Here is a 57,171-nt window from a genome sequence, read left to right as displayed (position 1 = left end):
AGACTAATGGAGCAGTCAGTAGTAAAACCCTATGAAAGAAGTTAATAAAGGATTATTATGGAACAATAAATTGGTGTTTAACTATAGTGATGTATTTATAAGCTAAACTTAATAAGATCGGTAACTCTGGCAATCCTCCACAATTGGCTGAAAATCATTGCACCAAGTTATTCGTCGGTAAACCACAGAAGTTATACACCGAAGGATTCATGAAGCTACTCGAAAAATGCAAAAAGGCCATAAATAATAATGGTGAATATAAACTTTAGTAAAATTAGTAAAGAAGACTTTTTTCAAAAGTATGCAAATAAACGAAGGATAGGTTTTATATCATCCAATATTTATCACCGTGCTATGCAAGTTAATTTCATAAGATTTCCCAATGGCTTTGCATCTACGATTTGAACTCCCAAAAGCTGGCTTAAATTTTAAATGATGCTGATGTTGGTTATACTGATACGATGATGATAATGATGATAAGTATGGGAAAAAACGGCGGATAGGTTTTATGTCATCCAATATTAACCACTGTGCTATGCAAAGTTAGCTTCATGGGATTCCCCAATGGCTTTGCATCTATGATTTAAACTATCAAAAGCTGGCTTATATATTAAATGATGCTGATGTTGGTTATATTGATACGATGATGATAATGATGATAAGTATGGAAAAAAACGGCGGATAGGTTGTATGTCATCCAATATTAACCACTGTGCTATGTAAAGTTAGCTTCATGAGATTCCCCAATGGCTTTGTATCTATTATTTAAACTATCAAAAGTCTACTTAAATTTTAAATGATGCTGATGTTGGTTATACTGATGATAAGGATAAGGATAATAATGATAATTATGATGTTGCTGATGATGATTAGAATGATGATGATGATACGGTTAATGATTATGATTATAATGATGATTATGATTATGATGTTGAGCATAATGGTAGTATGAATGAAAAGCCATGTAATTTATTTTGTTCTGAATTGAGTACGTGAATTTAAAAATATTATGGGATAACTTTATTTTTCAGATAGTTTCATAATATTAATTGAAAGATAACAAGGTCATTAACAATTTCTTAGTAATAGCTTAACTAGTTATATGTTAATATATCATTATATCATTATTAAAATAAAAAGTTATTTCCTTCCTACCGAGTATTGCAATGTCATTGTGGTCGCTTAGAATTACTCACTCATACGTTGTGTTGACAGTTTGGGTTTAAAATTAAAATAAAACAATTATTTATTATTTTAGTATTTTTATTAAATTTGGTTAAGGTTCAATATTTGATAACATGTCAATTCGTGAGATGTTCAAGTTCAAAACAAACAGATACTGATACAGAGTCTGAAACCGAGGGAGACCTTCTGTATAAAATTGGCATCAGCCAGCCGGTGTCATAATATATAATTTCACAGCTGAGAGATTTATTTATTCAAATATGGAAAAACACAATGGACAGCTAATGAAACACGTATTTTGAACATCTATTCAAACACAAGTTTAGTTAGTATAAATAAGCAACAAAGTTACTTATTTAATCAGTCAGAAATTAACAATAAAATATCAAACAAGTCAACCAATAGCGAAATTACAAAATCAAAAATCTTAAAAATGGCAAAAATCATTTTAGTAGCAATGCTCTGTGTCCTCTCTGCCGCATACACTAAAGGAGATTTCGATAAAACTGGTGCCATCAAAGAGTTCATGGATAATGCCGAGGCGTGCAAAACTGAAACAGGAGCTACACCTGGTTAGTAGATTTAAAGTTTGCATGTATGTTCATCTATATTTAATTACATATATCTTTCAGCCGATATTGATGATATGCTAAATAAGAAGCCAGCATCTGGCAAGAATGGAAAATGCTTACGTGCTTGTCTGATGAAGAAATATAAAGTGGTATGTTATAAGTCATTAGTGTGATAAGTATACTCAGGCACTTTATCACTTTATTTGGTATTTTACTGTATACATTCAAATGTTCATATCTTAGATGAACGCTGATGGTAAATTTGATAAAGCTGTTGGTATGGAACATGCCGTAAAGTGGACCAACGGTGATGCTGAAAAGATGGTGGTTGCTACTGAAATTGCTGATTTCTGTGAGGGTCTTGCAGTTTCCAGTGATCATTGCGATGCTGCTGAAGAGTATGGCAAATGCTTCAAGGAACAAGCTAAGGCACATGGAATAGAAAAATTCGAAATTTAAAAAAGAATATACTTAACAAAGTACCTGACTCTGATAATATAATGGCAAAATAATTGAAAATTATTATTAAGAATTTAATTTTTTTGAATTGAATTTTTGTTTACAACCTTCTTTTGTTAATTACTGCATAATAAAACGCAAAAAAAAAATAATAATATTTAAGAATATTTTTTCTTAACTACAGGTAGGCACTTATTACATTATATATCCAATAAAAGCCTTTTTAAAAGCATTATTAAGAGCATTATTGTTTTGCACATCAGCTAATCATAATCTCTGATAGTTATGTCATAAGATATTATATATAATGGCAGTAACTGACTGATACGAGTTTTAACAATTTGTACCTGGTGACTCTTGTGATCTGACAAGAATCCGCATTTAATTGCCAACTCGTTGAGAGAACCCAACGACAAGAGCCATTCACTAACGACAAAAGAGTTAGCTGGTAGCGTCTCTCAGTGATTTAATTACAGCTTGGTTGTGCGAGATATTTATGATATCATATCAGAAATCATATATCTTAGAATTCAGGATGCATAGCGAATTGCCATTACCTCTTCTTAAAATGCACTCCAATTGTCAGGCACATGAAGCGATATGTTTAGGTCCGATTTATAAGAAAAGATTTCACTGTAGATTCTGTAGATTAGTTTGGGGCTGTACTGTAAATTTCAAACCTATTAGTAGTAAACTTATATCTCAGGAGTCAGGTGTATGGATTATGCTGCTTAGTGAATTGCCATTATCTGTTTTTGAAAGGATTGTAATTGTCAGGTAGAGGAAGGAATACTTAAATATCCAATTTATTAGAAAAGATTTTACTGCCGACTTTGCAGATTAGTTTGGGGCTGTCAGTGTGGATTTCAAACTTACTATCAAGAACCGTTTATTTTAGGACTCAAGGTTTTACTGCATAGTGAAGTGCCATTATCTGTTTTTGAAAGGCACTGCAATTGTTAGACAGACGAAACGAAACGTTATGATCCAATTTATTAGAAAAGATTTTACTGTCGCCTCTATAGATTAGTTTGGGGCTGTCAGTGTAAGTTTCCACTCTATTAGCAGGACTTACTCTATCTTAATACTCTATAATAATAATCGGCCTTAATAATAGATATATATATATATACAATATACCATAAATAAGTTATATGCTGTTACACAAGGTACTCAAAATTTTAACAGATCTATTTAGAGCTCCATAAATATAGTATTCACAAAGCCAATAATAAACCAAACATAATATCCAACAATAAAACATGGTTTACAGTATTAATAAAGAAGTATTTAAAACTATAACTAACACAGCTAAAAATTTGTTTAGGACAGTTATTTAGGGTAAAATTATCTAGATCGCATAGGAATACACTACGGTGGCCTTTTCAGTACTCAATGCGGTCCAGAACCGAAATTGTTTACCATAAAAATCCATACGATACCTTGAAACGCATCTGACAACAATAACTGGTTTCAATCAAATTTTTAATACTCGTACCGTAATGTGAAAGCGTGCCAGATTGCAACCCGTACAAATTTTCAGTTCAAATGGTTTCATCATTCAGAGTGCAAACCCACACTGTTAACTCAATATTGTCTATCAATAACAACAATAGATTTGTTCCTAATTAAGAAGGGTTATCTTAGGTATTATTGGAGTCTTTCGATTTTGTATAGAATTGTTTCATACAGGAACAGCATATCTTCCTGAAATATTCCTAGGATATTAAGATGCTATTTATGGTTATCTCATCCATTTTTTAATTACATAAGGGTATCTAAGGCTAAGAGTATCATGCTTTATAGTTATACACTTAAGACTATAATCTTGTCTAAGTTTACCCCGATAGAAATTTGTTCACGATATGCGTAATAGGTACATAACGAATTAGGATACGCTACATTATTTCATATTACGGTAACCTTAAATCTGAAGCGAAATTACTTAATATGAAAAGCATCGCAGTACAATTCATTGATGAATGAAATAGTTACTTATTTTGTTTTAAATCTATTGTTAATTATATTACCATAAAAAAATTTTTTTAAACCTTGCTATGATAATAGATATTTAGCGGTATTCGAAACAACTGTTTGATCAACCCAAAAATTCATTCTTATACCGATTTCGATTGGTAAATCTGGGGTAACTTATTCATTGGAGATTCACTTTTAGTGCAGTTTTCATTTTCGATTGTTAAATCTCGAGCGAAATGTATAAGAATTGAGTATAATTTATAATGCACTAGATATTTTGCCAGAGTAACAAGATACCTTGCAATTAACAGCTGTTTTATATGACTTGATAAAAGAAATGTGGTTTGATTCGTTATATGCATATATATATTTATGAAAAATAAAAATACTAATACTAAAATAAAAATACTGCTAACAGTATTACAAAAATGTTAGATTGCTTTAAAAATATTCGATTGGAAAACAAAATTTGACAGATCAGAAGTAAATCTAGATTGAATCCAGAATTACCAATCGAAAACGCCCTTAGTATATCTTGCCTATTCAATTCAAAGATAGATGTCGGGTCATAGAAAATAAATTCTGTAATATAAGTCAATTATTTTATTTTTCTTAAGAAGTAATTTTATTATTTAAATTTCTTTGATTTAATATCAATGAATAATTAAATAACAACTTGAATTATTGAACTTCGATGACGTCTGATATTTATTATTCTATAAATTGTTTTCGTGACATCATTCTGTTGCATAACTTCATTTAACAAAAAAAAAATAATTATTTAATTTGATTTAAAAATATAAACAATAGAAAAATTCTTTGGTTATGTCGAAGCTGTAATGCTATACATACATAAATCTATTAGTTCCAAATCTATTTTAATTTCAAAGTAATTTCGATGGTTTTATTCATTGAATTTTCAATTCAGTATATCTTTAACTAAATCAATCCAAAAAAAGTAAAATTATAACATATAGGAACGCACACCCTTGCATAAAAATAGTTTTATCCAGTTTGTGGTCCCGAAAGTAAACGTAAATGAAATATATTTTTGATCTAGATTTGTTTTAAATTTTTATTACTTGGACCTTACCATTACTTATGAAACAAAACATTATTCAAAAATGCTACACGAGACATCTTACAGTACTGGACCCTTTACAAGTTATTCTCCATGAATTGTAGACATGTAGTCGGCTAGTTTTTGATGGGCTCGAACATTAGCTATTCGTTCGTCCATTGATGCGAATATTAAAGCTTGCCCTATACTTTATTACTAAGTAATCCCTTTCACTTCAGTTGTGACTAGTAAGCTCTAAATATTTTCTGAATCGATTTCTGATTAATTTGATTCATAGATTAATTTTCGGTGAAAATTCTTTTTAGATATACTTCAAGGATATGTAAGAATGTGTTTTTTTCATACGTGATCTAAAAGTCTAACCACACCTAATATGAGTTATCTCCGAATATAAGTACTAATATCGATAGGTGTGCTTTAAACTAAATCTAACCTCAAATTTTTTTGAATTTTATGTAATACTTTAGTATCCAACATCGAACATCTAAGGATTATTCAAGATATAAACTGGCCTTTCGTTAGTAATTACAAGTAACACATGTTAGTATGAGATGTAATGTTATTGAATTCATATAAATGGATGTACTTTGAAATAGACAAACAAAAGGACTATAAATATATATAGATATATTTGTTTATCACAGGTCCCCAAGTATATACATAATTTATAAAATTCGCTTAATCTTCTTATTATTGTTACAAGCTTTGAGACTAAGTTAAAACACCATTTCTGCAATATTATGTATATTAAAAAATTATTTATAATTAATTTTTACAAAACGAAATTTGCAAAATAATTATACGGTTATTGTAATTTATAGTATGTAACTTTAGAGAGCGTGATAGTTTATAAGAATTTAATTAATTTTAGTTACAAAAATATATACGATATGCAAATAGGTTAATGAATGTATTAAAGTCGTCTTTTGAAACAAGTGTTAGATTCAATTAAGAGTTGTACCATATTATTACCTCGAATATTAGAAGTGTTTATTAAGTTATATATCATTGAAACATAGAAATACCTACAAGTAAGTAGGTGCTTGGAATGAAGGTCAAAACTTTGTTGTTGAGAACATTCTAATATCGAAAAGAGGAAGTCCACGAACAGTGATCTCCTCCTCATCCATATTCTAGCCGAATATTCACAGAATTAGAGGTCTCATCTGCCTACAAATAGAGTTAATATTTTCTATTCCTAGACAGATCGTTCTGATTAATAGAATAGCCCAGGCCGTGATGACTTGTTAGATAACCTGCCAACAACCGCAGTTCTGTTCTACTAAGAAGTAAAGCCAAATCGCAATTGTACGGACAAATGAGGCAGTTACCTCGAAAATTATGCCGACTTCTTTCAACAACAATAACTTTTGTATCAGAGACCTCGTTGTGGATCAACTTATTTGATAATAAGGCTCAGATCTACAGGCTTGTATGGCTGATTCAATTAATACCGAACTTAATTTGGCTGTGCTAAATTAAGTGAAGAATTGTCTTTCTGAAAAAAAGAATTCACAAATGTCGCTTTTATAAGAATTAGTTTAAAAGTATATTAAGTTTAATCATATTTATAAAGTATTGTTTATTACGATCGTAATATTTAATAGGCTAAAGAATATTTAAAGCATTTTCCTAAACTTAAAACTTGATAATATATAGGTGTTTCCTTGTAAAATTAATAAATATTTGTACAGGCTAATTGGTCAATGATAAATAATATAGAACTTAGAACTTAAAACTTATGGAAATTACTTTTAAAAATATTTTAAAATAACGATAATATTGACTATAGTCTGTTATTATTTTCAGTGTATTGAAGGTACATAAAATAAAAAAAATTTATTCAGATTGGTCTCCCGATATATCAGTAAGCTGGGCATACGAAAGGGACAATTTTAATAAGTGAAATTTATTTTTGTTAATTATTTTAAAAATGTTTTTAAGTTGTTTTCATGACCATGATCACCCAATGGATCTATCTTTTATTATTAATAATTATTATTATTATTAAATTGAGGGATTTTGCACTAGTGTACCTTATTCATAGACAGAAAGTATTTCCCCGAGTTCTCCAGTTGCTCACGATAAATTATAGTGAATAGTGTTGAATCTTTTTTACCGAGTCTTATTTCATCATCGCAGCTACCAAAATGGATTGGGTGTCAGTGCCTGGAAAGCTCTAAGAACGTGTTTTATGATCTTATTCTCTTCTCTCCCTACAAACTTATAAGTTCCAATATAGTAAGTTCATACTTTTATGAGATGATAATTTAACATACAAATTACGAAACTTTACTTCAGACATACTTTTTGGACCCTACATGACCCGCTTGGCTACACCCAAGCGATATGCAATAAGTATATTTTATATAATTTTTTTAATGTTTTTATTTCGGAAACTATGATGTATATTTAAATATTTTATTGGCGTTACTTTTATTTGTTAAGATAGTATTAAGATACATTAATTTATAAAGTCCGATACACTTTTATGAAGAAAGTCTAAAATTTTTTTATTTGTTCAATGCTTGAAGGAATATGAGAACCTTGACCTATAAACTTTTTTTAAAGCATGTCATTTTAGATGCTTAGTAAATATTTATTAATTTTTCGTGTAGTATATATACTTAAAAATATTATCCAAAAACAAAATTATTAAAACAACCTATCCACTTCGGTCGAATGGAAATGATCAGAAGAGTTGTAATTTCACACATGAATGAAACTCATGGAAATTTTATATGAAATGTTTTTGGTTTATAAAAGACAAATAATTAAAATTTTAGTTATAACGATTTCTTTAAGTGACATTAATGTATTAAAATTAATTTTGCGGAAGATGATAGTTCATAAAAGTATAATATTTTTAATTTTGGTGTTTTTGCTAGTCAAAGTCCAAACAACCCCGATGCGTGCTGAACCAGTGAGTTCCTTTAAAGAAATGGTGGAGTCTTGTCGCAAAGAAACTGGTGCTTCCGAATGTATGTTTATGTTAATGTTATCGGTTAATATTTTATGTTATCACATTATCTAAAATTGATATATGACATGAAACATTTTGGATTAATAGCAATTATCTCTATTATCTCTATTTTTTTAAGCCGATTTCGAGGCCATGATATCGAGACAGAACTCATTAAGTATGAATGCGAAGTGTTTAAGAGCCTGCCTTATGAAAAAAACTAATTTGGTAACGTATAGTTAAGTTAATTTAAGTATTTTTAATTAATTAAAATAATTCGTTTCAATAATAGTGTTTAGGTTTTTTTTAAACAAATAAAAAAATATGTTTAAATAACAGTTCAGAAAACAGTTTGTGGTTTTCATGGATAAGTATTTCTGATAGCAAGGATTTTTTTTATAATATTTAAAAAAAAAACGTTCCCAAAGGGAAATTAATCATTATCATTGATGCAGCGTGAGCCCCTATGATCGACGTATACGTACCAAGTCACAAATAATAATAGTGATTCTAAAGTCCAAATAATACCACATGTATTTAGATTCTTCCTTAATATTTGCTTTTCATTAAAAATTAAATTTGCTTCATTATTTATTTGAGTGGGTATTTCTAACAACTTCCAATTATTTATTTCTTTAACCCGGTTTTTGAAAGTAGAATGTGTTCTACTTTATTGTGAACAGCATACCATACTATATATGGCATACTATATATGGTATGCTATTTGATATTCATTCCATTTGTTTTTTTATAAAGTTTTTCTACTCTTAAGATGGTCGACCCGACTTAAGTGCTAGTGACAGGACTCAAAGTGTACTTTATGCAAATAAAACACCAAAATTAATAGAATAGAATTTTTTTTGAAAGCCTCCATTATTACTAAACTATTTAAAGAATTTATTTCAACAAAAAAAAAAAATAAACTAAACAGAAGTACTCGTAACTTACATACCCTAAGACATTTATATATTTAACTTATAAACATGAAAGACCACTTTCCTGAAAGAGCATGGTGCTAGCATGGTATTAGGCTGTGGGCTCATATCTGACTTAGATCTGGTCTAAAAATAAGTATAAAAAAATTGTTGAAAAATGCTTGGGATCTTTGCCTTAGGAATAGAGCTTTAAGCACTTCTTAAATACCGAAAGTGACTATCTGGTATCACTAAAGATCAGTAGGTCATGTGTGGCTTACGGTTAGTCCTATTAACCCAACGTAACTTATTATTATAAAAATTATAATTCTATCTTTTACTCATTTTTTTTCTTAAATTATTTTTTCTTCGTATAAAAAGCATTGATATATTAAAAGGTAGTATTCGAAATTTTTCTTATTATAAATTTGAATAGATTTTTATTTTATTGAATTATCATTATTCTTGTATAGATGACTGAAAATGGAAAGTTTAATGGTGAAGCTGTCCTCAGAACTGTTCGGGGTTATATTGGTAGCAACACAAATAAAATGAATATAGCAACTGAAATCGTTAATATCTGTGATAATCTTGAAGTCTCAGAAAATCAGTAAATATTTTTTTTAAACAAATTTTATAAACTTTAATTTTTTTTTTATTATATAATTATGTTACATATACATTATATTATTTTTATTTTAGTTGTGAGGCTGCTGAACAATATGATAGATGTGCGAAAGATAAATTTGCAGCACGAAGCTTGAGTGATCGCCATTTCGAACATCGATAGACTCCACGATTTGGATGAAATCGGTGATAACAATATTGATATATAATCCAATATAATCTTATATAAATTATATTATAATTTAATTATAATTTTTTATTTTAATAATAAAATAAATGACATTCATGAAAAATGGTGAAAGGATAGTTATTTCTATCACGAAGACGCTTCACATATAGAAGTCGTTTATATTGCTATATAAACATATATAATTAAAAACAAAACTTACATTAAAACATAGGTTAGGTTAGGTACATTTGGTTGGTTGTAAACTACGCATAGGTCTGTTGGTACCCAGCGATGTAAAATAAAGTTAAACCTTTTGAAACAGATATATTTGCAAATTTGAAGAGCGCTCAAGCATCTGTTCCTGCGACAGAGTCATCAAATATTTTCCCAAAATTTTTAAATGCATATTTTAGACCAGATTTTTTTTTGGATTTATACCTATAACCTATGTACTGCAGTTCTAGTACAAATGATTTTGTCATTAGATTGATTCAGATATATAGATAGTATATTCCATAAACTGTTATATATATTATTTATATTATATATACATTTTTATAATATGTATATATATTATATATATTTTTATTTCATATACCTATACTCTCGATTCAAAAAGTTATAGGAACTTATTAATTAAACCACATTCTTCTCATATTGCGAGCACTGTTTGGTTACTGTATACTTACTATTTGAGTTTATTTTGAATTGGTACATAATTCAAAATAAGCAATGAATATATATTAAATATAGTCTCTTCTCTTATTTTATTCCAAAATACCTAAAATAAAACAAACTAAATGAGTAATCGCATAACTTAAAATGACAAATGTTTATTTGAGTCATATAATTAAAAGAAAAACATACATTAGCCGAAGGTTTGTGTTTGTTTTGGAGGGACATAAAGATTTGGAACAACTCCAATCGTACATAACAGATTTGGGTACAAAAGTTATAGCTAATGATCTTTATACTTTGTTTCGTATCTGTGGTTGGTTTGTATTGAAACTGCTGTTATTAATGTTGAAAGAACAACGTAAAGCTGTTCTGGAGATAATGAATTTAAAATTACCTACGAATAAAATATTACTCCAATTAGTAAATATATAAAAGTGTTACTGTAACAAATCAATATTCTTTGGAAGGATATTTTAGATAAGAACCCAAATTTAAAAAAAAAGAGTCAAAATTGATCAAAGACATTGATCAAGTACATCTAAATAAATATTGACTGATTGCTTTGGTTATCGTAAAACCATTCAGGGAACGAGAATTATTTTGAGAAGGGATGTAGTAATTTCACATAAAACAAAATCAACAATCTTTGGAATGCATCGTTAAATATGACTCTAAATTTAAAGACTCATCCTGCCTGGTAATGAGTCTACTACTATCTATATCCTGCCTGGTTGTCGTCTTAAGACGTTGAATTTGCTTAAGTTTGTGCATCAAACTCCACTTTAAGTTACAGCAAAAAAAATTTTACTCTTAAAGTTAATTATTTTTGTCAAATGTGACGCGTCTTATGACGAAAAGAAATTAATTTTATACTAATTTTAACTATAATTAAATAAAAAATTCAAATATTTTCTAAGATCACTGATGATAAGTACTTGGTAATACTCGAAATACCGTTGAATGGTCACGCAACTTTCAATAAATTAGTCAAATTTCTGTTGTTGCTACTTCATTGCTGTTCGAACCCTTCTAATTTTACTCTTTGTTCTGTCTTTCTGTATTCTTATGATATATGATCCATTTTAATCTTAGCTTTTTCTTAGCTCTTGCTCATGATTATTCTTACGAAAATATTTAATGTAAGGTAATTTTTTGGGTTTCAGTATTGTTACATTCGCACATTCATTAACGGGTTGCTGATGATATAGAAGTCAAGAACGATAAACCAAATATTAGGCGAAAATACGGTTGATTGGGGAGTCATATTAAGAAATCCAATGTATGAAATTCTAAAGCAAGAAGGAACTGCGAATGATCCAAAAACTCATGAAGTAGAATGGTGAGTAATGGAAATAACTCATAAGTGTGTTTGTGAATAGTCGTAATCTTAATAATAATTTGTTGATTTGAGTGACTCAATGGTTATTTGACTCAAGAAAAAACAGATTTGCCACCTAAAACCATATGGTATACGATGTTTGTTATTCTGTGTTCAATACAAATTAAACCATATTTTTAATTGTAATAACAATTACTATCTGTTCGAAAATCAACTGCTTAATTATTTAAAAAAATTTTTAACTATATCCGAAGACTGAATATTAGACCACGAAGCTACTAAGTTCGTGCAATAGCTGTCAAATCATATAAAAAGAGATTGCATTGCGTCAAGTTCTTTAGTTGGATTCTTTGAGTACTAGTTATATATATTGAAAGTTATATATAAGATGGCAAATAAAATTATTTCGTTGATAGCTTTATTATTAATTGCAAATAGTTTTCAAAGCATGGCATCTCCATTTCGTTATGGCAGCGAAGAGGTTCTCGATTTATGTCGCAAGGAAGTGCCTGTTACGAATGGTACATAATAACTGATATAGAAAAATAATTTTGTAGATTAAAATAATCGAAAATTTAAAAATTTTTTTTTATTTTTATCTACAGCGGAATTGGAAGAGTTAACATTCATCGACGTTAATTTAAGTGAAAATGCTAAGTGCTTTATGAGTTGTGTAATGAAAAAATTTAAATTGGTATGGAAATATATATCTAATAAACAAATTATTAATAAAAAAAAGAATATCAAATCAGTTACTAATAACACAAAATCCAACTATATAACATATGAATATTAATATTAATAGTGGGTTTTTGATTAAAATAGTGTAAGACGAATTAAAATGGTTGATCCAGTGGGGATCAAAGCTTGAACAGTGTTTATTCAATAGACACAGTTATTATAATCCAGTGGGGGTCAAAGCTTGAACAGTGTTTATCCAATAAACACAGTTATTATAATCCAGTGTGGTTCAAAGCTTAAACAGTGTTTATTCAATAAACACAGTTATTTTAATCCAGTGTGGATCAAAGCTTGAACAGTGTTTATCCAATAAACATAGTTATTAAAATCCAGTGTGGATGAAAGTTTGAATAATGTTTATCCAATAAACACAGTTATTATAATCCAATGTGTATCAAAGCTCGAACAATGTTTATCCAATAAACACATTCGATGATCTTGGTTTTTTATTTTCGAATTATTATGATCCTGAGGTTAGGCAGTGCTTAACCATCTTGCTGTGAATCCATTTTGTCGTTCTTTAAGGTTCAATTTGATTAGTCTATTTATCGTATAGTATACACTGTTCTTTAAATAAACAGATGATATTCTATTTCTGAAAGAGTTCCTTCAGTTTGGAGATGTAGCAAATGTCATATCGAGTCTCAAAAGTCCATTAATTTTAATTTAATTAAAGTTTAAAGATATTAAAATGAAGTGAATATAACCTTAACTCCAACAGTTAAACAAATCAGAATTATTATATTTCAACTGTATGATTAAATGAAATTTTATGCCACGTCTTCAATTTTCTCTAAAATTGATCGTTAATCATTTTATATATTTTTTTGTTAATATTTTATGATGGTTTCAATTTTTTAATGCTAACAGTCTTCTCGGACATCAAAATCAATATTTCAGCATGCATTTTTTGTTGTGGTTTCCATATTTGCGTAGAAGTTGAACCTAGTAACATAAGATATTAAATTGTTGCATATAATAATATTACCCGATGGACTTGGGCTTCTCACGAATTTCTTATAGGTTGTAAGTAGCGGCATTGATTTTAGATAAGCTAACTTGACAATAGCTTCACAATAGTAACAGATACAAATAATAACAGTTAAGGTTTTTAGTTAAATGGTGTTTAGTACAATAAACTATTCTGTAATAAGTATGAGTTATTAGGGTAATTGCACTTTATATACTTCAAGTTAAAATTAATTCTTAATTATTAATTAAACCAAATTATAATGATTAAACATATACATATATATAATGAAGCATATATTATGTTTAGATTGATGAATCTGGAGCTATCAATGTGGAGGCAGCACTGAGTGCATCCGAATCTATCCTTGGAAAAGGTTCGGAAGCATTGGAAGCTCTTGGCGGTATTATAAGTACATGCAATGCAAATAGAAGTGGAGATAATACGTAATTATTTTTGCTGAAAGAATTTTTAATATTTAATTTATATATTTTTTTTGTAGTTGTGATGAAATTGTTGAACTTGTTAGATGTGTTCAATTTAGTATGTTGACTGATGAATCACTAAGAGCATTTATGTAATTAAGAAAAATAATACAAATTAATACATATGTTAACGATTATTATAATTAAATATTAAAATATTATTATTAGATTTTCTTACCATAAAAATATTTTATTCAATTGAAATAGTTATATCTCTAGGCTTATCATATGGACTATAGTATAGGCTAATTATAAACTTCCTTCCTTGGTTTGGAGCAATCGATAATCGACAACCTAAAATATATGCTATATATATGTATAGTTCTAAACACAGAACTATATATAAATTTATTTTATAAATAAATAAATATTAGATTTATTTATTGCGTTAGGACCTTGATTTCGTGCTAAACATAAATCGATTCTGATTATACTCGTGATTGTATTTTTTTTGAAAACTTTCTACATTTGGACTGGAAGTTAAAAAATTAAGAGTGTTGAATTCAAACTCCAAAATTTTAATCCTTTAAATCATCTAATCCCCTCTCTAAATCTTTTAAAAATTTAAACGTTCTTGAAGTTCACTAAGGTCGCTTATTATATATAAATCTATATTATTATATGTAATACAGGGATCCTTATCTTTAACTACTTAATAAAGTATTTTTATATAAGTGAGTTTTTCAAAATAACAATAATGTTTCGTCGTCTATCATGAAGGTAGCCGCAAATGATCACATTTAACTGGAAGATTTAACGATCTTTGCTAGTTGTTTTTAGATATCCTAATAGGAGCGTTCATTCACTTTGTATTTAACGAATATGTTTTCTCATCTCTGAACTAGAAGAAAAGAAACATTGAATTGTCTCGATATTCTGTTTTGAGAAAAAATAGTCCTATTTAAAAATTGGACCAAGGTTAGAGATTTGGAAGCGGCTTGATTATGGTAGGAGATATGCATGCTTCCATTAAAATTATTTTCAACATTTTACGGGTGCTAGTCTTGCGAAATTAAGATAATCTAAAAAGAAGAGATAAGTTTAGACATTATTTGCTTTGATCTTAAAGGCTTTGAAGCTAGCTTTAAGTTGAAAGGTTGAGACTTTCTTTTAATTTTTAAATTAAAATAACGTTAGTTACGTTATTTTAGTTAAACATTTTTTCTTAATTTCTATTTATAATCTATTACTAATCAAATGTATTAAGAAATAAAGTACGACTTCCATAGATCGTATATATTCTATATCTTTTCATAAATATTTTTTTAAGATAAGTCTAAAGACAGCTCAACATTTTTTAAAAAAAGAAACATATACACTGTTAATTAATAAGAGTAAAAGCTAAGGTATTCGATTTAAAGTCATTTTATTAATACTATACTTCCTTGAAAGGTGTTAATAATATCAAATTAAGGTTTGCTGTAGATTGCTTTTAAATTTGTCTATGAATAGAGTGACTTATATCATTCATATTGGATTCTTTTTCCACATAATCAATAAATATTAATATAATATTTAATTTATGGATTTATTCTTGAGAATCTTCTAGATTAGGTTGTTGATAAGCCTATTTATAATTCTTTAAATATGTTTCGATTTCTAAATCTTTTTTAGTTCTACTAAAACCATTAAAAATATCGGGCTTGAGCCTTAACAACAACAAGCCGCGAGCAAATAAAATGGGCGTCTATTATATATTATTCTACATTCTATCAAATTTGTAGGTGTCAGAATCTTTAATCCTATCTTTGAGACGTGTTAACTGAGAGGTGTATCAATGTTAATTTTAAAACATGTTCTCGAAAGGTGAAAATTTATGCTACTACTTATGGTACATTAGATAATATATATATAATTAAATAGAACGACAAAAAATTATTTAAAGCATTTTACGTAAATATCAATTCATTTACAATGCAGTCATTACTGTTACTCAGTAGATAAACTGTATCTACTGTAAATTTCTGTATGAAATTTATTGGTCTAAAAAATTAATATCTATAAAGAAACATTTGTAGATAATATTTTAGCATTGTTGTCCAACCTAAGGTTAGGTTGGGAAGGTATAATCACTCGTTACGATTACCGATATTCATACGTAAACCAGAAAACAGCAGTGTTCAGTGTAAGAAATTAATAATTATTTATAAATTATTTTTTAAATATACAATATCATTTAAAATAAATAATTAAGGATTTACGTTTCTGATTACGAAGAAATATTATTTATTTATAATAAACAGTTAACTGGTACGAGGGCGATTTGATAACGCAGTGACTTTTTGAATAAAACAAATTTTTTTCGTCAAATAAACATTTTATTTTTCTACATAATCACCTTTTAGCTCGATATATTTAGTCCAGCGTTTTTATAATTTTCTTATTTCCTTCAAATAATAGGTTTTCTCAAAGCTCTCAAAATACGCGTTTGTCATTCGACTCAAATCTCTTACTGCTCAGTCATTTCTTTAGGTTTGGAAACAGAAAATAGTCGCAGGGGGTTAAATCTGGATAATATGTTGGATGGGGTTGCAATTCGTGGATTTGGGATCGTAATGCTTAATGAAATTTACTTTTTTCCACTTTTTTCCAAAGACTATCAAACACCAACTAAACGACGTAGCTTGCTCAAAATTAAAAAATTGCCCACTGGTAGTTTACAGCTGACGGCAGCACTGTTGCATTTGGAGTAACTGCGCGGGAAATTCAAAAAGTCACTGACTTAGCAAACCGCCCTCGTACCTTATTAGGCATTACATGGAGTATATATAAAAAAACTAAAAACTCTATCAAATTAAATGTTTAAATCAACGTTTACGAAACTTTTTTTTTTAAATTATTTTGATTTTTATTGAATCTTTTAAGCATCAACTTAGAACTAAGAGCTTGCGAAACAGTCAAGATTCTAAAATCAAAGTTTTTGTGATCACTAAACTAAAATGTGTGAAATATACAATAATTGGTTAATTATTATTATTATTGATACGGGAAGTGGTACTGAAACTGTCAGGTCTATTGTACTCATTCCTGGGTTTAGAGTAATTCTCTAAGCTCTGTTGAGATATACTCTTTGCTAAAGAGTAGTATAGAAACTACTTTACAGAGTTGTATTGTCTCTTCCGCAATGGTATACATTCTCAGGAGTATACTCCGTATGTGCATTAACGCAGGGGCATTCTGACAGCACATTTGTCTCTTCTCTTCGCAGAATCGACAGTTTTCATTTGTATATATACCCAATCTCGTAAGGTGGTATTTTAGCTTAGAGTGTCCTAATAAGATTTCTGTGATGAGTCTAAGTTTTTCTTTTGATAAGTTCATACAAATTATAAGTACCAATAAGTAATTTGGATTGTATTAATTCTGTAGATTATTCCAATAATTCTTTTTTGTTTTGGTTGTTTTTTATTTTTATGACACATGGTTCTGGCCCCACCATCGGTCTGACTGCCATTGGTTAATAATATTGTTAATTTTTTTTTTTGGTGACTGTTTTGGTATGAGTGATTTGTTGCAAGTCATGAATTGTAAAGATATAGAACTCAAACTGTGCTAAATCGAAAATTATATTCTCAGTTTCAAAATCTTTTTTTTCTTGGAGAATATTATTTGGAGATTTTCCGAATTACTTATTTATATAAAGAATATATAGATTTAAGGTATCGCATTACTCTAAATGTGTTACTAATTGTAAAGTTTTTAATAATATTGATCTCACATGGAGCTTTAAATATTATATATAGTAACGTAAATATTTTCTTAAAAATTTTTTCTTTGGAAGTTAATAAATTTCGAAATTTTTTTGATTTAAAATTATTGATACAATTTTTTTGTTTCACTTTGTTTAGCTATGACATATTGGGATGTTTCGTATTGAATAGGTCTTGAGAGAAAATTATATTACAAAAATACTTCCTATCGATCAATAAGCAGCTGTTAATTAAGAAAAGTTTTATAACTAAATGCGAACAATTAATTTATTTAAAAAATTAATTAAACTTAAAGATGTACTCGTATTTGTAATTACTTTTTCATGTATAAAAGAGTGTGGAGAAATCAATGGAGTGGTTAATATTTCAAAAGTTTTCATTAGGTGATAATCGTGTGCTGAAAGGACGAAATATGTTAACTATAAGGAGTTCAGCTTCCATCAGTCTTATTGTTTTAATTTCAATATTTTCAAATAACGCACAAAATTTCCAACAATTAGATTACGATGCAATAGATTATGATTGTGAAATGGAAAATTTCCAACCGTTTGGTTCGTATGTTAATCACACAAAAATTATTTATTTTTCTTTTGATTTTACGACGGTTTTGGGTTAGTTTGTGTCTCTACAACTCAAACTTACAAACCGCTTTTATCCAAGATATTTGGGTCTATGCCAATAAGATTTGATTGTTGCCAGAGATCCACATATCTGGTCAATAAACGGGTAACAGCATTCAGCAGCCTAAAATTAATCTAAAATCGTTAAAAAAGTTAAGTTCACAGGTTTTTTTATTTCAAAAATACTTGATTTTATATATGTACAATAGACGAGACGGCATCCATACTTGACATAATTAGATCGAAAATCGAGTTTATCGAATGTGATTTATATTGTCTTATGCAGAGAACTTTTATGGTAAATATGCAAAAATTATTATAATAATATATACCTATTATTTAGTTTATTTATTTGTGTGTATGATTTGCGAGAAAATAAAACTATAAGATGTAAAACCAAATAACGTATCGAATATAAAAAAATTATATTTTTAAATATCCAAAGACATTTTTACTAAATTTTGGGTAAAAAGGTTAGGGATGTAGAATATACTGAAAAATCTGGTTGATTATTGATCCTTAATACGCTTTGTATGGCCCAATGTTCTCTTGGAAATACAATGGAATGAAGAAGAAAAAGTACGATTTGTTGGTCTTTACACAGTGTCCTTTATACGAGACACTAAGTCTCGTAATTCTGTTAATATGACTCGGTGGTTAGCTGTTGTTTAGTAGTGTGTTCTAAATTCATTTAAATTCTTTTGTTGGCATTTTTTACCACTAGTATTTGTATATGTTTATGTTTATGTTTATGTATATGTTTGATTGATTTGTTAGTATAAATTTTAGCCTTTTTGTTTTTTGCGACTTATGAGCCTAAATGAATACTAAATAACAATAATGAAAATTTTGTTGCGGTCTAAATAACATGTTGTAAGTGTCTAAATAAACACTAATTACAATGAGAGGAGAAACATAACACAATATTTGTAGTGGGGTATGCGTTTAAATAAATAGTTTAAGGTATCAGTATCTTAATTCTCCATCAAGACAATCCGAGTGCTCACACATGTCGTCTAATAACCGACTATTTGAACATTCAAAAAATCGTATTAATGACTCAACCGACGTACAGTCCGGATTTGGCACCCAATGACCTCTTTTTGTTCCCGACGTCAAGCATAAATTGCATGGACAACGATTTTTGTTGGCGGAAGAAGCAGAAGCTCTTGTTGCATTTAAAAACCATGTTTTGGAGATGTCTAAAGAAGATTGAAAAAAATACTTTAATAAATAGTTCGAATGCACGCAAAAGTGTATTAATCATAAAGGAGAATACTTTGTGAAACAATAAAGCAATTTTCAACGACAAGTTAGTATTTTTTTATTATTATGCTCAACATATAAATAGTGACCCTCGTAATCAAGTATGTTCCTGATTAAATATGTTATTTACACTAAGATAATGTAGTACTACTTATTCTTAGAATACAATGTCTTTAAAATGTTATTTTTTTTTTTTGAGATCAAACGAGTTTCCTATGTCGTAGTTTTCCCCGATTATGTTTCTAAAGATATTTCTAATGTGTTGGGATATATTTTAGCTAAATACTCGAGTAGATTACAGAACTAGTCTAAGTGGTATGTTTGGTTTATGTATTCTATTATGTTTCTAAAGATATTTCCAATGTGTTGGGATATATTTTAGCTAAATACTCGAGTAGATTACAGAACTGGTCTAAGTGGTATGTTTGTATGTTTATGTTTATGGTATGTTTATGTATTCTAGGTAAACCATAAAATTGAAATACCTTAGCGTAAGTAGGGATCGGTCTTAGCAGAGGTGTTCTGAGTCAGATTGAATTCGAAGAAATAACAAAAAATTTGATGTTTGAATAATGAAACTACATGCAGTATTTGGCATTGATATCTATCAGACGAATAAATAATTATTCCAAAAATTTTGGCGGATTCAGAGTTGAAAGCCTGACACTTTCGGACTTATATATCATTGAGCTATTTCTAAAGATCATTGATGATGGGTATTTGATAATCTTCGAAATTGGGGTATAGTTAATCAAAAAATTTTTTAATTAAAGAAATAAAATAAAAATTTTGTTGAAATTTATTATAGTTTGAGTTCTTATTGATTTACGGTTTTTCTTACACATATCAGTTGAATTCATTAAAAAGTTTCAAATTTATAATCTATAATTTTTAATACATTTTTATTTAAATTTAATTAGTTTAATGAAGCCGGTTATATAGACCCTGATGGCTGCTTGGAAGTTGCTAGGAATCACTTTGAAAGTGAAGAGGATGTTTTAGTTGCAATTTCTATATTCGAACAATGCGCGAACTTAGTAGACGAACAGGACCTGTAAGTAAATAGGCTTAATACTAGTTTCAATTAATTCTACTTATATTTTTCAGATGTAAATTTGCCATGGAGTTTGCAAATTGTTTAACAGAGTTTTTCCAGCATAATAATTTAGATTAATATACCTTCGAAAATAGAAAATAATAAACTTATAATGTCTTCTAGTCGATTTCGGTATAACTTTTGAAATTTGTTCAAATTAATATTGTGTGTGTGTGTGTATTCTTTTCAATCAAATCAAATCAATGTACTATATTCTCTTAAAAGTCTACGTTTTTTGTTAATATTTCTACTACATTTCATTTCAGTTTTTAAAATACAAAATAAAATAGAAAAAAATAGCAACTGTAGAAATTTGTGTTTTAATACTTAGTACAAGAGAAAAAATCAGCTGCGTTAGTGAACATGTCCATAAGAACCCTTTATAGAACTTACTGTATCTGCCTATTTGTCTAATAATCCAACTTTCTATTAATCTGTATGTCTATCAATCTCTGGTTGTCTCTACCTATCCATCCATCTATTTGCGTCTTATTGTTTAAAAACAGAACCCATGTTCATTATATATTTTTATTAATTATTATGTGGCCATAAATATTTAATTGAATAAATAAATTTTAGAGTCTTGGATATTTTTGTTTTTCTATTAATAATTATTTGCATCTATCTGATACAGCTATTTGGGATATACCCAATTTGATGTACCCCGTGATACACTTATTGAAATTGGAAATAGAGCTTTCAATTTTTTCGTGGAAGTCAAAATCTAAATCCTGTCTTTAAAAATGCTTAATATCCCAAGGTATTGGTATTTATTATTGTATTCAATTTCTACCTGGCTTTCTTCGAACTTCCACGACAACGAATTGCTTAGTCTAGGACCTTTTCTGAAAATAATAATCTGCCATAAGATCCCGTTGTGAACAATAACTAAACAGATCATCTATCATAATTTGCAATACATCAAGTGAGTCCGCAGAACCACATCATCATCATCATACAAAAGCACTTTTGTATGAGTTGAGTTGATAAGAACTCCGCCCGTTGTATATATATAATGCAGAGAAAAGTCATGCAGATCATTTAAGTATAGGGAGAACAAATTCGGGGTGAGCAGGCGCACATTCAAAAAGTATACTCTAACTACATGAGGGTTTTTTTTGTTTAGTAGTCATCTTCATATGTATAATTTTGTTCTATGTAATATTTAAATTATTATGGTTTTTGTTTACTATACATACGTTTTTAAGAATTATAATTGTAAGTTTTGTAAAGTGATTTTTAAAAGTCTTTTGAATTTTCTTAGCGTATTTTTTTTTTTTTGTTTAGCAATAAAATATCTGATAGACCTTAAAATAATACTTAAAGAACAAAAATGCTTATCAGCACTGAAAACACAACAACTATAAATTAAATTAAAAAATAATTTAAAAATTAATGAGAACCATTAATTTATTTAAAACATTACTTCAATTTTGAAATTTACTTGTAATTACTTTCTAGTAAATAAAATAACGTGAAAAGTAGCTAGACTTTTCATTATTTAATAAGTTTTCATTAAATGACAATCGAAATTCGGGAACTCCAAAAATGCTGACTATAAAAATCTTTACAGCGTTTATTTTTGCTATTTTCATTTCAAATGGATTAAGTATGGATTATGATTCATTAAATTACGCTCAAATCGTTCAGGACTGTGAGACAGAACAACCTCTTTCACAAGGTTTGTACTGTTCAAATGATTATTAAAAATTTGTTAAACTAAATTGAAATTAATTTACATGTAAGATTGGTTTATTTTATATAATTTTACTTAATTTTTATCATCATTTGTATAATTTAGAGGAGACACTTTCCTTAGCAGCGGTATATGAGGACGAAGTATCTGATAATGTGAAATGCTTTTCCTATTGTCTCTTGAAACGCACTTTTATGGTAAGTTAATAAAAATAAATATAATATATGTAGATATTATTTAAGTTCACGTGTTTATATATATTTAATAATTTAAATAGTGTTTAATGTACAGAATATTTATTATTAAAACATATAATTTTTAAAATTTTAGAAATGAAAAGACAACAACAAAAATTTTAGTTAATTTATCGAAATTTGTTTAATCATACAACACTGTTTCGAGTATTGCCAAGTACTCATCATCAGTGAATGGAGTGAGTACTTGGCGAGTGAGTACTAGTTTATATTCCATATATAATTTATTTGGACTGCAAGTGCCAGGCTTAGAACTCGTGCCTATCAAATTAATCATATTTTTTTGCAAGTAGCCAAGGCTACATAAACTCTCAATGCCCAAGTTCCAAGTTTTTTGTAACTGTTTATTTTTTTAAGTGACACTAACCAAAGCACTTGTCGTGCTTTAAATTAGAGCGAGCTTATAAACTACAGCTTTATTTGAAAATCCCAAGTTCAACGAATTAAAAGTTCATTTTCGAGGTGGTTTATTTTTTATTTTAAAGCTATTTGTCGCTCTACAAGTTCGCTGATCCCGACTAGAAAAATCTGAACAATTATTCGTATTTCTTATAATACTTATATTTTTAATGTTGATTTTTTTTTTGTAGAAAGTGACGCATTTTATGACGAAAATAAACTATTGAAAAGTTAGAAGATTTCGAATAGAAATGAAAAGACAACAACAAAAATTTTAGTTAACTTATTAAAATTTGGCTGACCATACTACGCCGTTTCATGTATTGCCAAATACTCATCATTAGTGGTATTTGAATTATTTTTTAAATTTAATTATTCGTAAATAATTTTTTTAAGATTTTTTTGAATTTTTCTTTTAAACTATTTAATAAATACAATACAAATAGTCCTAGAAAGGATTTAAATTTGAATATCTCTTCTTTATGTTTTTTTAAAAATGTAAAACAAATTAATAATATTGAAAAAAAAAAAATTTAGATGTATGAAAATGGATCCATTAACATCGATGGTTGCATTAGTGTTGCTAAGAATTATTTCAATCAAGATGAATATATAACAGGCATTTCCATTAAAATATTTAAGAATTGCGCTGATGGTTTAACCCGAAATGATATGTAAGTAAATAGGTTAAGTATTAGTTTTAATTAATTAAACTTATTTCGTTTAGGTGTGCACGTGCTGCTGAATTTGTTGCTTGTTTCCAGAATGGATTTAGAGAACAAGAACTATAATACTAGCGTAATATTTTCATAATTTCAATTAACAAAAAAAATTTTTATTTTTTAATAATAAAAACATTGTAGTTTTCTAATATCTCTGTTTTTTATTACGATGATCTTTATGCGTATCTAAAAATCTATGATAGAAAATATATAAAATCTGCTAGGCTAACATCTATTACAATATTCAAATCATCAAACTGGGGGTTTTCCATCTCCCTCCCCAGAGCTCCTCACTTAATATGTTTTTAAGTGTAGGATCATAGCGCCATTAATGATGATGATCCTAAACAACTTTATTATATATGATAATGATGAACCTAAACAACTTTAGGTATTATATATGTTCGGACTACTTTCTAAAATTTCAGATTTTAGCCTGATAAATTTCGTCATTGTATTGAAAACACTATTCAGACTGGTTTAGATTAGATTTAATTTTAGACTGAAAACTCATCTTTCGAAGACTTTTGTGTAAAGAAGTGCTTTACGGAGAGTGTCCATCTTTTAACATAATTGCAGAAAAATGAACTAATGTTATAAGAGTCTTGTGCAGCAGAATTTATTCAAGAAGTTAATTTCAATACAATTAGTATATTAAAAAGATTATTTACGCAAGAAAGGTAGATATAAAGACAAATAGATTTTGTGAAATTTGGAACAATAATCATAACACATTTTAATGGAACTTGTCATATAGCGTTTGACGCCAAGGTCTTGTATATGGAATATGTATATGGAATCCAATAGGAACTAAGACCTTGCAGCTTGATACTACAGAATTTCATTTCTCAGAAACTAAATTAAAAGCTATATTTAGTCAGTGTATGTAAAGTTGCTGGAGAAAATATATATGATTGGAATAATAGACAATGACAGCTGAGTTTATCTGTTATCCGTAATAACAATTCTAAGTATGAACACTTAAAATAACAAAGTAATATAGTTGGAAGGTTATCTGTAAATTCCAGACAAGTAATATATGTCTGGAATAATAGACAATGACAGCTGAGTTTATCTGTTATCTGTAATAAAAATTCTAAGTATAAACACTTAAAATAATAAAGTGATATAGGTAGAAGGTTATCTGTATATTCCAGATATATATTACATGTCTAGACAATGACAGCTGAGTTTATCTGTTATCTGTAATAACAATTCTAAGTATAAACACTTAAAATAACAAAATAATATAGCTGGAAGGTGTGCTTTGTGACAGTCACTGTAATACTACTATACACTAAAAATGTATTATAAACAAGTATTAAGTGTTTAAAGTTCTTCATGCCATAACAACTATATATATTATTTTCTATAGTTTTAGATATCTGTTTTATAGTCTGTTTTTGATTGCTCATACATTAATGAAAATATATTTATTATTATTCATTGATTTTATTTAATGTTTTCACTATTATTATAATATTGTTATTTGAAAACATACCAAAACAAGTTTTTAGGAAACAAGTCTAATAAAAAAAAAATATAAATTAGTTTTAACAAGCATAAGTATATATATAACTTATATACATCATATACCTACTGGCATTTAAACACATATGCTAATCACAAAATACCTAGAAATATAAATGATAAGAATATATACATAAATTATATTTTTAAATACTAATATTACCATGCTTCAAATAATCTCAAAAATGGATCTATTATTGTTATTATTAACAATTTTTTATATATCATCCCGTGACTTAGGTGGATTATTGTACACCACTATTGCCAGTTGCCTTAACCAATCCTCAACATTTTAATGAATATGATCGTTTTTGTTCCATAAGTTACTACTTCTCTACTGCTTAGTCGACTTAGTAGAATAATAAGAATGAAAAATAGAATAAGTCTACTGCTAGTCAGTTTTTTGTATTTGTTGGGAATTTTAGACAATTCAGGCAATGCCATATTTATTTCACAGCAGAAATTGATATTAGACTCTGAAAAACTAATTTTGTTGTTGTTGCATCTCAATATCAAGGAGGATTAGAATTAATTCAGATAATATATTTATGATGCCACTATAAAATATAGTCCGATAACATTGGTAACCATAAGAATATTTGCTATAGAAAAGACTATAGTAAGTACGACTAAAGTATAGTAGTATAGTATAGTAGTAAGTATAGTAGTAACACTAAAGACTATAGAAAATATATTAGTATTTTTCAATTGTATAATTTTATATGAAAGAATGAAATGGAAATATTTTATCTATTTCAGGAGAAGATTCTATCCTCATCTAATATTATAATACCATTAACAGCTGATATTCTGGCTTTTATCGAAGAATAGAGATGTATTCTGTTCATTTAGGGTGTTAAAAGAAGCATAATAGATCATCTCTGCTGTATTAGAAGTCAGTATCGCATATCTTTTGTATCTCACTTCATTCTGTTGTTTATTAAGATAATATTGGGTGCAAAGATTAATATAGTGACAAACCAATAACATTTGCGTAAAACAGTTGTTTTACTAATAAGTGAAGCTGTAAAATTTTTTTTTTATTTCTTTGGCATATAAAAGAGAATTTAATTATATTTAAGTTAGTTTAAGTTAGTTTTATATAAATTTTTTTATTGTGATAGTTATAGGTTGGAGCTGTGGAAGATGGCAATAACTAATAACTCTGTTTGGATAATTATTTTATTTATAATCTCGAAGCAAATTCACGGCATGACTGGAGTTGAACATACAAACGCATATGATGCATGCCGCTCAGAAGTGCAAATTACGGAAGGTACTGTAATTAGTTAAATATTTTAATTAAATTAAAATTATTAAGAAAAGTTAATTTAAATTTTATATTATATACCATATATTGAACAACAGAGGAAATTATTGCAGCTGGAATTTTAGAAGCCGAATTAAATGAAAATTCTTTATGTTACATATCTTGTATATTGAGAAAAGTTAAAGTAGTAAGTACATATCTTTAAGTAAATAAAAATATACTTCATTCATGAGATTTCATTATTCATGTGACCGAATCTCCAGTTATTTACTAACTGGAGTTTCGTCACTGTCATCACTGTCATCACTGGCTATGCATACTGAGACTGTATTGCCTATTTAGTAAACTAATTAAAGACATACACTTTAAAGACATACAATACCCGGACACGATGAAGGCCAGTCACCGGAGAAAAGAAAAAGAATTGATAATCATATAGCTGGAGAGAAGAGAACTGACAGTTTGTGTCACACTTTTGTTATTTCCAAATTAGTTTAAGTAGAAACAAACCAACTATCATAAAATACATACATTAACTTTCATTGGATTTAGTCGTCTTTCTAAAGTCACTTCTGGATTTTTAATAATCTAAATGCGATGTTATGTTTATTGATATGAACCTTTCCATTAATATATACCTGTAAACTCTAAAGGAGTAAATATTTACAACATTATCTGAATAAAAAGTGAAAATCGTAGTGTCTCATTTTTCACTTTATAACTTTGCAATACTTAAGTTAGGTAAGGTTAGAGTGACGATTTTGTATCCTAAATCACATTTAGGACTTGCGTTCAAACGCAGTTCAGAAGGACTCGAAAAGAGATAGTAAAGGGATAATATATCAATTGTATATAGTTGTTGTTGTTGTGATTTGAATTGCCCGCTTGGGACCCCAAAATGGGTCATTTTGACTACAAGGCCATCTTGCCAGACCATGTAAAAGGCTTTGGCTATGTCGAATATTATCATCCTGGTTGATTCCCGTATACTTAGAGCGGTTTACCCGTTGACTTAGAGTTAGTTGTAGTTCCATGGAGAGATCATCCCTAAACCCGAATTGTTCGTCCGGAAGGATATTTAGGGCATTCACCACTGTTTTTAGCCAAGCCAGGATTATTCGTTCTGCCAATTTCCCCAGAGTTGGGAGCAGGCTAATGGGACGCCAGTTCTGCGAAAATAAGTGATTCTTGTCCGGTTTAGGAAACACTACATCTTTCTAATTGTTTTCTGTTTCTATTTAGTTTTTAACAAAAAATATTAGATTTCAGTTATTTTCTGTAAGTTGACATGAATTGGTATACATGGTTGATATTTCTATTTGTTATAAACGTGTTTCTAAGTCTACATATAGGTGAAGTCATGCTACAGAGTTAAGCCAAGTCATGTTTATTGCAGAGTTACAAAAAATCTCAGATATATTATAAAAATTTTTAATTTTTTTATATATTAGTATCTTAACATAATATGATAAGATACATAATTATGATAATTGTATTTTCCGCAGATAGAAAACTATAAAGTGAATGTGCCGTTTATGTTAGCAGCTTTCAAAGATCAGTTGTCCAAAAATGAAATGGATACTGCTAATTACATCTTTAATCTTTGCGCTTTTAATGTCGTTATAACAGATGCGTAAGTAGTTAAAGTAACTGTAATTATGTATGTATCATAATTAATTAAAATTTTTATTTTTTTCTAGTTGTGACGGTCCTGTGAAGTTTCTCAGATGTTGTCAATATGCAATGTTAAGAACTAAATCGTTGTCAAAATTACTACAGTAATGTTTTGGTGCGAGTACTAAAGTAGTCGCCAGTGCCCCAGTATTTATTTATAATACTGTTGAACCTCTTTGAGATTAAATTTTATGAATTAACTGTAAAGAATTAAATGTGTTATTAAAAAAATGTATTACTTTATGAGCTGTGAAATTTATTTTTAAGTTTCGTTTGTTTTGGGAAGACCGGGTTTAGTAGTAAAGTACTGAGTCTAGGCATTTGGATCCCCAAAATGTTTAGAGCAGTATAATTTTTTGTTTTGCTTATTTTAAGTGCTTAATAAACACTAAAGTTTACAGTCTTTAAAGTTTACAGTCTTTAAAGTTTAAAGTCTTCATTAGAATACTTTTCTTCCTAGAATATTTTTTCTATCTTCAGTTCAGTCATCTTTACTGAACCTAATAAAAATTTTGTAAAAATTTACTTTTACCTTTAATGGGCAAAAAAAATGTGTTTTTAATATTTATAATATAAGACAAGTATATTTTAATTACTTATTAAATTAACAAATGTTTCTTTGATGACTTTTTGCTATATATGAAAGTAGTTATTTTAGAACAGAACTGTCCAAAGCACGGCCCACGAGTCACATGCGACCCGCGACGTATCTATTTGTTTCTGCGGTCCTCCAACTTGTACAGTGATTTGTATTGGCCCGCTATCGTTTCTGGTCTACACACCCCTGTTCTGGAACATGAACTGTCAATAACTTTTTCAAACGTTAATTATATAATCACCGAAAGTATTTGTTCACAGTTGTGGTAATAAAGAAATAAAACCTACTTACGGCGATCTAAGTGAAATTTTTTCGTTAATTAGTTATTTTTGTAGGTATAAAAAGCTGTAAGAGTTCATGAGGTTTTAAAATTTCATTGCATTTCAACCAGTAACAATCGATTTTGGAGTGTACTAGAAATGGCAACTATAAAAATCTTTCCTTTATTGATTTTAATATTTTTTATTTTTAATATATTTACAATTGTATCCGGTCAAACTGAAGCTGAAACTATGATGCAAGAATGTAACGAGGAATACCCATTATCAGAAGGTATGTGATGTATACTAAAATTTTAATATATAATAATTTTGATAAAATTCACATATTATGAAGATGAAGAAGCCAGCTTAAGAAATATGGATGATTCAGCAACTACAAATTCTAAATGTTTTCTAGCCTGCTTCCTCAAGAAGGGTGGATTGGTAAGGAAATCAAGTATTTATAATACATGGTTGAATGATATTTTGAGTTCAAATGAAACTCATGGATTTAAAATAGTAGAAGCATAAAAATTTAAATGGGTTTAAGTATTGATCATTCCAAAATAAGTAATAGAATATTACTATAAATGTATCGATAAATACAATATTCAGATAATATCTTTGTTATGGATTCCATTGACTTATTACCTGGAGCTAGTCCTCTTCATCGAATAAAATTTATTAAAAAATCTTCATTGAGTTCTATAAATTTGGCTAAGTCCGTAATATTACAGAATGACAGCTCGGTCAGGTCGGTAAGAAAAGGAGTCTTAAAGATTTTTACTCTTCTCCTAGCTAAAAACATGCACTGACACTTGAGATGCAGCACGGTATCCTCCTCATTCTCAGAGCCACAACCGCGACAAAAGTCATTATTGAGTAATCCCGTCTAATGGCATGTCTTCCATTTCGCAGTGACCCGTCTGCACAGGTACCATGGTGCTGAGCAGGTTCCGCCTTAATTGAAGTAGCTGATTGATTGGTTTTTTCACCTAAATTATTTTAAGTCAAACTAGATATCTTACGTTGAGGTATTCTCTGGTATTTTTGTTTAATTGCCAGTTTAACTGTAGCAAGTAGAACGCCTATATCTCTGGTATTTTTGTTTAATTGCCAGTTCAACTGTAGTAAGTAGAACGCCTATATCCGCCTTGCTAAGTCATTTAGGGAAGCTCGGCAGTTTTAAATATAATATATAATGATATATAATATAATGAGGCTAATATAGCTATCAGTGATTTGAAATAGAACCATTAGGGATTGCATTACAAAGAACCCATTGTACTGCATAATAGTTCATTGTAATATATATGATAAATATTGGATTATGTTTGATGGTTTTCGAGTATATATTCACACTTTTAAGTACCACAAATATGCAATGCACACTGTGATTAAGTGAGTTTTGAATTTTCAAGATTAATGCGATTTATCTTTTTTTTTTTGAAAAATCTTAAATTTAAATAAATAGATGAATGAAGATGGAGGAATCAATATCGAACGTGGCCATGAAATGATTAACGAAAAACTGCAAAACGATGAAGAAACATTAAAAATGGTAATGGAGATATATGAAGATTGTGCTGCACAACAAACTAATGATGACCAGTACGTATAAGTACTTAAAATAAAAATCAAATATATAAAAGGATTTTTTTAGTTGCGAAATTGCTGCAGAGTTTCTAATATGCTGTGGCGCAAAGGTTAAAGAAGGAAATATAGATATAAGCGTAACGTAAATCTGTTCGATATATTCATTATAAGTTTCTTATAAACTACACTACAATGTAGAAAGTATTAAGATCTACGATGCAATAGAGAAATAAAGGTGGTTTAATATATGATACAGAAATTTTTTAAAAATTGATCTTTTATTCTTCAGTGCTATTAAGTAGCAGTTTTCTCATTTTTGGTGCTGTTAATTAGCGCTTTCAATGTTTTTGTTTATTATTCTTCTATTTCAATATAATTTAAAATAGTGGATTAGAATAGTAGATCTGTAGTTTATTTAAATGATAATACGAGTATAAAAGTTGGATTGAGTGAAGTAGAGTAGAAATGAAGAAGCATAATTGATAACTGATATGTATTTAATTGAAATGAATTTAATATTAGAAAATGTGTTGATGTCAGCAAAAGAAATTGAAACTTAATGTAGAATATGTAAATCAAACAATATGTTATCATAAAGAAAAAAAAATTAATTCCCGAACAACCAAACATATTCAACTATATATAACCTTAAGGTTTTCACAGGGCAGCAAACTTATATATCACATTAATATTAATAGTGTAAATATAAACATTATATCTAATATTAGTTTTTATAACACAAATTAATATTAATAGAAAATCGAATTCAAATGAATAATAGTTAGTATAATAGATGGAATAATTTCATACTGATTTTTATTAATTCTAATAACTTGATGATTTGTCATTTTAAAAACAAAGTTACAGGAAAATGTCATTTTGATAGATAGTGGAACAGGATTTTTAATGTAACAGAAAGTTACATTTAATTTAATAATATTGAGACTACAGTGTAGGATTTGTTAAATATGTTATACTATCATGATCTTAATCCTATTTTAGTCCCAATGTGCTAGTAACAGCATTCGAATCTACCATCCTTGATGGTAGTGTCAATCCTGAAGGCTCGTTGATTTGAGTGCCATTTAGGTAGTTCGAAACCTCCCAGTTTCTGAAGCTTCCCAGTTTCGCATCGTAATTGATGTAATTCAGAGAGAGAATCTGGTCATCAACATAAAATGAAGATTTGACCACCTCAGCTGCAATCTTGAATTTTGCATCCGTTACATACAAAAATTATCGAGTAGCAAGGAATTGTGTAGTAGGATACAACTTTACTATTCCATAGTAAAAATCGCCAAATGCACTTGAGGTAGTCTCACATGAACAGCTGCTGTAAACAAACTAATTGACAGATGGCGCTCAAATTTGTATCATGTCAAGAAAGGGTGTACCAACATAACAAAAATTTTTGAAAAAGGTCTATTACTTAAGGAGTAGTTAACAAACAACAAAATCCGGATACTTTTTCAGCAGAAGGTACAATTTTACTTAAATTTTTTTGTTCTCACACATTTTGATTTTTCATAGGTAAGTAAAAGATTATTTTTGTTTTTAATTTGATATATTAAAATAATATAGTTTATTAACTGAAAATTAAATTTCAAATAATATGTGTAAATTATTATGTATACATATAAATTAAACTTATATATAGCGGAAAAACAGTGTTCTTGGTTTTTAGTCTATACAATGTTTTGTTTTTCGATTTTTTGTATAATAAAAAATTATAAGTATTTTTAATTATATATAATATTACGTAAGTGATAAATAATTTTTGTAAGAAATAAATTTTAAATATTTAAGCTCTTTAATATGTAATTTGTTTTAGTTGTTTTTGATTAAATATTAATGAGAAAAAAAAATGACAAACACAAGTATTCATAACAAAGTTTTAGTTTTAAATATGTTTACAATATATGAAATTTTGTCTTTGTATAAGTTGATATTATCTTTTAATATTTATATAATTTAGTTTTTCAGTTTGATATATGATAATGTAAAAAAATGAAATTAAAAATATTCAAAAAAAAAAAAAACAAATGATATTAAAGAAAATAAATGTTTTTAATACATATGTTGATGCAACAATTTAATTGTAAGTTGAAATGCCTTTCTTTTAATTTTCAGAACATTTTTAATTTATGTAAGTATAAAAAGTACTACAAATAAAAATATAAGATTATAAACTTATTTTAATTTCAAAAATACATCACTTTTTTTTTTGTTAAATATTGATCATTTCATCATAATAAAAAATATGTGTTAATTGAAAATTGCGAAATCTAATAGCAAACATAAATAAATAAAAAAAAATTATTTCGTAAACTTAAAATGAGTTCTAACTTATTGAGTATAGCATTTTAGACATATTATAAACTGAATTATTTATAACAAAAATATCTTAAAAACTAAAAATGATATTTCTTAAAAATATTTCTATGAATTTACAATTTAAAATATATTAAATTTATTATTTTTTCTTTAATAATATCTCATATAATGTGTATAATGTTTAACAATCTTATTATTTTTTCTTTTAATTTCAGTAGTAGTATACATAAATATTATATTACATATTAGGTTTCTACGCATCTTATGTATTTATTGTTTGTTTTACATTTTGAACTTAATTTTGAAGGTTCTACTAACACTAAAGTTTGCTTTGCTTTACTGATTTAAAATTTTTTTTTTATATAACAAATTAATATACAAATACATTTGCTTTCTATATAAATATACATATATATAATATAATATATATGTATATTCTCATTTTGTAACATTTTTTAGGCACTGTTTTTCCTTAATTTTTTTTATATGTATATATAATTTTTTTTTATATATATATATAAAATGTTATTTAAAATTTGTTTGGGTATTTTGAGGTTAAATTTTGTATTTTTAAACAAATTTTATTTTATTTTTATTTATTTATATATCCTTTTGAAGTATATGTAATATATGTAACAAAGTAAAATATTTTATTATTTACGTATGGTTTATGATTTTTTTGTGTAAGTGCCATACACACACTTGACATTTACAGTCTTTTTCATTATTATATTTGATTTTATAATTTCTTACGTTTCTCTTAAATTAAAGCAAAGAAGTAAACATGATATTTAGTTATATACTTATATATATATGTTTTTTGTTCTTATAATGTACCTCGCGATAAAAGAGGGTTAGATGATATATATGTACAAGTTAATTCTACTTTAAATCAAAAACAAAAAAAAAATAATAATAAATATAATAAAAATAAATGTTAATGTAATTCGCTAATGTTGTGAGCCTGGTAAGCAGCAGTTAGATATAATTCTGTACATCCTGCAATTAACACTAACAACAATCTAACTACATATTATGTTTAATAATATATGAAACTATCCTACATTCTTTAGTGTAATTATATTCTATTCCCAACACTGCTTATTGCTTACTAAGTTCACGATATTTTTTGTATATTTTTAAATGAAAATTAATATAGAATAGTAATAGTCTAATTCTTATATATAAAATCTGGATTTTTAAGAATATACATCCATCCATTCAGCCCCCCCATTACCTGTATTGTTTTTTTTATATTTGTTCCTTTAAAGTTTTTAAATACGTTTCAATTGCGACGTTTTCCTGCGCCTTCTGCGTTTAACAAGCCAGTAACAATTTAATCATCACTCCTTCATGTTGTTACCACCGCCAACATTGCTATTTCCCGCAGTGCCGGAACTGCTAGCCATCAATTTGTGTTGCGGTATTACGGTTAGGCTTTTGGGTATTTTTGACATGAGTGTGTTGTCTAGTACTAATTGGTGTTGTTGTTGTTGCTGCTGCTGCTGTTGTTGCTGCTTTGATGTAATAGTTGCAGTTGGTGTACTTTCCGTCACATTTGGCTTAGATAATAGAGTTGGTAATTTACGTGCTGCTGCAGCATTTAACATTAATTGATTGGAATCTGGAAAATTATTCCATAGCCAAGAAGCAGTACCGTACGACATAGCTTGACTTGCAGTTGAACCAGGATTCGTAAGCATAGACATCATTGGTGGGCCACCACCATAATTACTTGCAATATTATTATTTACAGAACTCGGTGCTGATGTTGTTGCACTATTACTTATAGATGGTTTTGGTGCAATGGTTTGATAGCGTGTTGCTGCCTTCATAGCAGCCGCCGCTTGTTGTTGTTGCTGCTGTTTTTGTTGGTTTTGTTGATATTGTATGAATTGCAATTGCATTAACTGTTGATGTGCTATTTGCTTTGATGTTATAGAATTTTTATTAAGACTGCTAGCATTACTACCGCCGCTAGTTGCAGTAGAACTTGGATTTTTATGTAAATGCTGTTGTTGTTGTTGCTGTTGCTGATGTTGTTGTTGTTGCTGTTGTTGTTGCTGCTGTTGTTGCAATTTTTGTTCCTGTCGATTTTTGGCAGTTTGTTTTAGCATTTGATCACGTAACAATTTCTCACGTCTTAAGATGCACATACGATTGTAGTCAAATATGGAGATAAGGAACGGTTTACCCCCAGATTGTACTTGTACAAGTGATGGTAATTTGCGTCCATCGGCTGTTTGATAAAATGGTCCATTTTTGCTTAATTTATGCTGATTTTCTTCAACAGGCATAAGTGTCGGTCGCCAGCTTTTACATTGTTGACGCTCCTGCGGTGTAAGTGTATCTGGTAATTTTACAATTCTGTGTTGGTGTGTGTTATTATTGTTCAATAAATGTGTGCGTTTGTTGTTTAACAATGATGCTGAAGAATTGTTGGTATTTGTAGGTGGCGCTTGTTTAATTGATATGCCACTACCAGTTGCTAAGGGACGTCGTTGCAAACGCACAAGTTCAGGTGGAGACGTTAATAGTGAAGCTCCAGCCGCTTGTTGGGATTTTAATGCGTTTTCTTCTTGACTTTCAAGTAACTTATTTGCCACTTCTAATATTTTTTGTTGTTTTGATGTAGTACCGGTAGTAACAGTAGCATTTGTAGCTTTGGGTGCAATATTGCTTGAGCTTGATATTGGTAAAATTTCAACTGATTTATTTATACCCAAGAGATTAGCCTTCAATATGCTACGACTGTTACTTCCTGTATTAGCATTATTCATAGCTGTAGCAGTAGTAATTGTCACGTTACTAGATGTATTTGTAGTACTTGCATTTGTTTCCTTAGAAGTATTTTCTCTTTCTTTTAACAAAGATTTTTGTGGTAAGCTCTCACCTATTTTCGATATGGTCTCTTTGGGACGTGCAATTATTGTTACTGCATTATTTAATTGCTTAGAAAATTTCTCTATAGAGGGTTTCTCAGCAAGTAATTTTTCACATAAAATTGGTGAACGATTTGCAGAATTTTGTGTTTTCTCGTTTGATTTATTTTGATTTTGTTTAATTTCTTCCGCCTGTTCCTCATCGTCATCTTGTATTTCTAGTGTAGGAATTGAATTTGCTTCTTTTTCAGCGGGTTTGGAAGTAAGTAAACCACCACAATGTCCAAAGTCATAAGAGGTAAGACGTTGTCTCACTTGTCGCGTGTAAACACTAGCATTTGAAGACGCATTAGGGGATAAAAGCAAATCACCATTGCGATAATATTTTTCCAATAGTATTAAATGGCGTAAAAAAGAACTTTGGTTACCATATGGTTTTTGCAATTCTTCCCACAGACGTCGAGTTGGCTCATCATATTGAAGAAAAGTTTGTACACGTGTCCAACCTTCTGGTGTACGTTGGCTTCCACTGCAACCAAAAGGTGCTTTGAAATTAAGTCCAAGATCCTCTTCACCTGGAAACAACTCACGCATCGAAATATTTGGATTTCCGCGCAAAACATTTGAAATATCAGGTGAAGTTGATGATTGATTTGAGCTACCAGCTGCATTCGTGCTTTGTAAAATTGCTTGCAATTTCGAAACAGGTTTATCAGTATTACTTAGCGAAGCTGGTGAACTTGAAGAATTGGAATCCGTTGTGGCATTTGGTGCTTCATAAGCAATCTCAACTTCATCTCCTTCTTCTGTTAATTTATGTGTTTTTGTGAGAGTTTCATCAACGGTATCAACTGCTTCACTCAAACATTGAACAGATGAACCTGTTGAACCAGTTGGTGATAATAATTCCTTACTTTCAGCAGTTTTATCCTTCTTCTTCTTTTTATGTGGACTCTTTTGTTTCTCCATTTTTTTGTTGGTATTAACATTGTCCTCATCTATTTCAGACACTTCATTACTGCCATCATGTATATTATGAAACTCAAGAAGCCTAATAAGAGAAAATATTATAAGAAATTTATGTCAATTGCTTCTTGCTTAACACTGTCGTTTCAGTTAACATACCTTTTCCGATAATTTTGAACAAATTCTGCTTTCTGTGATTTAGTACTATCTGGTGGTTTCATTAATAGATTAGCAAAATAACGGCATAGTTTACATACAGCTGTGCCGATGCCCAATTGCACAGGTATACCCATTTCTGATAGTGCGGTTTCTAAACGGTCAGTGTCCTTTAAAAGAAAAAAAAATTGTAAAATTTGATTTTTTTAAATATGTTTTATAAATTACTTACAGAAGTAATGTGATACATATGATTTTTAGCCAAACGTCTTTTACACAATACACAACCAGAGCATAATATAACCGTATCATAGTGAGTCTGGCAAAGCCAAACTAACGAAGCTCCAGTAGGCATATCAAAGTTAAGCAAGAATTTTTTGACACTTTTACGTATACATTTTCGTCTTAACGAGTGTGCTGCTGGATTGACACATTCTGGTACAACACATTTTCTAATCGTTACATCAAGATCAATATCATCTCCACCCTCTGCAGTATTTGTACTTAAAGTGTGAGCAGTTGTTGTATTTGTTTCCAAATGACCAGGTGCAGAAAGACGTTTTTTATTCAACTGAACATTAGCACGTCTATCTACGTGTCGGAAACATGCATCACATAAGCAATTATCAACGGTAAGTTTTTCTTCATCTGTAAATAATTTTAGACTGTTATAGTAGGATATTTTTACAATTAATATATAGAATTTAGAACTTACTTGCTAGTATTTTTTGTTGACGTTCGACTGATTTTATTTGACCAACATGACATGGAGTATCATATAAACCAAATTTTCCACTACAATAGTAACATTGATCTTCACATAAACGGCCGGGATGAAATTTAAATGATGATGCTTTTTCTGGTATGAGTATTTCTTCTTTTTCATCTTTTTTATTGACTACAGAAGCATGAAAATCATTTCCTTCTGAATGTGACGAATCTGAAATAAAAATATTATTGAATTAGCTAATGTTCAATATAATGTTGAACAAATTAGTTTTGCTTACAACATTTTTACAAATTACGATACTCAAATATTAATTTTATATATTTACAAGAAAAAAAAGGCTGAGATAAAATAGCAACTTAACAACCAAATTTTGGAATTATATACATAACTATTTTGATTAAAAAGACAAGCATATAAAAAACCTTATTACAAAAAAAAAAGTATGCAAACAATTTACCATATTTAAGAACGTTTACGATAATGCAATAATTTTAAACTAAGTAAAAGTTTTAAATTCTACATATTCTTCTCTCAAATTTTTTATTAAAAATTCTGATTATTTAATATTTTATCAAATGCAAAAAATTTACTATATCTAAGAACGTTTACGATATTGTAATTCAAACTAAATGTTTTAAATACGACATATTTTGTTATATGATATCTTTGATTAAAAATTCTAGATCTAATTTAAATTAATATAAATATTACGGAATATTATTAGTTTGTGAATTATTTGCATACATTCTTTTAGTAATATAATAATTTATTAATTAAATTATTAGATTAATTTGTACTTAAATTAAATAAACTTAATTTCTAAAAAATTAATAAGTTGTTAAAACTATATCTAAAACACACACCAATTGTAGCCGAATTGGCTGTAGTGTTGGTATGGCTAGTAGTGTTAGATCGATTGTATGATTTTCTACCATGCGAATAAATATTTGAATTCTGCGTATTTAAATTAGTTGTTTTGTTGTTCGCACCTTCGTTCTGAAAAATGATAAAAACAAACATTAGTTTTAAATAATTTCTATGAGCATTTAAAAATTATATTATTTTACCTCATTTTGTATAGTATAATATGAATCCTCTGTATAAGATTGAGAATCAACTAAACGATCATTATTTCCATGTGTTCGCGCTCGTCCTTTTTGGAATGTCATTTTAAGTGATTGCCTACGTATACCACTGCCTCCATTCGTTGAATCTTTATTTGCCTGCTGATTATGTGTTTTACGTCCATTGTTCGTACTTGCACTGCGGTTCAGTTTGATAACAGTTTTTAGTGTACCTGTATACTCTTGAGATGTAGTAGCTGCTGCAGTTTTTCCATTTCGTTTGTTTAGCTGTATTTTTCGGGAAGCTTCAACAGCAGCCACTGAATTTTGTATTCTTTTTTTCTCTTGTTGATGTTGATGTAACTGATAAGCGGTTTTATGACTTACTAGACCAAGTTTTTGAAAATGTTGTTCTTTTTGACGTGCCTCTTCAACATTATCCAATTCAACTGTTACCCAAGATGCATCAGATGAGTGCACTGATTTTACCGACACCGAATCTTCATCTCTATTGATTACTTTATAATCTTCCTGACTATCAATATTATTCTCATCTTTTTTGATATCCTATAAAATTTTATAAAATATATTATTTATTAACACAAAAATTGTATATTATAAAAAAATGTAAACAATCAAATATTTATGTTTAATTAATCCAATTTTTTGGATGATCATATAGCTGTTTAGAGTAGTGCCAAATATCTATCATTATATATAAATATATATCATCTATAGTAGTCTTAAGAAATAACTCTTATTTGTATATTAGTCTGTATATAATTTTAAGACTGTTCAAATTTTTATATATAATAATAGTTTCTTCAGTCATATTTGACTTTAGCACTTATAGTTTTTACATTATATTTATAAATACATTACCTTTTCATCAGTATCCATTTTTTCTTCCTCTATAATTAATTCCACCATTTCCTCATCTTTGTTGTCTTCTAATTCTTCTAATTTCTCACAATGATTTTTCTCATCTTTGATTTTTGTAGATTCGGCATTATCTTCCATTTCTTCTGCAGTCACCATATTTTCTTTGTTCTCTTCATTAGAAGTACCAATATCATCTTTAATGACCTTTTCAGCATTTTCCTCAGTAATTTTTTGTTCAACAGTGTCTGCTAAGTTTTCTTTATTTTCTGTTGATAATTTACGAACTTGAATATCATTGGCAGTTTCTTCTTTATTTTTTTGTTGTTCGATTTTAATAACTTTATCACCTTCTGCGATGTCGTTGAATAAATTTTTTAGCTCTGATTTTTTATCTTCACTATTGCTCTGGTCATCTATACTCATAGTTATTAATTTTACATTCTTATGTTCAGGTATTTCGGACACAGTTGTAGTTTCAAGCTTGGCTTTTTCATTATCACATTTATCATTTTCAATTTTTTCAACTTCGTTAATTTCGCCCTTATCATCATCATCGATATCTTTTGCAATCAAGTTTAGGTCTTTATCTATATCATCCTGATCTTCAGTCGTATTTTCATCTATTGATGGATTATTTTCCATTGAAATAGATTCACTTTCTGCAATCGTAATATCGTCATCATTGTCTGAATCGTTAATTGCAAGCTTTTCCATATCATCCGTTTCTTCCATATTTGTATCTTCATCATCAATTACCAACGGCGATATATTTCCAGTACTGAAACTGCAATCATCATCTTGCTTTAAAGACTTTCGATCATCATTATCTTCAACCCGTACGTCTATTTTTACTGCATCATTAAAATCGTTGTGTTCAATTTCATGAAAAATTACATCTTTCTCAGTGTTAAATAATTTATCAGTTTCCTTCTCAATATTATTTTCCTTTTCAATATTATTAAGATTTTCGCAATCAGTTAAATTTTTAATATTACTTTCCTTTTCTACATTTATTCCCTTTTCAATACTATTTTCTTTTTCAATATTGTTAACCTTCTTGATATTAGTTTTCTTCTCAATATTGTCTTTCTTCTCAATATTGTATTCCTTTTCAATATTATTATCCTTTTCAATATTATTATCCTTTTTAATATTATTATCCTTCTCAATATTAATATCTTTTTCAATATTAATATCCTTTTCAGTATTGTTATCCATTTCAACATTATTATCGTTTTCAATATTGTTTGTTATTTCCTTAGGAATTTCTTTCTCAATCTTATTTTCCTTCTCTGTGTTTACTTTTTGTAAAATTTCACTAAGCTGAGGATCTTTTTCAATGCCTAAATTATTTTCAAGGAATTCTGGTTTCTTATAAAACTGTTTAACACTGATAGCACTTAAACGTTCACAGACCATATCAGGGCTCAGAGATGCCGATTTTTCTGAACCTTCACTGCTGGCATTTGTTTCATCTTTTGCAGAGGTTGTTTCAGCCATTTTTGTATTATCATTCAAAACAGATATTTTTGTCGATGTATCGGCATTAACCAGAACTGAAAGCGGTAAAGTTATATCCTGTTCACATCCTGTATCCATTTTTTCAGTTACAATAGCAGAGCTTTTCTCATATGATTCATAATCACCATCTTCAGATTCATGTAGTATTTTTTCACGTTTTATATTTGCCAAAACAATATCATCAATGGAAGAAGCTAAACTGTCTTTAGAATCTTCATCAGGTGGATGACAAGTGATAGACACTGCATCCTTTAATAAACTTGCAGATGAACTTCTTGTCATTGTTGTACCATGTGTAGTCACTCTTCTTTTCTTTGGTTCACTAGCTGTGCTAGAAGTTGAAGGTGAGGGTGACGTTGAAGCCATTTTTGATTGACGAGTGGCACGTAAACTAGGTGAAAAGCTGACGCGTGAAGATTGTGCTTTACGACTTCGTCCACGACCGCGTGTGGAGCTGGTACTTACTGAAGATTCATCACTTTCAATAATTTCTTGTTTAATTTTGACATTGTCTAAATCGTTAACTGGAGTATTTAGTGTACAATCTTCTTCAATAGTTTCTGTATCATCTTTCACTTCTACTTTAATATATTTTGCTCCAGGTTCAACGGACGAAGCATCTTCTATGGAACGTTTACGTTTGCTAGCAGGTTCTACTATAGGTGCAGGCATTTTATTTATTTTTCGGCGGTAAGGTCGTGCTAACCTAAGTGGTGTACTAGTACTATTATTGCCCAGTATACGATTTCGTGTGATACGAGTTTGTAAGGCTTTTTCTTCTGCAAAGGCCTTCCGTGTAAGTCTATTAGTGGAATGTGCAATTGTTTTGGCTCCATTGCTGCTAGACGAAGACGGCTGAATACTTTGTGTTGCCACCGCACTTGCTGCAGTCGAGGAATTACTTGGTACTTCCTTTTGTTCTTTTGAGTCTTTAACGTGTTTTTCTTTAATATCTTTTACGATCTTTAATTCTTTCGATTCTTTTTCCTTAACTACATTATCTTTATCTTTATTTTTGGTTTCATCCGCATCTTTTGATTTGGCTGATGAATCTCTTTGCACTCTTTGTTCCTTATCTTCTTTTGAGTCTTTTATTTCTAGTTCTTTATCATTACATTTTTTCAAATCATCTACGTTATTAGCTTCCGTATTTTTTAAGTCTTCAGGATTTTTTATATCAACATGTTTATTGCTTTTGGAATCCTTATTTTCTTTGATTTCTTTTTCTGTACAATTTTCCTGTATGGTCTTTTCTTTCTCTATGCTATTGTCTTTTAGTTCTATATTACTTTCTGGGCATTCTTTGTCATTTTTGACTTCTTTGTCATCTTTGCTTTCTTTTACTTCTTTGGACTCTTTTGTTTCCTTGAGTGGTTTACGACCACGTATTTGTGATAACTTTTTCGGTGCTAGAGTACAAGTGCCATCTTCACTTTCACTATGTTCCGAGTCATCTGTTCGGTGTTCTTTTTTACTATTTGGAGACGTTAGTAATGAAGGCGAATTTCTAGTTACACGTTTTAGTTCATTTGGACTTTTAGATTCAGATTTTGAAAACTCTTTGATTGTAGGAGTTGCGACAGATTCTGACTCAATTTTAGAAATTTCAGTTACAGCAGTCAAATTGGAACCCATTATTGCATTATCTGTTTCAGTTGTGTTTGTTATTGTTGAGGATATTGCTGGTCCGTTATCCGACTTCGCCCCTGTTAGAGTTAGTGTTTTACGAGATGACATTTTTCATATATTCAGCAAATATAGATTATATGTTCGAATTTTATCAATTAATTTAATTATTCGAACAGTTGACATCAAATCAATTATATTTATTTCTCTAGATTGTGTATTCAGTGCTGTTGTGGTACCTGTTGTTTAGTAATTGGTCCCTTTTAGGTTAGCTAAAATTAAAACAAGAATATTATGTTATATATATGTTTTTAATATGATTTGTATTATATTCAATTTAAATTCCAATTTCAAAAAAAAAATCAAACTACATAACTTTACATTCAGTTAAATTTCTGATTAAATTTTTGACCGGACATGGAACTATGACTTCAACATGGAAACTAGTTAAAAGCTGATAGATTAAAGGACACACACGGATCGAAATTTAAAAATCAACTTAAAATCTTTAAAAAGTTCAAAAGCTCATTATACAAATACTCGTACTAATTTAGTGGATAGTGTTAGTTTCCGACAGAAAAAAAGTATGAATCCAAAGATATGCTGTTTAACTGTATTCAGCTTTGTTGCGAAAATATCTGTTAGGAGGGAATTAGCAATTTTCTAAGAAATTGACGTATTCAGTAGCTCTTAGTTAAGTTTTATATATAATTTCTTTAATCTAAATATACATTTCATGATTAACAATAACTAATTCTTTTCTGATTTGAGCATTTTCATGTACTGCAAAGGTAGTTATACCTACATATAAACCTATTGAGTTTATATGTAAGTATATTTGATTTTAACAGGCCAGGATCATTTTTAGTGGTAATAAACTAAGTATTAAGTTGTGAACCAATAAAATTTATGAAAGTTATATAAAAAATTTTATTTAAAACTGTTATTCAGTTATATATATATACTACATATTATTCGTGAATAACTCGGCATAATTAAATTTTTTTGTAATATAGGGTTCTATATAGGGTTCTATATAGGGTTCACGGTCGAGTCTACAAGCAAAATACAAATATTGCCACTCTATTTAGGATTCTTTTTCTATAAGCCAAATTTTCTCCGTATAATTGACTGCGAATATTTTAATTGAGTCAAAGAAAAATAAATTTTTCTATCACTAACTAAATAAATAAACAACTATAAGTACAACAGTTATTATAAACCTTCAGATCTTTGGATGTTGTCTGTTTAGAGAGTCAAATGCAAATAGCTAACTTGATTATAAGCTTGCTTATGACCTTATTAAGATTATATATAAAGTGTTCAAGATATCCCTTCATGATATCTATGATATGATATATTAATATAGTTAGTTGATCAATTATTTATTATTTGTTCAAATATTTTTATTAATTTGTATTGCAATTTCATATTTAATATAAGCTAAGAACTTAAGGCGATGATAATTGTATAGTTGCCTGTCGAATGAATAGCTGTCTGTCTGTATGAATATATATTTAATATGGAATATGACACTACGACCGTCGGGTCTATTGTGTCCCCTTTTGGGTTTAGGGTATTTTAACAGCAAATGTATGGCTGTCTCTTCATATATATATACAGTCTCGTAAGGATGGATTTTATGTTTAGAGTGTCCTGTTAAGATTCCTGAGATGATTCTTTCTCTTTTGATAGGTCGTTGATTATTACAATTACGCCCAAATCTTAATTTTCTTTGTAAGTATGTACTTTTAAGTCAAGATATAACTCAGTGAATTTCAAATATAATATAAATATTGTAGTAGTTATGCAATTTTAATTTAATTGCAATAGTATGCAATTAAAAAAGAAAAAAATTTATTTAAGTTTAAAATTTACTTTCAAATTTAAAATATTATTTTTATAAGCCTTAGAGATTTTTTATTCATTCTATTATAGAATTCCTCAAACTGTATACATTAAATATATAATAATTTGATATATATGTTAACATACTTTTATATATACCACATTCTTAAATATTTATATATAACACATTGTTATATATTTATATATAATATAATATATATTAGATTTATATATAATATAATATATATTATATTTATATATAATATAATATGTATTATATTTATAATATATTTTATATTTATATATAATATAAAATTTATTATATTTATATACAACATATTGTTATATATGGCATTTTGTTATATATTTATATATAACATACTGTTATGTATTTATATATATTGCATATGTACAATGTACATTATAAAATTGAGTGTTCTGAATTAAATTTTCATTTTATAAAGTGGTCTGTGACGTAAAATTTTAGAGTTTATGGTCTATCATAATTATTCTACCGAATTTGATAAACTTTTTTTACCTTCTAAAATCTTACAATAAAATTTATAATGTATTAAAATGCTTAAATAAATTAAAAATAGAAATATTTAAATAAATTAAAAATAATAATATTTGCACAAACTAAGAATAAAATCTAAGTAAATTAATAGTAATATTTAAAAAAATTAAGAATAATATGTAAGTATATTAAAGATAATACACAGTATCTAAATAGAATAAAAACCACACGGGGCGGCACGCAGATCTTAGATCAATAATTGAATAATAACGATTATGAGGAATACTCAAAATAGTCAGTGAGATGGGTGGGACTTTGTAGAAACCCCCAGTCATCATAGAGTAAAAGTGCTTAACATAAAAGAATAAAAATAATACTATATAAATAAATTAAAAATTATTTAATATAAATGCCTACATTAAATATTTTACATCCACAGCAATTTTCTATATAATATATTATGTTATATGTGTTTGTGATGATATATCATACACAAAATTAAAAGATAATATATAAATTTATCATATAATTAAGAAACTTTAAACCCACAAGAAAATCTAGATTTAGAATAAAGACTAAGATTTGAAAATTTACCCACAGTTTCGCGTGACACACACACATACACACTATTTCCCTTTAACAAGAAGCAAAATAATTGCACATAGGACAAGGCAGGAAAGCAAGCAATCCTTTTTATTAACGTTTGCTTGCTTAACTTTCAATGCAAAAGCAACAAGTTTGCTGGGCGAAATATAAAAAAAAAAATAATTTTAAAATCCTGTAGATACAATTTTTGATGTTACAAGTGTTTACCAACAACAACAATAACAACGATAGTAACACAAATATTATTAAGATTGAACAGAGAGCTCCTGAAAACCGGTTCCATATAAGATATAGACAAGTGGGCATGTGTATTATGAATACGAAAAGAAGAGTAAAGCAAAAGAAACGATACGATTAAAGAAGCTGATACTACTTTGACAGTTCTGCTGCCTGTTGTTCTGTTGTTGCTATTGCTGCTGCTAGTGCTGCTGTTGCTGCCTGCTGTATTGATTCGGTTGTTAAGTTGCAATAAATGTGATCAACGTGCATTGGAAAGATACAAGTAAACAGTAAAGAACAAGCAACAGCAGCAGCAATAATTTTATTAGTAACAAAATTCTCAACAGCAAATGTCAAAAGATAAAACAAAAAAAAAAAACAAAAAAAATGAGTAGCAACAACAGCAACGACAACAGCGTAGAAAATACGCTCGCTCGCTTGCTTACTTGCTCACTAACGCATACACAGCGAATTGCGATACGAACTCACCACTTCTCAGCGAATAGCAACTAAAACTCTTAAATGTGGAGGAACTGACGTACGGTTCGGCCCAGCAAATGTTACTCGTACTAGACGCAAAATTTACCTCTCGTCTGTTACAAATTCGCTATGCAGCAACTTCACTAACTGAGACATAACAACGAATTCAACCAGCATGTGGGGTGGATGAAGGAAGGGGAATAACTGTGTAGCTACTATTTAAAAGCGACTCTACTAAGCATTAACACGTTGGTACACAAGATTATCTCGCTTGTCTGAGGATTCTGAGTGGTAGGCTAATATATTTGCAGGTCGTTCAGTTCGCTGATGTTGTTGTAGTTGTTGTTGGCGTTTGTCTTTCTAATTTGTTGTTGGTTTACAGTTCATTTTTTTTTCAGTTTGTGAAAGCATCACGCAGCTGTGAACTTTATTCGCAATTTTTTATGGGAATTTTCACGCTCGTTTCATATAAAAACGCTATTTTCCTTAAAATCAACGAGTGTACATACAAAATAATATAATAACAATAAAAAAATTATCATTTCCAGATGGTAGTAAATATCAAATTTTTAAAATATTAGTTATTGAAATATTCTAGTATAAAATAAAAAAATATAAATAATACAAATAGTAAAAAAATATAGTAAATATTACAAATAGTAGGAATAAATTTGTAAATATAAATAGAAGAAATAAAATAGTAAATTTTACAAATTTACTATTTTAATATTATAAAATAGTAAATATTATAAATAGTAAAAATAAAAAAGGTAATGTAAATAGTAAATATAAATTGTAAAAATAAAATTGTAATTTGTACAAATAGAAAAATAAAATAGTAAATATTATAAATGATGAAACTAAAATAGTAAATATTATAAATGGTAAAAATAAAATAGTAAATATTATAAATAGTAAAAAAAGTAGCGAATATTATAAATAGTAAATGTCCTTATCGCCACTGGAAGGTATTACAAAAAAGGATTAAATTATAAGTGAATCCTTATATTGTATTTTTATAAAATATACAGAGCGTTATCAAAATACCACTAAAGCATTTTAAATATCCCCATTTAAAATGTCAATATCATATATTTTAATATGTTTTAATTAATAATATTTAAAAATATATTGTTAATATTGTTAAAATTAGGAATAACCACACTGTCTCTGGATATAAATTTTATTATTCTTGGAAAATTTTTTTACATAGTTAGGTATTTTAGATGTCATTAAAGATGTAAAACCTGATTCTTAGATATCGGACTTTAAAGCTGTAAACTTTTCATATTAACTGCTCTTGAAAAAAAACCTAATTACACCATCTAGCGACAACTAGCATATTCAATATTTACATTGCTGTTTTTCATGCAAATTTGCAAACTGCATTGCCAGTTATCTCCAGGACTTGGCTATGACAATATGTAGCGTAATGAAAGAAGTTTCTTAATATATTGAATTGATCAAAATCTGTTGTCACATCTTGTCCGCAAACGAAATCTAAATCGTTCTATAAGATTATCAAATTCAAAGTTTATAGAATGTTGTTTTATCAAGACTAATATATATATATATATTTTAATAATTTTTTTCAGTAAACGATCTGAATTCTGTGAAATAATCTAAAAGCTATATTTGACTATTAAAAGACTTGACTTAGACCAGTGTTAATGCATTTCATGTAGTGCACGTCTAGTTTATTTTCTATAAAGATGGGTGATTAGTTTTCTAAAAGAACGTCCTATGGGAGAATCAATTGTTACTCGATTGTCATTGTTACACGTTACTCGATTTGAATGGTCGTAAAGAAGTTCAACGAAGTAGTTAATGGTCAGAAAAGGCGATAAAGACCACGGTTTTGTAACGGAAAACTTTCAAGCTATACTTTTTAAAAAAATCGTCTAGCTTTATAGATTATTAAAACATTATTTTTATAGAGCACAAATTATTATATTAAAAAAAGTTATAATTTTATATATTTTTGTTTAAAGGACAGCATATGATCTTACTAGTTTGAAAAGTTATATAAAACACTAACAATTAATATTGACACACAATATGTAAAGTATTAAACTGCCAGATTCAAAATTCGATGTACGATTAATTTAAATTAATACCTTATGATTAAGTACTATATTAAAAAATCTAAGAACACCAGTAAGTATTGTGGTGTAAGCTAATTAAAAATAAAATTGGAAAATCGTTTAACAAATTAGATCAATTACACGTAGCAGAAATAAACGGAAAACCTACATAACAACCTTAATCTCCCGTAACGTGGATTAAAAATTAATAAGCTTCAGATGGCTATCTAAAGTATTGTTGAAATATGAAACACATTAAAATAAACAGAAAAACGTTCAGTTAGCTGCACTAAAATAAAGGGTAAAAACAAACTTAAAATTATGAAAGAAACAGTTAAATTAACAGCTAACTGCACTAGAAATAGAGATATATACAAAATATATAAAAAACACAAAAAGTTTCTATCGACAACTTCTATTTCTATTTAATATTTTGTTATATATGATGAATTATAAAATTGAATAATTCAAAATCTAAATGCTCGTTTCTTCGTTTATAACTGTTCTGCTCAAATAAAAGATAACTATCTAATTATTAATACAATATTGAGTTAAAAAAAAAATGAAAGGATTAATTCTATTATAAAATCATCTATATAAGATAATAATACCACATAATATAATTTTAATTCAAAATTGTAAAATAAATATACAAATTTATTTAAAGAATTATTCAATATTATTATAAATATATAATGAATAATAATAATGTAATAATATACATAATAAAAAAAATAACAAAATATAAATGCTAATTCCTAATTTTAAATGATAATTATTAATAATATCATTAAGATATTTAAGATTTACGTTTAAAAGAATATAACTCTAAACTCTTAATTTAATAATGACATAATCAAAGTATTTTAATATGATAATAAAATGAAATATTTTACTTCTTTGTGATAATTTATTTATAATATACATACCATATCATATGCTCTTTTCACTTATATACATAAATATGGTATATATGAAGGCTAAGTATAACCATCTTTGTATTTGTTTATAGCATAAGTATGTTTTTAACTTCTTTAACTTAATGAAAAATATATAATATAACATTTCAAAAATAAATGAAAAAAAAACATTAAAAAATAAATAAAATAAAAACATTAAAAAAATATATAATTAAAAAAATATAAATAAAAATAAACAAATAAATAAATAAAAACGTTGAATAAATAAAAATAAAGAAATAGAAACATTTAATAAATATATAAAAACAAATAAATAAAAATTAAAAAGAAAATAAAAATAAAAAAATAAAAAAAAAACCATTAAAAACTAAAAAAAAAACAATTAAAAAAAAAAACAACTAAAAATTAAAAAAAAAAAAACAATTAATAATTAAAAAATTTTAATAAAAAATAAATTTTAATAAAAAAAACAATTTAAAAAATCAATTAACAAATACGAAAAATAAAAAAATTGGGGAAAAAATGAAATCAATTAGAAAATAAAAAAAACTAGTGGTAAAAAAATTATTGTTTTAAAAAAATAAATTTATAAATATGTATGATAAATACATATCAATAAGCCTTTAAATAAAAAAGTATGAAAAATCATTACTTGGTATTTGTACGTGTTGATTTCATATATAAAGATCATTATTAAAACAAATAAAATCAATTGAAAAATAAAATCAATCCAATAATAAAACCAATAAAAAAAAAATAAATAAGTCAAATAACGAAAACAAAAAATTAATAAAAAAATAAGAAAGCCTAAATCAATAAAAATATAAAATTAATTGAAATATAATATCAAATAAATTATAGAAAAAATAAAATCAATTAAGATGTATCCAAAAAATTAAATGAAATAAGAAATAAAAAAACAAATAAAAAATAATATGATTTCATAAATATAATTAAAAAATAAAAACAATTTTAAACAGAAAAAGGAATAAAACACACTTAAAAAAATAAAAACTAAAGAAAAAAAATTTGAAAACGAAAAAAAAAAACAAAATATTTCCTTAAATAAAAAAATGAAGTAATAATAATAATAAAAAATAAATTAGTCAGAATTATTTTTTAGAAATAAGGAAATTTATCTGTTTTTGTTGTTGTAAACTGCTAGGACCTAAAAGCAGATAATATAAAAGGTATTACTGTGCAAATGCATGGATTAGTATGTGAATGGGTGTTAATTGAAGACAGGTGAAAACTTTTGCTCATTTTAAGTGCTGCTATCTACCGGCTTTGTTCACATATTTAGCTATATCAGTATGTCAATATTAGGTTTGTTTTTACTACTTGTTTTTGTATTTGGTGCTGTTAGCTAATACTTTGGCTGTTGCTTATTTTATTAAAAACATAAAAGTTTAAATTAATTTTGAAGCAAAAAAAATTTGCGTTGATTGGGTGTAGCATCTCTTTTTCAATATATCTAAATTATTCTAGTATGTAATATTATATTGGTGGCTTGTTAAGAATATAATATATAGTACAAATATATATATAGTATAAATATATACTAAATTTAATCTGGTTTAATTACTTAAGTAAAAGATTTTTGAAATTAAAAACACATTTAAACAATACTGTATAGGAATACTGTTATCCTTTGATTATTTTGTGTTTAGAATTGTATTTTCTAATTATTTAAATTGAATATTATTTATATAATTTACATTTGTTTAATTATATTCATATTAAATTTTATTAATAACTTACCATTTTATATCAAAAAAGCTGTTGATAAAGAATTTACTTCCTAAGAATTGTGAAAGTCCTTTTTATAGCCTTTTAAGTTTTTATATGAAACCATTAATTTTCGATATGAAATGATTTTTATAAAATTGTTGTTGTGATGTATGACAATTTTTTGTTGTTGTCGTATTATTAACAGTTGTTGCTGTTGTTGTTGTAGTGTCAACAGTTGTTGTTGCTGTTGTTGTAGTGTTAATAGTTGTAATGTTACGATGCTTTAGCCCGCCACAGCGGCACAGTCTTTAAAAGAGTTCATATAATTACTAAGTTTCTTCTTATTGTGTAGGATATTCCACAAGAAACTTAGTAAAAAAAAAAAAAGAAATGGTTGCCAATAATTAATCAATAATTAACTGTAAAAGAATATAAAAAATATTTATGAAATAATATTGTCAGCCAAAATTTCAATTAATTAATATAATATAAATTCAATTTTTGTTGTTCTAGTTCATTACTGTTCGAAAAACAACTTTATAAAATAATAATATTAATAATGAAATAATATTTTCAGAAAAAGTTTTAAAAGAAAAAAGGATACACAAATAAAAAAAAAATAACAAAAGCAGTATAAAATTTTTTTGCAAATAAAATAAAATAAAAGAGAATTAAGAATTAAGTTTTCCACGATATTTTTTTGTTTTTGTTTTCACATCTTGAAATGTGAAATGATCGTACATTGCGAAACATGGCTGTGAAAGGACACGCATGCACGCAATACGAAGTGATCGAGAACGGAAGTTGTGAATGTTAGCAGCAGCGCTGGATAAATATTTTATACTTGCTGTTATTGTTTTTGTTTTTCCCTTGCATGCAGCAGCAGCAGTTAAGTTTTTCTTATTATTGGAGGGCATATTTTTCATCGTGCATTTACACACATACATATGCACATTCCACACGATTTTCGCTTTTCATCGGCGTTGACACTTTGACTGAACGTCAGTGGCAACCAACAACAGACAACAAATTAAACTCAAGTGAACGAAGCACATATATGTGTATAAAACAACAACAAATAAAAAAAAAAAAGAAAAAACAAGAGAAACAAAAAACAATAAAAAGAAGCCGACTGACAAACCGAACCACTGTGCAAACGATTTTTGCAAATATGTAAATTATGTTAATTTTTCTCTTTATTTTTGTTTAATTAACAATTAAATTATATACACAAATAATTATTTTAAAGTTTTATAATTCATACTTTATATAACACTGTTTCCTTTTTAATATATTTTGTTTTGTTAATTTTCCTAAAGAAAACTAGAAACATTTTATATTTTCACTCTACAAATGCACACGAGTCCGACGAACACTAACGAATTAAAAGTCTAACCGAAAAATATATAAAAGAAAAAACTTCTTTTACACTCAGCAACCAACCAACCCAACAAAATAATAAAAATATAATAATGAAATGAAAGAAATAAAAAAAACAGAGAGAGAGAGAACGGGAACATACAAAACAGACTAAACGAAATATAAAATGAATAAAATAAAAAAAGTTGCTGCTTACGTGAACGTCGACGTTGTCGTTTTTATCTGCAAAAAGTAACGTCGTTCGGCTGCTAAGTGACCGAACAGAGTTTTTCGTATTTTCTTCTTCAACACTTAGAAAATAACGTGTCGATGTTTTAAAATTCAGCTTGTTGTTGTTGTTTTAGAGTTATATTTTTGCTTGCGCGATTTAACCGAAGGACCCATCTCATCGGGGTAGAAAATAAAACTAAACTATACATTTTTCGTTGCTTCATATCAAACCGCTTTCTTGGTCTCTCTCATGCAATACACTAAACCATACACATTTTCTTCTCTTCATACTCTTAAAACTCGAACAGCTGTTTTTCTTGTACTGAAAAATGGCCGCAACGACGACGCTAATGCAATTTTAAAGTGTGTACTATGATGTTACACTTACACTGCTTATTGTTTATTCTAAAGTATAATATTTTTCATATGAATTTGCTTAATTTGACACTTTGTTTTTATATTTGTTTTTGTTTTTTTCTTGGTGCTTTTGAATTTTTGCTTTTCTTGCATTAACTTTTATATGATAAATTTTCTTTCATTTTCTTTTATTTTTTTGTCATTTTGCTATCCTTAAAATAAAATAATAATTAAATTTTCAAAACCAAAAAGGAAACAATTTGATTAATTTTGATTTGAGTTTTATTAGAAATTTGTGTTTTGTTTCTTTGTTTATAAAATTAGTTTTGTTTAAAGTGCGCAATATTTTTTGTACTTACAGTATATCAACTCGAAATTGGTTTTATGTACATTTGTGCAACTAAAATCAAGGCCTTCAGTAGATACATATATAGCAAATTATATATATATATATTATATACATATATATTATTATTATTATTATTATTATTATTATTATTATATATATATTATTACTATTATTATAATTATTATTATATATTATATATTTATCATATATATTAAATTTATATTATATATAAAGTATATAACAAAAAAAGTATATTAAAATTGCATAAATACTGACTCCTTTTTTATATTCAATAAAAATTTGAATTGATTTTTAATAATATATTATTTTTCTTCAAATATATTAAATAGTATTGTGCCCTCAGTATTATTAACTAAAATATAGCAAATTCTTAACTGCATATCAATTATCCTACTATATTAAACTTAAATCAATATTTAAACTTATGTTTATACACATATAAATAAAAATATTATGCAAGTAAAAGTCAAAAGTGCTTACTAAAAGCATCAAAAACAGATTGCACAAGTACCAGACGAAAAATATACGCAAACTTTACGTTTCGAACCATGCTGCTTGAGGCTATAAGGCACAAGTCTCCTGAAATCCTTCCTTAAGGAGGAGCACCCGTCAGATATTCCGCTATACAAGCGAGGTCAAAAAGACCCCGAACGTAGAGCTTATTTCTAGTTTAGACTTCCTACAAGTTAACATCACTTACTTCATCTATAGGCCTCTCATCCCTAACTCATTTCCACCATGCTGTTTTTCCTTCAATAAATTTAACTTGTTAAATACTAAGCCCATCTACTCTCTTTTCTGTTCCTCATAATTGATAAAAAGTTTCTTCCATGAAAGTAATCTTCCATATACACATTTCTAAGAGGTGGTTGTAGTGGGTTCAAGTTTCACACTATGGCGTTCGATTCTTTCCATTTGATTCTTCTCACTAATCAGTTTTCTGATTATTTTTATTTGATTATTATTTTCTGATATCTGCAGTTCTCAATTAGTGATTCACAGCACTATAAAAAAGAAAAAATGTCATTTCATAGCACAAAAAACGAGAAATAGATTAAAGTGTTACTTAACAGTACCTAAACTGGACAATAAAGACGAACGCGCAACAATTTTAATGAAATGGTTCCAAAAACGACCGAAGTGATATCCAACAACATTTGAAAGGAGTTAGTGTTCTGTAATTTTTAACTTTTATCATATATACATTTTCAACTGTTTTATTACAATGAATTTGATTGATTATTAATTATTATGTTTGCCAGCTAACTGTGCAAAAATTTTATAGAGAAACTCAGTACAACCTAGGCTAAAACTCACAAACTATTATGATTATTAACAAAAAAATTTATTATTTTATTATTATCAATAAGCTCAATGAATAATGACAAATACGCCTCAAACAATTTAACAGTTTATATAATATTATAAAGTAAGTTCTACGCTTGGGAATCAGCAATTCTTTAAATATCTGCTTTCTTTATAGCAGTTATTCCATTTACCTTGCCAGAACTTCACTTTCCTTTTTCCTTGCAAAAAGTTACAGTCATGGCCGGAACTATAACTTAAAAAGTGTTAAGTTCTACTATCACGAAAAGTTAAAAAGGACCTAGCCGTTGAGTTCTGCAATCAATATCCTAGACTTGATCTATAGAAAAAAAGAGTAGTAAATAAAATTTTATATCATATATATATAATATTACGTTATGGAATAGTATATACATAGGATAGATGAAGCCTAAATGAAGGGTTCATTGTAATTTTTAGGCTTTATTTTTGTGTAATTTTTGAGAAGAAAGTATTATAGAGAAAGTATTATTTAGTTTGTTTTGAACTTGAGTTAGAAGCACTGCAAATGGAATGGGTTAAGAGAGTATGGAAGAGAGTAATGGAAAAGTATGGCAGACCGTATAAGATAATAAAATTTTACCAATTTAACAGAAAATTTAAAAAAAATGTTATTACGAAATTCAGATAGTGTCAGTCTTTGCATTGAAATGTAAAAACACCTAAAGAATATTAGATGGATGCCTCAGTTCGGAAAGCATTTAGAAAATAATTGGACATTTGAATTAAGCTATAATGATATAGGTGCACTAACGCTAACAAGTCCGTTGTGCGTAACAGTTATAAAACTGCAAGAATCGAAGTACACAAATCATTTAATACAAATGCCTAAAGGAAGTGAAAAATTGGGACACCAAGTAGCAAATGGAATTAAACTATCAAAAAATTTTGAATAAGCTATGTGTAATAGCGTGAGTCTTATTAAATTGGAATCATCTCTTATAGGTAGCGAAGAATCAATACAGATCGTGGACCTAACAATGCTGATAAATTATCGAATTATCGAAAGTTTCATCAACCATAATAAACTTTTGTGATATTTATGTATTATGTGTTTCAATTTTTCTACCGTTTTGCCATTGATAACAACATACCTTGTTCTTTTTTTAATCATATTATAATAATAATTATAATAATTCTTCTTTACTTTGCTTTCAATAACACACCGCGCACTCGCGTTTAACAAGTTCATCTACTGATTACTGCAATGCAATTTAGCTGGTATTCTTTCACTGCCTGATGGTTGAGATATTCCCTACTCCTTTCTAAGAGGCGGTTTTTAGTAAGTTTAAGTCGAGCACTTTGGCTTTCGATGCCTTTCCACTTACTGCAAGAAAAAAAATATATATACTTATCTGTATACGCGAGGTAAGTACTTTAGAGAGTTTTATATCAGTGCACGGAATTCAACGTTGCTATTCATTATTTTATAAAGTTTGTAGTGCAGATCAGAGTTCAAACCATTAGCGAGGGGTTCCTCGGATAGAATATCTAAAGGCATATTATTATTTACGCGAGTTAAATGTGGGCTTACGAAAGTTGGTAGGTACTCGTTGAACTTCATGAACAACTTAAACCCCACCACATATATGCTGTGGGACTTTAACAGATAGTAGTTAAAATTTTTTTCTTTTTGTTGTACGTGAAAAGTATAACCCACCAAAACTTATTCTTTAAAGTGAAATAAGGAAGATTTTATTCATTGTTCCAAGAGGTCAAAAGTTGACTTTTTCTTTAGTTAATTATGGGTGAAAGCTGTGTAAAGCGACTTGGTACCTAGACATCTAAGTTTATCAAATATAGCCAATGTAGTTAACAGAGAAGGATAGCAGGTAGTTATGTTTTTTTTTGTTTCAAGGTAATTTAAACTTCATTCCAGTAATAATCATTGAAAATCATGATAAAGATACTTAGTAATTAGAAATTTAAGTCAAAATGCATGGACAATGCTTCTTTAGAAAGGAGTAGAACAGGTAACAGTAACAGAAGGATACAGGTAACAGGTATTTCATCTAAAAGTTTTTTATAGAGTTATATATTATACAAACCATAAGAAAATCACAATTTTCTTTTTCTGAAATTTATATTTTACAT

General features: G+C 27.9%; 7 protein-coding genes across 7 annotated transcripts; 6 read left to right on the top strand and 1 right to left on the bottom strand.

Moving 5' to 3' along the window:
- Positions 1 to 1,538: 1,538 nt before the first annotated feature.
- On the top strand, positions 1,539 to 2,365 carry LOC119669953 (general odorant-binding protein 28a). The gene is made up of 3 exons (XM_038080014.1): positions 1,539 to 1,757; positions 1,818 to 1,906; positions 2,001 to 2,365. Exons 1-3 carry the CDS (start codon positions 1,619 to 1,621, stop codon positions 2,214 to 2,216), a joined length of 444 nt encoding a protein of 147 aa, XP_037935942.1. The 5' UTR covers positions 1,539 to 1,618; the 3' UTR covers positions 2,217 to 2,365.
- A 9,943-nt stretch (positions 2,366 to 12,308) lies between these two features.
- Positions 12,309 to 14,291, top strand: LOC119669944 (general odorant-binding protein 19d-like). The gene is made up of 4 exons (XM_038080002.1): positions 12,309 to 12,484; positions 12,569 to 12,657; positions 13,984 to 14,120; positions 14,177 to 14,291. The coding sequence occupies exons 1-4, from the start codon at positions 12,352 to 12,354 to the stop codon at positions 14,253 to 14,255; spliced, it is 438 nt and encodes a 145-aa protein (XP_037935930.1). The 5' UTR covers positions 12,309 to 12,351; the 3' UTR covers positions 14,256 to 14,291.
- Positions 14,292 to 18,186: 3,895 nt separating this feature from the next.
- LOC119669934 lies at positions 18,187 to 20,939 on the top strand. The gene is made up of 4 exons (XM_038079991.1): positions 18,187 to 18,420; positions 18,699 to 18,787; positions 20,676 to 20,809; positions 20,863 to 20,939. Exons 1-4 carry the CDS (start codon positions 18,219 to 18,221, stop codon positions 20,927 to 20,929), a joined length of 492 nt encoding a protein of 163 aa, XP_037935919.1. The 5' UTR covers positions 18,187 to 18,218; the 3' UTR covers positions 20,930 to 20,939.
- A 1,438-nt stretch (positions 20,940 to 22,377) lies between these two features.
- LOC119669924 lies at positions 22,378 to 24,018 on the top strand. Its single transcript, XM_038079981.1, has 4 exons — positions 22,378 to 22,532; positions 22,653 to 22,744; positions 23,738 to 23,874; positions 23,928 to 24,018. Exons 1-4 carry the CDS (start codon positions 22,400 to 22,402, stop codon positions 23,989 to 23,991), a joined length of 426 nt encoding a protein of 141 aa, XP_037935909.1. The 5' UTR covers positions 22,378 to 22,399; the 3' UTR covers positions 23,992 to 24,018.
- Positions 24,019 to 26,575: 2,557 nt separating this feature from the next.
- On the top strand, positions 26,576 to 28,565 carry LOC119669915. The gene is made up of 4 exons (XM_038079970.1): positions 26,576 to 26,728; positions 26,821 to 26,909; positions 28,228 to 28,355; positions 28,423 to 28,565. The coding sequence occupies exons 1-4, from the start codon at positions 26,599 to 26,601 to the stop codon at positions 28,502 to 28,504; spliced, it is 429 nt and encodes a 142-aa protein (XP_037935898.1). The 5' UTR covers positions 26,576 to 26,598; the 3' UTR covers positions 28,505 to 28,565.
- A 792-nt stretch (positions 28,566 to 29,357) lies between these two features.
- On the top strand, positions 29,358 to 31,109 carry LOC119669906. Its single transcript, XM_038079958.1, has 4 exons — positions 29,358 to 29,546; positions 29,610 to 29,698; positions 30,729 to 30,865; positions 30,918 to 31,109. The coding sequence occupies exons 1-4, from the start codon at positions 29,414 to 29,416 to the stop codon at positions 30,994 to 30,996; spliced, it is 438 nt and encodes a 145-aa protein (XP_037935886.1). The 5' UTR covers positions 29,358 to 29,413; the 3' UTR covers positions 30,997 to 31,109.
- A 3,320-nt stretch (positions 31,110 to 34,429) lies between these two features.
- Positions 34,430 to 51,582, bottom strand: LOC119669946. The gene is made up of 8 exons (XM_038079999.1): positions 51,447 to 51,582; positions 39,865 to 43,283; positions 38,986 to 39,549; positions 38,782 to 38,914; positions 37,904 to 38,128; positions 37,421 to 37,836; positions 37,192 to 37,358; positions 34,430 to 37,117 (listed from the first exon to the last, which is right to left on the bottom strand). Exons 2-8 carry the CDS (start codon positions 43,120 to 43,122, stop codon positions 34,528 to 34,530), a joined length of 7,353 nt encoding a protein of 2,450 aa, XP_037935927.1. The 5' UTR covers positions 43,123 to 43,283; positions 51,447 to 51,582; the 3' UTR covers positions 34,430 to 34,527.
- Between the last annotated feature and the right edge of the window lie 5,589 nt (positions 51,583 to 57,171).

This window comes from Teleopsis dalmanni, chromosome 1 (genome assembly GCF_002237135.1).
Source record: "Teleopsis dalmanni isolate 2A chromosome 1, ASM223713v2, whole genome shotgun sequence".
Classification (NCBI taxonomy): Eukaryota; Metazoa; Arthropoda; class Insecta; order Diptera; family Diopsidae; genus Teleopsis; species Teleopsis dalmanni.
Note: the sequence above shows the minus strand (reverse complement) of the source record. Positions and strands in the feature narration are given on the sequence as shown.

Coding starts and splice junctions, on each gene's coding strand:
- LOC119669953 (XM_038080014.1), top strand. CDS start 1,619: ATGGCAAAAATCATTTTAGTAGCAATGCTCTGTGTCCTCTCTGCCGCA. Junction 1,758..1,817: donor TGAAACAGGAGCTACACCTG/GTTAGTAGATTT, acceptor TATATCTTTCAG/CCGATATTGATGATATGCTA. Junction 1,907..2,000: donor TGATGAAGAAATATAAAGTG/GTATGTTATAAG, acceptor TTCATATCTTAG/ATGAACGCTGATGGTAAATT.
- LOC119669944 (XM_038080002.1), top strand. CDS start 12,352: ATGGCAAATAAAATTATTTCGTTGATAGCTTTATTATTAATTGCAAAT. Junction 12,658..13,983: donor TAATGAAAAAATTTAAATTG/GTATGGAAATAT, acceptor TATTATGTTTAG/ATTGATGAATCTGGAGCTAT. Junction 14,121..14,176: donor AATAGAAGTGGAGATAATAC/GTAATTATTTTT, acceptor TTTTTTTTGTAG/TTGTGATGAAATTGTTGAAC.
- LOC119669934 (XM_038079991.1), top strand. CDS start 18,219: ATGGAGTGGTTAATATTTCAAAAGTTTTCATTAGGTGATAATCGTGTG. Junction 18,788..20,675: donor TTATGCAGAGAACTTTTATG/GTAAATATGCAA, acceptor AAATTTAATTAG/TTTAATGAAGCCGGTTATAT. Junction 20,810..20,862: donor TTAGTAGACGAACAGGACCT/GTAAGTAAATAG, acceptor TATATTTTTCAG/ATGTAAATTTGCCATGGAGT.
- LOC119669924 (XM_038079981.1), top strand. CDS start 22,400: ATGCTGACTATAAAAATCTTTACAGCGTTTATTTTTGCTATTTTCATT. Junction 22,533..22,652: donor AGAACAACCTCTTTCACAAG/GTTTGTACTGTT, acceptor TGTATAATTTAG/AGGAGACACTTTCCTTAGCA. Junction 23,875..23,927: donor GGTTTAACCCGAAATGATAT/GTAAGTAAATAG, acceptor TATTTCGTTTAG/GTGTGCACGTGCTGCTGAAT.
- LOC119669915 (XM_038079970.1), top strand. CDS start 26,599: ATGGCAATAACTAATAACTCTGTTTGGATAATTATTTTATTTATAATC. Junction 26,729..26,820: donor AGAAGTGCAAATTACGGAAG/GTACTGTAATTA, acceptor ATTGAACAACAG/AGGAAATTATTGCAGCTGGA. Junction 26,910..28,227: donor TATTGAGAAAAGTTAAAGTA/GTAAGTACATAT, acceptor TATTTTCCGCAG/ATAGAAAACTATAAAGTGAA.
- LOC119669906 (XM_038079958.1), top strand. CDS start 29,414: ATGGCAACTATAAAAATCTTTCCTTTATTGATTTTAATATTTTTTATT. Junction 29,699..30,728: donor TCCTCAAGAAGGGTGGATTG/GTAAGGAAATCA, acceptor TTAAATAAATAG/ATGAATGAAGATGGAGGAAT. Junction 30,866..30,917: donor CAACAAACTAATGATGACCA/GTACGTATAAGT, acceptor GGATTTTTTTAG/TTGCGAAATTGCTGCAGAGT.
- LOC119669946 (XM_038079999.1), bottom strand. CDS start 43,122: ATGTCATCTCGTAAAACACTAACTCTAACAGGGGCGAAGTCGGATAAC. Junction 38,915..38,985: donor ATTATACTATACAAAATGAG/GTAAAATAATAT, acceptor ATCATTTTTCAG/AACGAAGGTGCGAACAACAA. Junction 38,129..38,781: donor AGCCAATTCGGCTACAATTG/GTGTGTGTTTTA, acceptor TTTTTATTTCAG/ATTCGTCACATTCAGAAGGA.